This window comes from Capsicum annuum, chromosome 9 (genome assembly GCF_002878395.1).
Source record: "Capsicum annuum cultivar UCD-10X-F1 chromosome 9, UCD10Xv1.1, whole genome shotgun sequence".
Taxonomy (NCBI): domain Eukaryota; kingdom Viridiplantae; phylum Streptophyta; class Magnoliopsida; order Solanales; family Solanaceae; genus Capsicum; species Capsicum annuum.
In genome coordinates this window covers 175,455,375-175,527,463 of record NC_061119.1, presented here as the reverse complement: position 1 = coordinate 175,527,463, position 72,089 = coordinate 175,455,375, and the positions used below count along the sequence as shown (strand labels likewise).

Sequence of the window (72,089 nt, the reverse complement as noted above, 5' to 3'; positions counted from 1 at the left end):
AAATATAAACCTCAATAGATAGCATGATTCACTTATTTATTAACTACCTATCTCAATCTGAAAGAAGTTAAGCCATAACCAATATTAAAATGATGAAATCCAAGCCTAGAATGATTTCACATAAAGCTTTTCCCTTTTGAACGACCTCAAAATCAACTAGAACATTCAAATATAACATCTATACATTAAAAAAAAACTAATAATATCCATAGTGCATATATTTGAGTTTGTCCAAAATGAGTTGAAAAAGGTAAAAATAGAATTTTGTTTTAGATATAAATTTTTCAAGGTTAAGGGAATATATAATTAAAAACATATGTGAAAATGAGTTAAAAAAGAGATCCAAATCCTAGAAAAACCATCGTTAAGCTTTTCAAGAAAAAAATCTCAAAATCTTATGTTAAAACCAAGATTAAAGAGTGTTTTGGTGACATAAATCAATAAAAAGTAATGTAAGTAAGGTTTTGGAGCTTACCCAAGCTCAAATGGTGATGAAAACCCTAAAAATTTCCAAATCCAAACATGAAAATCCAAAAATGGTGAAAAATCACAAAAAGGAAAAATTTATAAGGTTTTGTGAACAGTGTCTTGCGAATGTGATTAACCCATCGTCTTTTCGAGGGGCAACATTGATCAGGAAACTAAAATGGCCTTTGTATTTGCAGCCAAGTCTTTCTATTTGTGAAAGCCTCATTGTGTCTGAACCCAAGTACCCATTACGAACATGACCTCTGCATACTGGATATTATTAATATCATATCCACCCCTATCTTGGGTCTTTTTAACATTATAAAAGCAAGCAATGCTCAAATAAGGTGTAAATTAACAACTAAGCCTCCGCACGGGCACTATATCTAGAATAAAGGCATTTCAATAAAATGATTTATGAATAGTAGACTATGGTTAGAAATCAAATCCATAATATGGATTTGATGAGAGATATCATGCTTAGACTTGTGAGCATGGAGTATGGATGGGTAAAATATGGATTTAATGTAACAAAGAGTTAATTGTGTGGTATTATATTAATGTATGAATCCTTGATAGGTGTTTGTATTTGTATGACTCAATGGTGGATTGTAATATGAATTATGTGAATATCGATGATAAGGAGATTATGTGGTCTTATACTCTAGTTATTTAGCCGAATTATCATACAAAAGATGAACTTGGTTTTATGTATGATGGAATATGGAATAATCCTACTTAAATTTAGTGATGAGAACTATTATGGAATGTAGAGGCAGTGATATAACATAGGGTCCTAAAGTCAAGTTAGGTTAAGGGTTAGTAAGTACAAGGTATGAAGGTATATGACTGAAGCTAAATTATAAGTTGAATGATTGGCTAATGAAGCAGGTCTTGAACCTAGTAATGACTTGAATGCAAGGGTTGCTAGATAATAGTGGAATCATTGGTCTCGGTATAGATTAGTGAATGAATTTATGAATGTTGGACTAGAGTTTAGACTCTTTTGGGTTGAATGTACACCCCTAAAGGAATACTTGAATTTAAAATATTGTTTGATGGTGCTTACTTGAATAAGTCAGGGATTGGTCTAGGACATGCTATAATTGATGAAACAAATGATTCATATATACTTTTGATTTAGTGTGTTAAAGTGTGATTATTGCTTACATGAATTGATTAACTCGAGTTGACCAAGTATTTGGATGGTTTTTTATTGTTGTAATGAATACCGAGGGAATGTAGTTGATAAATAAAATCCTAAGTGTTAATCACATATAATGAGGTTATATTGAAGTCTTGTTTATTGTACAAGTATGATTGTTTATTCTTATTGTGGTTGTAATTATTGTGATATCATTTATTATTATGGGATGTACTGATATTTAAAGATCTTCACGGTATTGAACGATATGATTCATTGATTGGATCGGGTACCAAGGTGATATAGTACATGGATAAGATCTCTTCCCATGCAGGTAAGGGCTAGTGGGAAACTAGAAGATCTTTAGCATGTATGTAAAAGGTATTTATGACTGTAATGGTTCCTAGAGTGGATTTGGTTTATGATTATTGTTATTGTTGTTGTTTACATTGGTTCCATGAGTGAACCGGGTCTATGTTTCTTATTGATAAAAGTAGTTTCTCATGTAAATTTGGAATGTATGTTGATTTTTATTATTATTTATTCATGGATCCTTGAGTTGATTTGGGGTAAACTGCAAATGTTTAGCATATTTGTTGTTGTTATTCCCATGTTTGAATTAAGGTATGAATATTGTTATAGTCACGGATTATTGAAAGTCATTGCATGACTTTCTGGATACACCTATCGAGCCACAGTTCTTCCAAAATAGGACCTATAGGGGGTTCGCAACTCATTACTATCTTAGAATTTTCTATCAATCTCAATTTCATGTCTCAATGTACCTGACTAGCACATCCCTCGGTCTAGGCATTTTAAAAGTATCTTTTTCTTTTAAAAACCAATGTTTTTCAGTAATATCGCTATCTCATGAATATGTATGTATGAAATGAGGATAACATGCTCACAATCACTTTAGTATAAAAATCACCAATCCATTCAATACTTATATAAGTTTGCTCGAAAATCAACTCAATATGTCAATACTTTATCGTATCAGTTCTAGTTTGGCACCATTGAAAAAAATATACATTTGAGACATCATTAATATCATATCATCCTAAAACATGGGCATTTCTACCATGATAACGAAAAGCTATGCCTAAAGAAGGACTATACTATCAATTCAAGCCCCTACTCGGGCATCACATTAAGAATGAAGGTATCAAATATACATATAAGGCCAATGATGTCAATAAAGTCCTTATATGAGCAACACGCAATATATATAATATCACAAGTCAACAAAAATAGGATATAAGCCCCAACTCGGGAATCACACAATATAAAATAGCTATAAAAACTATTTTCATAGTTATTTTTTCCAATGTTTTACTTATTTATTACCTACCCAACCCAGTCTGAAGAACGTTAACCATAACCTACCTCGATGCATTGAAATTCAAGCTTAAAATATTACAACACAGAGCTTTTCCCTTTTGAAAAGAGTTGGAATCAACTATAATATACAAATATAATATCTATGAATTAAAAATAAGTTAATGATACACATATTAACAATTGAAGTCGGGTCAAAATTGGTAAAAATGAAAGGGTAAAACCATAATTTTCCTTTTGAAACACATTTTCTAATTTTACAGAAGTCTAAAGTTGAAAATCCACGCGTAAATGAGTTAAAATGAGGTCCAAATTGAAGAAAATAATTTCTAAGCTTTACCGGTGAAACCCAAAAATTCATTTCCAAAATCGAGGTAAAAAAGTATTTTTCGAAGACGTAATCCATGAAAAATAATGGGAATATGAGTTTAGAGGTTACCTACATGAAAATTGATTAAAACAACCCTAAAAAATTGTCTTTCCAAAGCTTGAAGGTCCAAAAATAGAGAAAATCGCGAAATTGAACTTTATATACAAACCCAACGTTCGCCGCTTAAGCGGCTAAATGACTATAAAAGTGACCACCGTTTAAGCAACTACTCAATGCTAAAGTGGTCTGGCCTACATGGATGGCTCCTATAAAGCAGCCCCTTTTCATTAAAATGGCACCCATTAAAGAGGTAAAGTTCCCTCTTTAGCGGTAGGCAACTTGTCAATTTATGATTGCTAAAGCGGCGCATTGTCACTAAAGAGACTAGCGCTAAAGTGGTCAAAGTGGTCTCTTGGACGCTAAAGAAGATGCACCAGTTTCAACTGAAGCAACAATTTTACTAAGTTGCAAATTTTTTTATCGACCCCTCGTAATTTGTTTGAAATCTCATGAATGCAAACGAACTATGCTACAAACCTAAATTCGATGTTTCTGCCTCAATGGCAATGTCAGATTTTTGAAAAAAGATCATTATCAACAAATTAACCCCCAAGACTCCTTTAATTTTAACTTCACTAGTTTTTAAATGAGGATCAAATTGCAAATTAGAGGTTTTGAACCCGAACCAACCATAACTAACCCCAAAAAACATTCATAATTAAGTACCGGTATTTATAGGTAGATCTGATTGTGAAGGACCTATTACTGGATAATTCTTGGGTAGAGCCAAAGTGTGTGAATGATACAAGTTCCCAATAATATCAATTAGTTAATTAAATATACACTAAATTAAAGTATAAAGTAAAGGCTCTGATGTATAGAGAAGACCTCACCGTTTAAGAAGTAACCATAGAAACGAACGAACCCATTATTTCTTTTTTTATTTCTTTTGTTTACTATATTTTTGAAACCTAGGAAAATAAAATTTATTATTTTGTAGTGAAATACCTCAAAAATAATTATGGTTGGGAAGTTCAACATTTCAGGTCAAATGGAACTGTTTAAATCGCCATCCGACACTCAAAGCATTAATTGTTGACCAAATCCAACTATAGGACTTTTAAAGATCCTAAACTCCTTAAACTCTCCTAAAATACTCCCAAATGCATTGGAAACAGTGTCAACCATTCCCACCCCCAAAATCAATATGTTGCAACTATGAGGAAAAACAAAATTATCAAATCACATAAAAAGTAAGATTTTAAAAATTAGGTCATAACAGTATCCACCACTAGGACTCTAGTTCATCCTTCAACTAAAAGGCGAGGAAATACTCGAATAGATAAAGAGCTAAGGGTAACTACTATGCATGATGGACTCGACCTCCCAAGTAACCTCCTCAACTAGAAGTTGTCTCCACTAAATCTTAACCATTGGAATATCTCTACAATGCAAGCTTCTAACATCTCTGGCTAAAATAGACACTGGCTCCTCTACAACGGTCAACCTCTCATCCAACTGAATTGAGTCCCAGCAAAGCACAGAAGATTCTTCAAGAATATAGCATCGAGCACAGATACCTGAAAAACTAGATGAATGGATGAAACCTATGGATACTAGGCCAATTATAAGCAACCTCCCCAACTGTTTAAACTATATCAAAAGGTCCAATGTACCTTGGGATAAGCTTGCCCCTCTTCTCAAATCTCATCACGCCTTTTATAGGAGACACACAAAGAAAGCCTTGACCACCAATCCCGAACCTCAAAGCATGAAGCCTGTGGTCCTCATAATTCTTTGGCCTACTCTGGGCTGTCCAAAGCCTATATTGAATCACCCAAACCCTTTTCAAATATCAACAAATCAAGTCGGTGCCATGAGGTCTAATCTATGACGTCTTAAACCAATCAATTGGAGATAAAAAATACCTACGATATAATGTCTCAAAAGGTGCAATCTTAATACTCGAATGGTAGCTATTACTATAAATAAACTCTACTAAGGCTAAATGTTGCTCTTACTAACCTCCAAAGTCGATAACACATATGTGGTCCATATCCTCCCAAATCTGAAGAGTTCGCTCCAGCTAACCGCCAGTATGGGGTTGGAAAGTTATGCTAAGGTCAGCCTAAGAATACAAATCCTACTAAAATATCCTCCAGATGTTAGAAGTGTTCATCGATCCTCGGCTGAAAATAATAAACATGGGTACCCCATGAAGAAGAACTATCTCACAAACATAGATATGACCTAACCTCTCAGCCCAAAAGAAAATTTGAATAGGGACAAAATAGGCTGATTTTGTCAATTTATTAATGATGAAACAAATGCAGTCAAAACTATGAGAAGTATGAGGCAACCTACTTATAAAGTCCACATTGATTTGTTCCCACTTCCACGTAAGAATGGGTAATCTCTGAAGCAAACCACTCGATCTCAGATGCTCAACCTTTACCTTCTAATAACATAAGTAACGAGTTACAAAGTCTGCAACATCCTTCTTTATACACCCCCCCCAGTAATGATACTTAAAATCATGATACATCTTGGTTACCCTAGATAGTAAAGAATCCCTCCTAAAGACTCATCATCACTGGTGATGGGTCGTAGGGTGGGGTCATTATCACTAGGCTTAGAACTGAAGATCCTTATTATTGTAATAATGATTTCTCACAACGACTCATTATTTCTGGTAATGGGTCATCACATGAGTCATATCCACTGGCAGCTATTGATAATTAAGGAAAATTTGCATAACTTTTTCCATAATATCAGATTAAATGCGACTTGTGGTGTTGGAAAACTAAATTACTGGCCTATTTTTTTAGGGGTATAGAGATTGAAAACTTAGGGGTATTATAACATCTCCCCCTTAGGGTCATTCATCCCTGAATGAAACTGATTAAGATAAACAAGAGCTAATATCTAGATCTGAGACTGATGCATATACTGAATTGAATGTATGTTATGACATGAGCATAAAGCTGGTTGGACCAGGATAGAGATGAAAGAATTTATTAATTAATTAAGGAAACTATTACCTCAAGCAGAAACTGGGTTCTAAAGGAAAAGATGGGGTACTTGGCTTGCATATTATCCTCTGCTTCCTAAGTAGCTCCCTCGACTGATTGATTCCTCCACAAGACCTTTACTAAGGTGACCTTTTTATTTCATAACCTATGACTCTAATGGTCAAGGATCTCAACTGGGACTTTCTCGTAAGAGAGGCTATCTTCCACACCTACACTTTCTAAGGTAACTACTGATGATGGATCATTAATGTATTTCTTCAACAAAGAGACATGGAAAACTAGATATACTGATGATGAATCTGCAGACAAGTCCAACTCATACACTACCTTACCAAATCAGCTCAAAATCCTATATGGGCCAACATAGCAGGGAATGAGTTTTTCCTTCTTACCGAACCTCGTCACCCCCTTCATGGGTGAAATTTTTGTAATGCCTTAAAAATACACCCTGGGCACCACACAGTGCTTACAGCTCTGAGAGACCAAAAGCTAACCTATGAACTGGCACCTTCTGTGAGCACTGAATAATATAATAATATATGCAGAAGAATAATTGAAAAGCTATAAGGTTTTAAATAACTGAAAACAATATTGGATTATGAATTTAGAAATAACTGTTGGAAAAAACTGTCTGAAACTAATAAAATAATAACAAAACTGACTATCTGTACTAGTCTGAAAAGCCTCTACTGACTGAATAAGAGTTGATGGGATAGGCCCTAACTAACTACTGAGCTGAAATCATGAAAGAAAATATAGCCTGTCCTCAAAATATGAGGATTCACCACTAATATGACTAGTAATCTGAAAGGTCTAAGTGTGATTCAGGAACTGAGCATCCGAACCTATGAATGATACATCATAGCACAAGAAAAGAGTATGTGATCAATACTTTGAATATATCAGTATACTAAATGAGGTAGGTTGATATGCATGGTTTCATGTGCATGAATAATAACTAACTGAATAAATAGCATGAAATACTTAATAAAATGCATGAAATCTATAAATACTGAAGATGCATAGAATCTGTAAATACTGATGGATGCATGACTAAGCATAAAACATGTTCAGAAGATAATCTGTAAACTAAAATACTAAAATATCTGATATTTGTATGCTATGGTCAAGCAAACTGAAACTGAATTACTAAACTAATTATTGGACTAAGGCTGTGGGAGCTATCATCTAATCAAAATGCCTTAATTATCAAATTTGAGGTCTAACCCATGACCCTAATTGGAAAGATATCAGTACCGTACCATGGGTACTAACACTGGCTGTGTGGATCCACTAAAGTGTTGTCCCAAAGGACTAAGGGTCACCCTCGTATGGCAGGGCCCTAATGAGATCAACCCTTAACTGGCAGGTTAACATCTCAACCTATGATGGCTACGTAGTTATGGAATGCAAGGACTTCTATTAAAAGGCGCACCCTCAACTGGCAGGTGAGCCCCCATCCCTGGGTTCAATTGGTGCTAAATCTTACTCCCAACTGAACTAAATTAGAATACTGAATTATGCTAAGATTAACTAATTTTGATAACTGACTGAACTGATAATACTCATAACATATTCTGAAACTATTCTAAAGATACTGAGACTAAGTAAACAACTATGGTTTTGGGTATTCATAACCCCCAGGACTCGATAGCAGTAATAGTAAAATAGTACCAAACTTTGGGGACATAATATGAAAGCATTTATTCATAATTCACTCTTGTAGGCATTTCATCAAATACTTGGTATTCATAATGTAAACTAATCATGGGAATAGTTTAAACCTTGTAGTAATAGCATGATTTCAATATCAATATCACCAATTATGAATTTAATCAGCTAATAACAACATTAAAACACGTGGGGTTTGATAACAACAAAAATTTCATGTAAAATGGTATAGAATTATAATTCATGGGAGTTTATGGTTAAATTCACAATTTAAGATCATAATAAATTGTAAAGATCATAACTTGAATTTAAAATTGGATACTTGGGCTCCATGGATGAAAAGGGACCCATGAATGAGCACTTAACATACCTGGGGTGATGAATTCGTGGGAATTGATGGTGAATTCTTGAGTTTTGATCTTGAAATTTGAAGGTTGGGGTTTTTGTTCTTGAAAGGAGATTAGTTGCTTAAAGAGGATTTGTGAGTAATGGGGCATATAATGCCTTTTTAGGGTTTTAATTTTGTCTTTTGGATGAGTTTAGGGCCTTGGGAAAAGACCAAACAACCCCTAAAATTTAAATCGCGAATATTAGAAATCTCGATTTTGCATGTCAGCACGACACGGTGCAATCACGTTGGGCCATTGGAAAAAATGACAATTCCCAACGGCGTGACGCGGTTCTATTACGTTGCACCTCTGGAAATGGACAATCCCCAACTGGAAGTTTGGCACGACACGGTGTCAATCATGGTGCCCCACTGGAAAAGGACAATTGCAAAATAGCCCCTTGGTATGATGCGATGGCAATTTCTGTGACAAGCTAGAAAAGGACAAACATGATTTCGGCCATCACCGCGACGTGGCCTTATCGCGTTAGGCTACTATTTTGTACTAAAAGTGCCATAACTTCTCACCCGAGTATTGGATTTAGGCAAAATTGGTATTTTTGGAAAGCTAATTCAATTTTCTATCTTTTGGTGAGTCTTGAGCTGGAAAATTCTGAGTAGAGAAAAAGATATGCTTATTTGAAGTTGACTAAAGCAACATTCTTATCAAAAATTCAATTAGTAAGGACTATTTTGATTCATCTAATATCTAGGAGTTATTTGAGGCCTTAATATACCTCAAACTCACACACAAAACTACAAAAGAACTATAATATACTATGCATTAGCTTGAAACATGGCTTTCACATAGGTTTGGATTTTTGTGGTATTACAATATCTCCCCCTTGGGAACATTAGTCCTTGATTGAGACTGGTTAAGCTGAAAACACTATGGAATTGATATTACATGATGAAATATGTGATGAAAACATGATTATATGGCTGAGTCTGAAATATGGCATATGATTGAACTAGTTCTGTGAATGCATGACTGGTACGAGAATGATATGTAGTTGAAATTGAGGATGGAAAAGAGGAATTCTAAGAAGATTGTTACCTTAACCTGAGAAGATCATTTCTTGAACATGCATGAATGGGATCATGATATCATAACTGAATCTGAAACATGATACATGAATTGGATATCATAAACTAAACTAATTTCTTGAACACATGTAGTGACATGAGAGTGGTTATAAGGCTGAGATAGGAACGAGAGAGTCAACTTATGAGTAACCATTACCTCTGGCTGGATCTAGTTTTGTAAAGAAAATATGAGATATTTAGTACATGGAAAGCACAGGGTATTCCAACATCTCCCCCATTGGATAGTCTGTCCCCCGACTGATACCGACTTGGCTGAATTACTAAGGAAAGACTGAGATGATGTACGGTATATTTATGAACTAAATATATGGAATCTAAAACTAATGCATGATGCGTGAACTGAACTGGATTCACAATCCACATAGATGCGAACAAACTATCTCTTGGAAGGGCCCTGTTCATGAAACTTCAGATAGTAAGACTAGATCAAAAGACGGAGAACTATAGGAACTTGTTTGTCTAACTGCTAGACTGACTTACTGGTTTTATGGACTAACTCATACTAAAAGCTTATACTCAACTGGAGAATTTCTTCTATGCTCATTTTAAGAAGTTCTAATAACATTAGAAAGCAGAGAATCTTGGGTATGATCTGAACAAGACATCTGTATAAGGAATCCCAACATGGCTATAATTCTGGGACATGGAACATAGGCCTACAAAACATAAGATAGGGTAGAATTACTATGCCGTAAATAATGCAACTGCCACCTTCAAGCTTAGACATACTCCCCGAATTCTCCCTATGGTATCTACTCTTCTTCAATACTACACTATACTTTAGGCTACTGAAGATACTCACATGAGCACTGATAACTCTACCTACTGAAGTCTGAGTTGGACTAAATTCTTCTACTATGTACAAGCCCACTCTAATCACAAAATGCACACATAATACTGTAATACTAGTTTGAGTCATGAATTCAATACACTCTGCATTTTCATAACTTTCCATCTCCTAAATAATCCGGATTACCCCTTCAACAACTAAATACAACCTCTTACTAGCCATTCACTAATGTGTAATGCCTTTATCCACTTACACACCAACGTGACATTCAAGCCTATCTTCATAACTTCAGCCTCGAGTAAAACAAGTATGCAACAATCTTTCCTTAACATGAAATATTTAATCTCTCCCACCTAAGCAATTGCTCATCACTACACTATTTCATAAGAAGAGGTCACTGAAAGGCTAAACATGAGGTCCTGAAGCATGAACAAACACTATACAAAACTTAACACTTAACTGAGGCCTGAGGAATAGAATATCAATATCATGGATTTATCAAGAGATCTGAACTGAGAATATACATGACATAATCTGAATTTCATTGATTATTAAGATTGTAGCATGAGTCATGGAAACTAAGAATGTTATAAAACATGAATACATGAGTCATAAGCTACTTGACCTGAGTTTGGAGTTTCTAAATTTGTGGAACATGATTTGGACCACTGAGTGAACTGGAACTCCTTATACTAGGAACTGGAAGCGTACATAATTTTTTATAAAGTGCACGAATATGAGCTATGATCATAGGGCTGACATGTAAGGTATGAGTATATATCATGATAACTAAAGCATAAAGACTGAAATAAGAATGGGTCGGGCATCTTCCTCCCTAGTGTTGTTTTACAACACACGGGCACCACTACTAGAATTTGAGAGCTTAACTTGGTTACTTGTTCTACCATCTCCCCCTTAGCTTAAAGACATCATTATAAGTCTGGGAACTAATTAATCAACACCTCTAAACTAAATTGCCACTACTTTACTCTAGAATCTGAGGTATAATAATATACATACTTGGTAAACTCACCCTGAATGACTATGCCCAATAATGTAAAACTTTCTGCCAGTGCTTTCTTCTGAGATACAACTCTTAGCCCTATATATCCCCAATAATCATCATGTAACAACTTTAAAATTGACTAACATAGAATTTTCAACTCCTCATTCTATTAGCTCAACCTTCAAAGATTCAAACTTATATTCTAACACATAACATGGATATCCCCAAATCTGTAATAGCTATACTACCTTCATCATAACCAAAAAATATCACATCTCTAAACTTATATTTCTCCCTAAACCATGAGGACTACCATTACACCTGATCATCTAACATTAACATCTTATAGCCCATAACAAAGCTGGTAGGAACATCAATTTCTACATCAATAGCCCCATTCAACCTTAAAACTCAAGGATACTATATAAGCACACCCACACCATCATACTTAGATTAAATTCTTACATACATTGTTTTCAAGCCTACTAATTCACCTTTAATACAACTAGCCCCACAGATAATTAGTCCACCAAATTCAGATAACACTATCCCCACTTTACTGCCGCTAAACTTCTAGATTCATGCTTCTAATTCTAGGCTATTTACTATCATAGAATTTTGGGAAGGTCTCTAAAAACACATCTAACCCTTAAGCACTGAGGTACTACCCCTCCATTCAATGATCGATTCATTTAGAAACTAAAACTGTATGACTCTATTTCTAAAATCAACTGAAGTAATTTTTTGGAATACAATAATCGAGCAATTTTTGTATACCTATCTGGTTAGAATAGGTTTATCTACAGAAGTAGACATTGAGGAGAGCTTTACTAGAGTTTCGAGACTGACACCAAAGTTAACAACTATAGACCAAGTTACAAAAGAAAGCAAGGCTCCATGGTCTAATAGAGCATAAACATGAAGATTATAAAGGCCTATAACATACTCGTAAATGCATCAAGATAACTTTCCTAATGATGTTGGGGATGGAGTGCATAAATTCTATTCTGACATTGACTGGTGACACTGGAAGTGGCACCCTACTGAGTCGGGCGACCGGATGGAACTGGAGGACGATTGGACTGCCCCTGTTGGCATAAATCCCTTTCTCTCTAATCCATTAATTTATATGACCACATCTTGTGGCTTAGATAACCACATCTAAAACATACATCACTACCAGCTTTACACACACATGTATGATTCCTACCACATCCATCTCAAAATGGATTGGTACGACTACTATTTCCGCTACTTTGTGACTTAGAGCCTACTGCTCTATCTCGACTATCATTCTTAAACTTAGGCACTAGTGCACTATCTAAAGGCGGAGCTGGGGCTATGAATTTCTAGCAGAATTAGGAGTGGTTACTACCCCTTGTCCTAGGCTTATAACTACTTGTTCTGGCCCTCTTATTCTTTTTCTCTTTCTTTCTACGCTCCTTCTTCTCACTCTGCTGAGCATAAATCAAAATCCTAGATAGAAATATAGTTTGTAGATTGCTATGAGAAACTACAGAATAAGCTAAAGTAGTAAAAGCAGCTCTAAATTTGACGTGAGAGGCATGCTCATTCAGGGAATCTTCCTAAACCGGTGGAGGTTCAGGCTAGTTCCCAGTTCTTCTTCCATTGTTCTTTTTGGGAGGCATTTTTTGTACATGAAAGGATGGATGTGTTAGAAAAAGATTTTCAAATAGAGCTCATGATCTTTCGCACGACATGAACATGGAAAAAGGGAAAACTTTTCCTAAAATGTCTTGTAGCCTCTTGCCCATATGTGTAGCGCGCTTCACACCCTTGCACAAAACTCTACTTGAAGTGCTTTTAGACTTTCTAGGACACTTTACAACCTTAGGCTCTGATACCAAATTTGTAATGCCCCGAGAGTACACCCTGGGCGACACATGGTGCTTACGGCCCCAAGAGACCACAAGCTAACCCATGAGCTGGTACCTGCTGTGACACTGAATAATATATTAACATATGCAGAAGAACAATTGATAAGCCACAAGGTTTTAAATAACTAAAAATAATACTAGATCATGAATCTGGAAACAATTGCTGGAAATAATTGTCTGAAACTAATAAAATAATAACAAAACTAACTATTTGTTCTAGTTTGAAAAGCCTCTACTGACTGAATAAGAGTTGAAGGGACAGGCCCCAACTAACTCAAACTAACTACTAAATTGAAATCATGAAATTAAATATAGCCTATCCTCGAAATATGAGGACTCACCACTTTTACGGCTGATAATTTGAAAAGTCTAAGTGCGATTGGGGAACTGAGTGTCTGAACCTATGATATGATACATCATAGTGCAAGAAAAGAGTATGCTATTAGTACTTTGAATGTACTGGTATGCTAAATTAGGTAGGTTGATATGCATGGTTTTATGTGCATAAATAATAACTGACTGAATAAATAGCATGAAATACTGAATAGAAAACATGAAATCTGTAAATATTGAAGATGCGTGAAATCTATAAATACTAATTGATGCATGACGAACCATAAAACATGTTTTGAAGATAATCTGTAAACTAAAATACTGAAATATCTTATATTTGTATGCTATGGTCAAGCAAACTGAAACTGAATTACTGAATTAATTACTACACTGAGACTGTAATAGCTATCATCTAATCGACATGCCCCAATGAGAAAATTTAGGGTCCAACATATGACCCTAGTTGGAAGGGTGTCAGTACCATGCCACGGGTACTAATACTGGCTGTGTGGATCCACTAAAGTGCTATCCCAAAGGACTAAGGGTCACCCTCATCTGGCAGGGCCCTAAAGGTCTCACCCTCAACTAGCAGGTGAGCCCCCATCCCTGGGTTTGTTTGATGCTAAATCTTTCTCGCAATTGAACTGAATTAGAATACTGAACTGTGCTAAGATTAACTAATTTTGATAAGTGACTGAACTGATAATGCTCATAACATATTCTGAAACTATTCTAAAAATACTAAGACAAAGTAAACAGCTATGGTTTTGAGTATTCATAACCTCCAGGACTCGATAGCAGTAATAGTAAAATAGTACCAAACTTTGGGGACATAATATGAAAGCATTTATTCATAATTCACTCTTGTAGGCATTTCATCAAACACTTGGTATTCATAGTGTAAGCTAATCATGGGAATAGTTTAAAGCTTGTAGTAATAGCATGATTTCAATATCAACATCACCGATTATGAATTTAATCAGCGAATAACAACATTAAAATATGTAGGGTTTGATAACAATAACAATTTCATGTAAACATGGTATAGAATTACAATTCATGGGAGTTCATAGTTAAAATCACAATTTAAGATCATAATAACTTGTAAAGATCATAACTTAAATTTAAAATGGATACTTAGGCTCCATGGGTGAAAGGAACCCATGAATGAACACTTAACATAGCTAAGGTGATGAATTCGTAAGAATTGATGGTGAATTCTTGAGTTTTGATCTTGAACTTTGAAGGCTAGGGTTTTTGTTCTTGAAAGTATATTAGTTGCTTGAAGAGTATTTGTGAGTAATATGGCATATAATGCCACTTTAAGGTTTTGATCTGAGGTGGTTTTATACACTTTGGTTTCATTATTCTAGATTATTTTACCTTATTTTGAGAGAAATTTGTGTGGCTAACATGTTCATATTAATATAAATAAATATTTAAGTGTACTAGTGTGTGATTTCAATGTTCAAATTATTTTTCAAACAAGTTTGTGCTTAATTGAGTCATTTAGAGTTTAATCCAGAAAATCAATTTTATTAGCTTGAGCTAGGTGTGTGTCTAGTTGGTCTCGGTGGATTCTAAGGTGTTAAATTTATTTCAAATGTTTTAAATGTACAATTATGAGTGGAATAACTTATTTTTAATGTGCAAAGTTCAATTTGATTAAGTCAAGAGTTGGAACATAAAAGTGAAAATCATTGTGAATTTGCTTAATCTTAGCTCTTGCTTTGATTCATCGTTGAGGTTGTTGTGTTGTTTTAATTTCTAATTTGTGGTGTGTGATATTGTAGGAGACTTTGTGAACTAAATATAGTGATATATTGATGATAAAAATGCTTAAAATTTACTGAAAATACACTACAAAAGGCATGGGAAAAAGGAGGGATGTTCAATACTTAACCAAAATTTCGGATGCAACTTCTAGCGAGCTCTCTCGATTTTCTTGCGTCACGACCTCCAGTTCTTATTTTCAAAAGTTGCGTCTTGACATACATTTCTTGTTTTCAAAAGTCGCGGCACGATGGTCACATAAAGTACCAATTACAATTGATCGCCGACACAGTGTGGGAAATGTCCTATTTTAAGTCAATTTGCATCGCACATGTATAAAAGAATTAGGGAATCTTTTGGGAATTTCTAGAATTACATGCCATCCCTTTTAAACGCCACCATAATTTGTAGTTTTAAAGAATATATATACACACACCTGGGCACAATTTAAAGGGTGGACAGTTTTGGCCATATTCTTGGACAATTCGGTGGTTGCTACTACTTTAGGTTTTATTAAATTTTTATTTAGCTTTTAATTTTTCATATCATGTATTCAAATTTTTGGATCGAGATTATATATATTATCGGCTAAAAATCCTCTTTCCAGGGTTAAAGCCAAGAACATGAGTACTATTGTTTTGGATCAATTTTGATTAATTTTGCTTATCACATTTGGTTGTGTGTTTATTCTTGATTTAATTATTTTATGGATTGATCACCCATATAATACATATATTGTTGACCTTTTGATCTCACGAGAGGAAATAGGGAGATAGAACATGGAAATAAACAAAATTTAGGTTCTTATTCTTTTATAAAATAAAGAATTGAACTTAGCGTCTAGGACAGGGATGTACTTAGATGCCTTACTTGATTCAAATGTAGGATGATAGCTTTAATTAACTTAATTGCATTATTACATCCCCTCTTAATAATGTTGTTGCAATGTAAATATTAGGTAAAAGATTAGAGGTTGGGAAACCATGATCATACAATTAACCCTACGAATCAACAACCAAGATAAGCAAATTAACTAATGAAGTTCAACAACATAGTATGATTGTTCGCAGTACTTTAACCCTGGGCTTTAATCCATTAATTGTTCCAAGTACTTTTATTTACGCATTAATACTTTAGTTTTAATTACCAATTTCCAAACTCTCTTTTGGTTACTTTTGCACTAAATTAATCTAAACAGTGAACTAAAATTGAATCATTGTTAAATCAAGTCTCGGTGGGATTGATACTTGGCTTTAATTAGGCCACTTTACTACTTAATAAGACCACGCACACTTGTGTGTTCGCTTGGGCGCTGTCAAGTTTTAGGCACCATGTCGGGGACTTGTTATTTGGTAATTATTTATTTTAGTTTTACTTTTAAATTTATTTGGTGTTGTTACGTTTGGTCTTGATTTTGTTATTGCAGGAAACAGGTTTATAGGTTGATAAGCTAGCAAGGGAATGGGAGTTGGTAGAACCAAGCTTCGAACCCGAGCAAGACTTTCACCAATGTAAGAGAGAAGCAATCCTTCTCCCCAAAATTCCTCAAATCCAAGAGGACCAAGAGAATATTATTCCAATGGATGAAGAACAACCAGCCCAAAGGACAGTTAGGGAAGTGGCAGTCCCACTTCCGACGAACTAGACTTCCCCAATTCAAAGACCAGCAGCTGGGGGGAATTTTGAGTTTAAAAACAATATGGTGCAGCTTTTTATTAACAATGGACAGTTTTTAGGGCTTTCACATGAAGATCCATAAGTCCACTTGCAGACCTTTATTGGGCTTACTGATACATTCACTCCGACTGGGGTGAGTCCAGATTATGTGAGGCTGGCACTATTTTCCCATTCACTTTTGGGGGAAGCTAAAATGTGGTTAAATACGGAGCTAGCCAATTCAATCACATCATGGGATGACTTAGCCAAGAAGTTCCTTATCAGATTTTTTCCATCAGGCAAGACTTTCAAGTGAGATAGTGAGCTTTAAATGGAAACCTAATGAAAACCCCTATCATGCTTGGGAATGCTTCAAGGCTCTTCTTAGGGATTGTCTATATCACCAACAATCCAATGAGGTACTTCCTCATACTTTTGTAGAAGCTCTTGATCACAATACGAAAATTTTCTAAATTCAGGCGCAGGTGGTCAAGCACTGGAGTTGACTTATAATGAGTTGTACACATTACTAAACTGCATAGCACAAGGAAATCCCGAGTGGCATGCAAATTCTAGAAGTGTCATGAAAAGAATTGCGGGCATATTGGAGGTGGACCAATTCACAGCCTTATCAGCACAGGTTTCTGAATTACAGAATTTGATCAACACATCGTCCAGCAGCATGAAGTTAGGAGCATCACAACCTACAGCCACAGTCAATGCCATCCAATAAGCTGTAGGTTGGTGTGAGGTATAAAAATAGTGGTTATACAGTGACCATGTATGCTTTAAATTTGGAGTCTGTGATATTTGTAGGTAATTCTCAAAGGCCGAATTATGGTAATGCCTACAACATAAAGTGGCAAACTCAGCAACTAAATTAGCCATGGAACGCCCCACAGCCAAACACCCAATCAAATCAATCAACAAGCAACATGGAAGAAATATTGAAACAACTTTTAGTTGGTCAAGCACAATTGTTTATGGATATAAAAAGTCAGAATGCAGAATTAAAGAATTAATAAGCTGCCATAAGAAGTATAGAGTTGCAATTGGGGTAATTATTATAGGCAATAAATACTAGACCACAAGGTAGGTTGCTAGCAGATACAAAAAATCCAAAGCAGGTTATGAAAATTACCTTGAGGAGCGGTAAGGAGCTTCAAGGAGAATCTCCCAAGGCAACAAAGGAGGTAGATGCTGATATGGAAACCCAACAGATAAATGATAGAGTTGCTGAATATTCAAGAAAGGCTGAGTACTTGAAGAAAAAAGTTGTTAAACCAAAAGTGAAGAAAACACTGACATTACCTTTCCCTCGGAAGCAAATAAAAATGAAAGGGGGTTATGTTCAAAAAGTTCTTTGATACATTTAGAGAGCTACATATTAACTTACCTTTGTTAGATGTTTTGTAGAGTATTCCCAAGTATGCAAAGTACTTGAGGGATGTGGTTGCGAATAAGGTAAAATTGCAGGATATGGAAGCAATAGCACTCACTGAAGAGTGTAGTGTTGTAATGACACAGAAAATCCCCAAGAAATTAAAAAATTAGGGGAAGTTTGCTATCCCTATTCAAATTGGGAGTAAAGTGGTCCATGCATTGAGTGAATTAAGGGTGAGCATTAATGTTATGCCCCTATCATCATTTAAAACATTAGGCTTGGGGAAACCTAAATCCATACCAGTAGTTATGCAGCTCGCAGACAGATCCAGAACATATCTGAAAGGAATAATTGAGGACGTCCTCATAAAGATTGGTAATTCATTATACCTGCTGACTTTTTTGTTCTTGATTTTGAGGCAAATGAATAGGTATCAATCATCTTGGGGCGTCCACTCTTAGCAACTGGAGGGGTCTTAATTGATATTAGAGAAGGCACGCTCAAAATGAGGGTAGATAATAAAGAGATGGTATTTGATGTTTACAAAGAACCCATTGAAAATTTTCAATATAAAGATTTGTTCTTGATCAATGTTATTGAAAGAGAAAAGTGTGGGGTGATTAATCTACCAAAGAACTCTTTGAATTACCAAATTGAGTGGACTAAGCAAAATCCACTATTTCCCAATAGGATAAAGGTTGAGGTGAAGAGAGATATTGACCTTGAGAGTGCAAACTCAAGAAGTCAGAAACGAATAAAAAATAGCTCCCAAAAGGGAGTAAATGGGTGAAGAAATATGGTTGAGTTGATATGAGTCGTGCCGCGACACTAAATCAGGCGCTGCTTGGAAGGAAACCTAAGTTAATTAGGTATGTTTTCTTTTTAGATTTTTTTAAGTTTTATTTTACGTAGTTTTTATTTTTGGTTGAGTCACAGGTTAATGGTATGTCTGAGTACCATAAAGTTGAGCTAAAAATCATGGCAAAGACTGAGTGTGGGGTCCCATGGATCTCATTTATATGTAAAGATGCTACTAGCTAGGCCTAGAGGCCTCAGGGAGTATTTCTATCTCCTATTTTTTAAATTATACTTTAGGGACAAAATATATTTTTAAGTGTGGGTGGGGAAATTCCCAAAGTTTGGCTCAATTTACAAAAAAAATTGGTGTGAGATATTCTTGTTGGTGCTATTTTTTATTACAATATGCAAGTGGGTTTGTTTGTAAAAGCATGTTGATAGAGTTAATTACTACTTTTGAAACTCTTAGGCTCTTGTTTGTGACTCTTGTACTTGTTGTCTTAAAATTGAATTTATGCTATTGTTTGGTTGGGAGTCTATGATGATCCTATATGAATTGAGCATGTGCCATGTGTGTGTGAGAATTTTTGTATATTCCTTGTTGCAAGTGATGTCTAGAACTTGACCGGTGTATGTAAAGCGAAATAAAGAATGTGGGTTTAGGAGATGATTTAGGCATTTCTTTGATAGCCTTGTTTTAAACCTTCTATTTGTCCTACCCTTATGCATTATCCTAGTTAACCCCCATTGATCCTTTAGATTTTTCTTTGACAACCTCATAAGTATCCTAATCCCTTCTTTGATAGACCATAATTTGATCCAAAAAGCTCCTAAGTGCTTTAACAAAAAATAGAATTAGTAAGGAGTTGGAGAAATTGAAGAAGAAACAGATAAAATTGATGCCCCAAAGTAATAGTTATTGGTGTTTATATTTGATGTGTGGTGGTTGGGGATGATATTAATGGTTTTAGAAATATTCCCATGGTTGTATAAAAAGAAAAAAATTGAATCTTGAAGGAATAAACAATACGCCCACCATGTTTTGTGAAAATGCTTAAAAGAGATGGTGCAAAATAAAAGAATGGGTAAGACAAAAATGGTATGCATTGGTTGTTGAAGATTGGTTCTAATGTTTAATGTAGTGTATTAAAGCACTTAGAGAGGTTAGTCACTATTTCCAAATAGTTTCTACTCATCCCTTCGCCTACATTACAACTTAAAAAAGCCCTAATTGATCTTAAGCTTTACATTCTAATATTAGTGGAGAATTACACTAAGGGCAAGCTTATGGTTCATTGTGTGTAACTTGTGAATTCTTTATGAGTGTGAGTATAATTTGATTCTTGTATCCATTATGTTATAAATTGCATTATTGTGAGTGTTTATGGGTAACTCTCTTGTTGTGAGGGAACATGTTTGATGAATGAGGGTGATTGGTATGATGTCCTTGATTTAATAATAAGCATCAGTTTTCCACTTAGGTGAGTCAATTTGTGAGGCTAGGATGTTTTGAAGTAGTGTTTTTGAGCTTTCAATTGTGTAAATAACGTGCTTTGTATAGAAACTTGCATTTCGTGTAGTGATTGTAGTACTAGATTGAGTGTCTTTATTTTAGTAGAAGTGTAGCATCACCTCAGAATTTTATGCTTAGAGTAAAGAGTTGTTCGAGGACGAATAAGGATTTAAGTGTGGGGTGATGATCTGAGTTGGTTTTATACACTTCGGTATCATTATTTTAGCTTATTTCACCTTGTTTTGAGAGAAATTCGTGTGCTTAACGTGTTCATATTAATATAAATAAGCATTTAAGCATCCTAGTGTGTGATTACAATGTCCAAATTATTGTTCAAATAAGTTTGTGCTTAATTGAGTCATTTAGAGTTTAATCCGAAAAACTATTTTACTAGCTTGAGCTAGCTGTGTGTCTAGTTGGTCTCGATGGATTCTAATGTGTTTAATTTGTTTCAAATATTTTAAATGTGTAATTATGAGTGGGACAACTTGTTTGTAATATGCGAAGTTCAATTTGATTAAGTCAAGAGTTGGAACATAAAAGTGAAAATCATTGCGAATTTACCTTATCTTAGCTCTTGTTTTGATTCATCGTTGAGGTTATTGTGTTGTTTTAATTTCTAATTTGCGGTGTATGATATTGTAGGAGACTTTGTGAACTGAATACAGTGATATATTGATGATAAAAAGACTCAAAATTCATTGGAAATACACTACAAAAGGCATGGGAAAAAAGAGGGATGTTCAACACTTAACCAAAATTTCGAATGCAACTTCAAGTGAGCTCCTGTGATTTGCTTGCGTCGCAACCTCCATTTCTTGTTTTCAGAAGTTGTGTCGCGACATATATTTCATATTTTCAGAAGTCGCGCCGCGATGGTCATATAAAGTGCCAATTACAATTGATCGCCGACACAGTGTGGGAAATGTCCTATTTTAAGTCAATTTGCACGGCACAAGTACAAAAGAATTAGGGAATCTTTTGGAAATTTTTGGAAATACGTTCCATCCCTGTTAAATCCCACCATAATTTGGAGTTTTAAAGAATATATATATATACACACCTGGGCACAATTTGGGGGTGGACAATTTTGGGCATATTCTTGGACAATTCGGTGGTTGCTACTACTTTAGGTTTTATTAATTTTTTATTTAGCTTTTAATTTTTTGTATCATGTATTCAAATTTTTGGATCGTGATTATGAATATTATCGGCTAAAAACCCTCTTTCCGGGGTTAAAGCCAAGAACATGAGTACTATTATTTTGGATTAATTTTGATTAATTTTGCTTATCATAGTTGGTTGTGTGTTTAATCTTGATTTAATTATTTTATGGATTGATCATCCATAAAATACATATATTGTCAACCTTTTGATCTCGGGAGAGGGAATAGGTAAATAGAACACGGGAATAAACAAAGTTTGGGTTTTTATTCTTTAATAAAATAAAGAATTGAACTTAGAGTCTAGGACAAGGATGTACTTAGATGACTTACTTGATTCAAACGTAGGATGATTTTTAAATAAATTGATTGGATTATTACATCCCCGCTCAATGATGTAGTTGTAATGTCCATATTAGGTTAAAAGATTAGAGGTTGGGAAACCTTGATCATGCAATTAACCCTACGAATCAACAACCAAGATAAGCAAATTAACTAATGAAGTTCAACAACATAGTATGATTGTTCGCAATACTTTAATCCTGGGCTTTAATCCATTGATTGTTCCAAGTAATTTTATTTACGCATTAATACTTTAGTTTTAATTACCAATTTCCAAACTCTCTTTTGGTTACTTTTGCACTAAATTAATCTAAACAGTGAACTAAAATTGAATCGTTGTTAAATCAAGTCTCGGTGGGATTGATACTTGGATTTAATTAGGCCACTTTACTACTTGATAAGACCACATACACTTGTGTGTGCGCTTGGTCGCTGTCAGGTTTTAATTTCGTACTTTCGACGAGTTTAGGACCTTGGAAAAAGACCAAACAATCCTTGGAAATTAAATCGCGAATATTGGAAATCCTGATTTCGCATGTTGGTGTGACGCGGTGTAATTGCGTCGGGCCACTAGAAAAAAGACAATTCCCATTTTGCCCAACGACGCGATACGGTGCTATCGCGTTGGGCTTTTGGAAACGAACGATCCCCAACTGGAAGCTTAGAGCGATGCGGTTCCAATCGCGGTGGCCCACTGAAAAAGGACAATTGCGAAATGGCCCCTTGGCATGACATGGTGGCAATCGCAGTGACACATTGGAAAAGGACAAAAGTGATTCTGCCATCACCGCGACGTGGACTTATCGCTTTGGGCTACTAATTTGCACTAAAATTCCATAACTTCTCACCCGAGTATCGGATTTGAGCAAAATTGGTATAGTTGGAAAGCTAATTCAATTTCCTATGATTTGGTTCGTCTAATAGCTGGGAGTTATTTAAGGCCTTAATATACCTCGAACTCACGCACAACGCTACCAAAGAAATATAATATACTATGCATGCTCTTGAAACACGGGTTCGGATTTTTGGGGTATTACAATTTTCAAGTAAACAAAATCCCCAACATCAATTTTAAGCTCCCTCCTCCCCACATCTGCATAGGATTTCTGACGACTCTATGCTATTTTTAATCTGTCCCTAATCAACTAAACTTTCTCTATCACCTCCTGCATCAAATCTGGGCCTATCAAGGCACCCTTACCAACCTCAAACCAACCAATAGGAGATCTATACCTCCTTTCATAGAGATCTTCAAACGGAGCCATCTAAATACTGTAGTGTAACTCTTATTATAAGCAAACTTAATCAAAGGAAAGTGGTCATCCCAACTACTCTTGAAGTTAAACTCACACGCCCTCAACATATCCTCTAAAGTATGAATAGTCCTCTATGTCTGACCATCTATATGTGGGTGGAAGGTTGTACTGAAATGGACTTAGGTACAAAGACCTTTCTAAAAATCCTTCTAAAATAGGAGGTAAATTAGGTACCCCTATCCGATATGATAGTTAACGGAACTTCATGTAACTTTACCAAATCCCTGAGATAGAGTTTAGCAAAATCTTTGGAGTATTAATTGGTAAAAAATAGGTTGACTTTATCATTCGGTCAATAACAACCCAAATAGAATCGTGCTAACAATACGTACGGGGCAACCATGTAATGAAGTCCATATTCACCACTTTCTACCTCCAGGTGAGAATACTAAATTCCTGAAGTATACCACTAGGTATCTGGTGCTCAACCTTAACCTGATAACAATTAGAATACGTAGCCACGAATTTTACAATATCCTTCTTCATACCATACCATAGATAGATTTTGCACAAGTCACGGTACATATTAGTGGCTCCTAGGTGAATAGAATATCGAGAACCATGATACTCTACTAGAATCCATTGTCTCAAATCATCCATGTCTGGAACACATAACCTACCTTGACAATGAAGAACAATATCTCCCCCTTGTGAGAAAACCTCAACTTTCTGATTTCGAACTGCCACTTTCAAGTTAAGCAGAATGGGATCTTTATATTTCTTTTCCTTCACTTTGGCAACCAACAAAGATTCCAAATCATTCTTAACCCATATACTACCTTCTACCAAATTAACCAACTAAACCCCCAATATAGCAAGCTGATGAACCTCCCAAACTAATTCCTTCTTATCAGCCTCAATATGGATAACACTTCCCATAGATAAGCTGATAAGGGCATCGACCACTACATTGCCCTTTCTTGAGTGATATAAGATACACATATCATAATCTTTCAATATTTCTAACTACCTTCTCTAACAAAGATTTAGGTCTTTCTAAGTGAACACATACTGAAGGCTTTTGTGATGAGTAAACACATCCATGTGAACCCCAAAAAGATAATGCCTCCAAATCTTAGGGCAAAAATAATTACTACCAACTCAAAATCATAAGTCAGGTAGTTCTTCTTATGGGGTTTGAGTTTTCTAGAGGCATAGGATATAACCTTTCCTCCTGCATCAACACACAACCAAGACCAACTCTGGAAGCATCACGATAAACCACATAACCATCTGAGCCCTCTGGTAGATTCAAAACTAGGGCATAAGTGAGTCGAGTCTTCAACTCCTGGAAACTCTTCTCACAAGAATTAGGTCACTGAAATTTGATTTTCTTCTAGGTCAGTCTGCACATGGGAGAGACAATGAGTAAACTCTTTCAACAGACCATCTATAGTTATTGGCTAAACCCAAAAAAACTCCTAATATTTGATAGAGAGATGGGTCTAGGCTAGTTCCTTACTGCTTCGGTCTTTTTAGGATAAACCTGAATGCCTTTACCAAAAATAATATGACCAAAGAAAGTTACTAATTTCACTCAGAAATCACACTTGCTAAAATTAGCAAATAAATGTAATTCTTAAGGGTCTACAGGACAACCCTCAAATGGTATGCATGTTCATCTTTGCTATAAGAATAGACAAGGATGTCATCTATGAAGACTATAATGAACCTGTCCAAGTATTGCTTGAACACCCTATTCATTAAGTCCATAAAAGTTGTAGGAGCATTTATTAGTCCAAAAGACATAACTACAAACTCGCAATGACCATATCGAGTTCTGAAGGTCGTCTTCAGAATGTCACTTTCTCTGAAAGATGGTTCTCTCGAAGCATGCATTGACTAGGTCTGATAAAACCCTTGTCTAAGAGGTCCTTCAACTATTTTTTCAATTCTTTAAGCTTGACTGAAGCCATTCTCTAAGGTGGTATTAAAATAGGCTGGTGTCATGACTCGAGACTACCCCTAGTCGTAACATAGTGCTTAAGGCCATAAGTGACCCCAAGATAACCCATTAACTGATATCTGTTGTGAGTACTAAATAAACTAATAATAAAACATCATATACAAAAGCTAAACTGGGGAGAAATTCTATTAAATATGTAATACTGAAACAATACCCAACATGTCTTAACTACTAATCAAACTAAAAACAAGTCTGAATATTTGAAAGCCTCTAAAAACATCAGAAGTTTATGAAAAATAACCCCAACTAACTCCGACTGACTAAAACAAAGAAAGTACTAAAAATAACTGCAAATAACTTATCCTCAATGGATGAGGACTCACCACAACTGCTACTGAGTGGCACTGAGTTGACTAAGGGTGAGTGGGGAACTAGTCATCCAAACCTATGTTATAAGACAACATAGCACAAAAGAAAGTATACGATCAAGACTTTAAATATACTGGTACCTGGGATAAGCACTAACTATAGTACATATAGCTACTGAGCATGAATGCATGAACATGTAAAATGAATACAAGACCAAATAGATTATGTACTGAAATAATCTATAAAATTAATTGACTGGATAGCTGGTAAACCTAACACTTGGTCATGCAGACCTAAACTAATAAAATCTAAATACTAGACTAAAACTATAGGAGTTATCATGTAACCGACATGCCCCAATCTGAGCTAATCGGGGTCCAACCTGTAACCCCAATTGGAAGGGTGTTAGTGCCTTACCATAGGTACTAACACTGGTTGTGTGGATATACTAAACTGGTGTCCCAAAGGACTAGGGTGTCAGTCCTCTATTGGTGGGTGACCCCTAAAAGAGTGACAGTCCTCTACTGGAAGGTGATATCTCATAACCTATGTTGGCTACATAGTTTTGGAACTTAGGGACTGCTACTAAAGGTCTTAGTCCTCTACAGGCCGGTGGCCCTTTATCCCTAGGTTCACTCGGTGCTAAATCCTACTCCCAACTGAACTGACACTGGTGCTGATCAGAGTTAACAGGACTCACAACTGATAATTGCTCAACATAAACATAAAAATCTGAATATAATGGTAAAAATCATGATCTGACTGACTTGTTACTTGTAATTGAAAACATTCATAGACATCTAGGTATCAGGTGTTCACAGCATACCAGCACTAAATAATACATTAAATACTATAGCATCATCATAATACTGTAAGAAAATTCATGATTCTTAGACCTTTATATAATATATTTCACTAAACTGATGAAATCCATGATTATAAGCATGGGAATATGTTAAACTTATGAGGACATCATGCTTACATGGTTCAATTCATAAATGGATAAATTAACATGGTGTCAATTGAACATAAGATGGGTGACTGAGTTTATAAATCATGTATGAACATAATTCACTTGGGGAAAACACACTGACATCGTTTGAATTCCAAACAACTAAGAGGAAAATAAGAAATTCATACTTGACAATGAAATTTTCATAAAAGGGGTAAAAGAGTTTATACTTGAGAAAGGGGATTCTTGGGACTTAATGGATGGAAGGAACCCACTGATGAATACCCCACATACCTGGGTTTTCTTGAACTCTTGAAGAAAGCTTAGAATTGAGACCTTGGATGATGAATTCTTGAAATAAGCTTTAGATTTTTTTATGTACTTGAGAATGGGAGGAGACTAAGTATCGTGAACTGATAATGAATTCATCAATTAATGCCCCTCTTAGGTTTTAAGTCGTGAGTTGGGTGCTTTGGTAGAGGTTAAAGGGACTAAAATTCCACCTTTAACTTCGATGAAACTGCCCAAAATTACACTACCTCCATGCCACAGAGGTTATCGGGGAGGCTTGCCTCTAGGGCACGCTACGTATCACGGAGGCTAACCTCCATGACACGCTGCATATTGCGGATACTATCCTCCATGACACACTAAAATCACAGAGGCTTACTACCTCTCTGGTCCAAAACCAGCCCGAACCTCTTCCGAAAATTCCAAAACTCTCTCGAGTGACCATTTTAACATTCCTAAACATGTCAACATTTGGAACTCAGAAAGGCCAAAAATAAAATGCTTAAAATCTTGGGGTGTTAAAATGGCTATGTCACTTGTACTTAGTGTGAAATAATTTCTTTGGGACTTCTAAACATGTGACAAATAGCTGGAAACTCATCTAGAATCTTGTAGGGTATTACAATATATCTCCCTTGGGATCATTCATCCCCGAATAAAACAGTATGAGCTGAGACACTAGGAAGACTAAGATCATGTACTAAATACTTATGAGCTAAATCATGATTTAGTGCTGAATTTGAAAAATGATGCATGGACTAAGCTGAATTCATGAATACATGATATGACATGAGGATGGTTGAATAGTTGAGATAGAAAATAAAAGGATTAATTTAAGAAAAAATCATGACCTCAAGTTAAACCTAAATTCGTAGAAAAAACATGGGATACTTGGGCCACATATCAGCTTTTGCTTCCCAAGTCGCTCCCTCAATGGACTGATTTCTCCATATAACCTTAACCAAGGGAACTTCCTTATTTCTTAACCAATGAATCTGACGGTCAAGGATTTCAACTGGGATTTCTTCATAGAAAAGGCTATCTTCCATACCCACAGTATCTAAGGGAATAACAGAAGTTGGGTAACCAATATATTTCTTTAGAAAAGAGACATAAAACACTGGATGCACTGATGCCAAATTTGCAAAGAACTCTAACTCATAAGCTACCTTTCCAAAATGACTCAAAATCTTGTAGGGCCAACAAAGCAGGGACTGAGATTCCCTTTCTTACCAAGCCTTTTCACCCCTTTCATGGGTGAAATTTCCAAATAAGCCAAGTCACCAACATCATACTTAAGATCTCTTCGTCTCACTTCAGTATAGGATTTTTGTCGGATCTGGGTTGTCTTAACCTTTCTCAAATCAACTGAACTTTCTCCATTACCTCATACACTGATTCTGGCCCTATCAAAGTAGTCTCACCTACTTCAAACCAGCCAATAGAAGATATACACCTCCTTCTATAGAGAGCCTCAAATAGAACCATCTGAATACTGGAGTGATAGCTATTGTTGTAGGAAAACTCAATCAAACGTATGTGGACATCCCAACTACCTGTGAAGTCAAGAACACAAACCCTCAACATGTCTTATAACATCTGAATAGTCTGCTCTTCCTGACTATCTGTATCAGGATATAAAGTTATATTAAAATAAACTTGGGTATCAAGACCCTTTTGAAAAGCCTTCCGAAAGTAAGAGGTAAATTGGGTACCTCTATGTGAAATGACGGTCAACAGAACCCCATACAACTTTACCAACTCCCTGAGATAGAGCCTAGCATAATCCTCAATTGAATAAGAAGTATGAATTGGCAAGAAATGGGCTGACTTGGTCATTCTATCTATAATAACTCAAATCGAATCATGATGACGACAAGTATGAGGTAACCCTGTAACAAAATCCATGTTCACCACTTCCTACTTCTAAGTGGGGATGCTAAACTCCTTAAGTATACCACTAGGCCTTTGGTGCTTAACCTTAACCTGTTGATATTTCAAACACTTAGCCACAAATTCTGTAATATCTTTCTTATACCATTCCACCAATAGACTTCTCACAAATCATGATACATCTTAGTGGCTCCTGGGTAAATAGAATTTCACACACCATGTCTCTGATAGTATTTTCTTCCTCAAATCATCCATGCTCAAAATACATAATCTACCCTGACAGCGAAGCATATCATAGGATCCTTGTCTTGCTTTTATTTTACCTTGAAAACTAGAGAATACTCCAAATCACTCTGAACCCAACATAGGATCCCTATCTTGCTTTTATTTTACCTCAAAAACCAAAGAATACTCTGAACCACTCTGAACCCATATACTACCTTCACCCAAATCAACCAACCAAACACCTAATCTACTAAGATGATGAACCTCATGGACTAACTCCTTCTTATCCTCCTCAACATGTGCAACACTTCCTATAGACAATCTACTAAGGGCATCGGCCACTATATTAGCCTTACCACGGTGATACAACACACTTATATCATAGTTTTTAAATAGTTCAAGACACCTTCTATAATGAAGATTTAGATCCTTCTAAGTGAACACAGACTATAAATTCTTATGATCCATAAACACATCAACATAAACCCAAAAAAAGATAATGCATCCAAATCTTAAAGGCAAAGACAATTTCTGTCAACTCAAGATCATAAGTTGGGTAATTCTTCTCATGGGGTATAATTTGTCTAGAGGCATAGGCTACGACCTTACCTCGCTGCATCAATACACAACCAATACCAACTCTAGAGGCATCACAATAAACAATAAATACATTTGAATCCTCTGGTAGAGTCAATACTGGAGAAGAAGTGAGTTTAGTCATCAACTCCTAAAAACTCTTCTAATAGGAATTCGACCACTAAAATTTGACTTTGTTTTGGGATAGTCGAGACATGGGGGAATCAATACAATAAAATCCTTCAAAAACCCATCTATAGTAACCAGCTAAACCCAAGAACCTTAGATATCTAATGGAGAGATGGGTCTAGGATAGTTTCTTACTGCTTCGGTCTTCTGAGGATCAACTCGAATGCCATCACCTAAAATGATGTGACCAAGAAAATCTACTGATCTCAACCAAAATTTTCACTTTTTGAATTTAGTGAATAATTAGTGATCTTTGACATTCTACAATACAATCCTTAAATGGTCTGGATGATCACCTTCACTACGAGAATGGACGAGGATGTCATCTATGAAGACTATGATAAACATGTCCAAGAACTTGAACACCCTGTTCATCATGTCCATTTAATTTACAGGAGAATTTGTTAGTCCAAAAGTGAGGGTAGTTTCATGAAGCTGAAAGATAAGTTGACTTTAGCTCCAGTTGTGACTTTACCTAAAGGCAATGATGGATTTATGGTTTGATATGGTGCGTCACAGATAGGACTTGGTTGTGTGTTGGTGCGGTATGGTAGGGTGGTAGCCTATGCTTCTAGGCATTTGAAAGTTCATGATAGAAATTATCTGACTCATGACTTGGAGTTGTTCGCAGTTGTGTTCTCATTAAAGATTTGGCATTACTATTTATATGAAGTACATGTAGATATCTTTTCTGATCATAAGATCCTGCAATATATGTTCACCCAGAAGGAGTTGAATAAGACATAACGAGAAATTCAAAGTGACCTTACCGAGTTTTGAAGGTTGTCTTTGGAATGTCACAATATCTAACTCTGAACTGATAATACCCGGATCTGAGGTCCATCTTAAAGAAATAGTTTGAACCTTAAAGTTGGTCAAACAAGTCATCAAATCCTAGGAAGAGGATACTTATTATTGACTGTAACATTCTTCAACTGATGGTAGTCGATGCACATTCTGAGTGAACCATCTTTCATGCGTATAACGAGAACTGGAGCACCTCATGAAGAAACACCAGGCCTGATGAAACCCTAATCTAAGAGGTTTTTCAATTGTTCCCTTAATTCTTCAAACTCAATTGTATCCATTATGTAAGGTGGAATTAAAATAGGTTGGGTTTCTTAAAGGAGATATATTTCAAGATCAATTTCCCTCTCGAGATGAACTCCAGGAAGATCTTCAGGGAACACTTTAGGAAACTCATTCATTACTAGTAATGACTCAAGACTCAGAGTTAAGAATTTGAGTCCTTGACTTGGACGATATGGCAAATACAACCCTTGGATATTATCTTTCTTGCCTTAAGATAGGAGATAAACAAACCTATAGGCACTGAAGTACTGTCCTTCCATTCAATAACAGGCATATTACAAAACTGGAATTTGACTATTCTATTTCTACAATTAACTGAGGCATAGCATGAGTGGAGCTAAATCATGCTGAGAATGACATCAAAATCATCCATTTCTAACTCTACAAGGTCAACTGAAGTGAATTTTTTAGACACTTTGATCGTCCAATTTTTGTATACTCATCTGGCTACACTAGTACTACCCACTGGGTAGACACTGAGAAGGGCACTGCTAATATATCGATACTAACACTGAAGTCTACAGCTATATAAGGAGTCACAAAATAAAATGAATATCCAGCATCTAATAGTGTATAAACATGAAGGTGAAAGACTTGTAACGAACCCATAACCACATTAGGATAACTCTCTTGATTATGTCGAGCCTAGAAAGCATAAAACTAGTTCTAATATTGCCCACTGATGGCGCTGGAGGTGACCTTCTGAGTCAGGTGAATTGCTAGAGCTAATGAGAAACTAGAATGACCTGGTTGATGAAAGTATTTACCCTTTTGGGCAATCAGTGGGCAGTCCCTAATGTTGTGGGCTAGCTTGCCACATCCAAAACACGTATCATTGCCTGTCCTGCACTCTTGGGGTGTTAAAATGTCCATTTTATTTGTACTTTGTATCAAATAATTACTTTGGGACTTCTAAACATGTGACGGATAGCTAGGAACTCATCTATAATCTTGTGGGGTATTACAGCTGGGTATATGGAAGGAGATCTATTCTGAAGTCAATTTTCCGCTCAGGAGGAACTCCAAGAAGATCTTCAGGAAACGCCTCTGGAAATTCATTCACTACTGGGACTGACTTAAGACTAGAGATTCTGACACTTGAATCCTTGACTCGAATGAGATGATAGGCACACGCCTTGGAAATTATTTTCCTCGCCTTAAGGTAAGAGACAAATCAACCCATAGGTGTCTAGGTACTACCCTTCCAGTCTATGACTGGCTCATTTGGAATCTAAAATTGAACTATTATATTTCTACAGCCAACTAAGGCATAGCAGGAGTGAATTCAATCCATACCATACCATGAATGATATCAAAATCGATCATCTCTAATTCTACAAGATCAATTGAGGTGAATTTTTGGGATATTATGACTGAGTAATTTATGTATACCTATCTAGATAAAATGGAACTACCAACTAGAGTGGACACAGAGAAAGGTTCTGTGAGAATTTTGGGACTAACACCAAAATCTAATGCTATATACGAAGTCACAGAGGAAAGTGTGCCTCTGGGATATAATAATGCATAACATGAAGGTGGAAAACTTGTAATGTACCAGTAACCACATAAGGAGAACCCTCCTGATCCTGACGAGTCTGAAGGGCATAGAGTTAATTCTAACATTGTCCAATAGTGGCACTAGAGGTGGCGTTTTGCTGAGTCGGGCGACCTGCTAAAGCTGAAGAGGAGTTAGTTTGGCCCTCTTGATGATCATTCATGTCCTTCCACATACCTGATGGGCAGTCTCTTATCCTGTGGCCTGACTTACCATATCTAAAACATGAATCACTATCGTCCATGCACTTACCCTTATGGTGTTTACCACACCTCTTACAAACTGGGTTGGTGTGACCACTATTCATACTACCCTAAGACTTAGAGCCGGGTGCTCTATCACGAGTATCCTATCAGAATTTAGGCACTAGGGAAATAAAAGAAGATGGGGATAGGGATAAAGATTTCTGGAAGAATCAAGAATGATTCCCACCATCAGACCTTGGCTGAGAGAAATTAAAACTACCTGTCATGGCCCTTTTATTCTCCCTTTTCTCTTTTTTTGATCCTCTCCTTCTCAATTTGCTGAGCATGAACCATTAACCTGGAAAGTTCCATTTTCTTAATCAACATTTTTGTCCTACACTCCTTGACTACATCCTCTAACACACTAGATACAAACTTGCTCAATCGAGCCCTAGAAGTAGCCAATATATCAGGAGTATACCTTACCAACTGAGTAAACTTAAGCAAATATTCCTTAACACTCATACTACCATGTTTTAGGTTAATAAACTCATGTACCTTGGCTTCCCTCAGCTCAAGTAGAAAAAACTATCTATAAAAGCAACAGCAAACTCATCCCACTCAATAGGCTCTATATCGACATCTTTATCCTACTTTCAATACTTAACCTAGGTGTGAGCCACCGATTGAAATTGGTAAGCAGATAAGTCAGCACTCTTATGTGGGGTAACACCCATAATAGAAGTCACCTTTTGCATATAATCTAGGAACTCTTGTGGATCCTTCTCCGACTTAGGATCTAGAAAACACCAAGGGATTCATCCGAGTGAAGTCTCGAATCCTGGTTGTTGTCATGTTGACTACTGGGTTGGCTGGGGCAACAGCTTTTTAGTTATTTTGGGAAGACATGGATTGGGGTAGCATTGTGAAGGCAGCCCCGAATTCAGTATGGGAGACCTGCTTATTCAAAGGGTCTTTCAAGATAGGTGGTGGTGCTGGCTGGTCCCCATTCCTTCTTCCATTAGACCTTCTAAGAGGCATTTTCTGTATATAGGTAGAGAACAAGTTAGAAGAGAAAACACAAAGGAGCTCATGCTCCATCGCACGACATAAACAATGAAAAAAGTAAAACTTTCCTAAACCATTTCATAGCCTCTTGTTCATAAGTGTGGCTGCTTCACACCCATGAAAAAAACTCTACTTAATGTGAATTTCAGACACCCTAACCTTAAGTTCTAATACCAAGTTTGTCATGAACCGAGACTACCCCCTAGTTGAACACGGTGCTTAGAGTCACAAGTGACCCTAAGCTAACCTGTGGTTTGGTGCCTGCTATGAACACTAGAGAAAACAATAAAATACTTGGAGGAAGCTAAACTGGAAAAAACTAATAATAAGTAGTAATGGAAATAATATCAATCATGTCTGATTATCTGATGAAACTAAAAACAAGTTTGACTGTCTGAAAGCCTCTAAAACATGGGGAATTGATGGGACAAACCCCCAACTAACTCCATCTAACTAAAATAAAATAAAATATTAAAGGTGATAACTGATTGAAATAAAATAAAATATTAAAGGCGATAACTGATAACCCATCCTCAAAGGATGAGGACTCACCACAACTTCTACTGAGTGGAACAGAAACTGACTAGGTGCGATCTGAGAATTGAGCATTCAAACCTATATTATAAGATAATATAACACAAAAGAGAGCATGCGAGCAGTACTTTAAATGTACTGAATATGCAAGATGGGAAGGCTCACTGGTATAACTAAGCATGAATGCATGAAAATGTAAATTGAATGCAAGACCAAATATAAGCAAGTACTGAATAAGCTGAATAACTGGATAACTGAATATAAAGACATCCATATCTAAGTTGAACATTAACTAAGGACTACGGGAGATAATAATAACCGATATGTCCCAATCTGAGTTTATCGGGGTCAAACTTGTAACCCCTATCAAAAGGGTACTAGTACTTTGCCAAGGGTACCAACACTAGCTGGCGTGGATCTACTAAACTGATGTCTCAAAAGACTAGGGTGTCATGCCTCTACTAATGGGGGACCCTTTATAACCTACGACGGTCGATGGTTTTAGAACTTAGGAATTGCTGCTAACAGTATCATGCCTAACTGACACGGGAGCCATTATTCCTACATTTACTCAGTGCTAAGTATTACTCCCAACTGAATGATACTAAATTATAAATTAGAACACGAACTAATAATTGATACGCTCAAGTCATGGTATTATGAAATTAACAATACCTGTACAATATGAACTGCTCATTAGCATATAAGAAAAGACAAGTAACATGATACAATAGAACATGATAAAGATAGAACATGATAAAGATAAAACTGATTATGGTATGGAAAATCATGAATAGTACTTATTGTTTCAATAACTGATCGTGTTAATGACAAGCAAAATTATCAGACATATGGAAACACAATTCTTATGGGGAAGCATATTTGCATGGTTCATAACCACAGCAACTAAGATAAAGTTGATAAATCTCATATTTGACTTGGAACCCAATTAGAAAGGAGAAAAGAATTTGTACTTATAAATTAAGAAAGTTCTTGTAACTCAATGGGTGGAAGGAACCCACGAATGAAATCCCACATACCTGAAGGCATACTCCTTGGAGGAATTTCTTGGGATTGAACTCAAACTTAAAGAACCCTAGCTATATTTGGGGAGAAGAGAAAATTACCTCTAGGTGGAATATGAGTAAATCATGGATTTGGAGAATTTTGGTCTTTTATACCACTCTTTGGAAAGCCCAAATGATGTGTCTTTGGCTTTTGAAAGAGTAGGAAAATACATAAAAGTCCTTGAAAAATCATGCAGGAAATTCTGCTCCCAATTATTACGACTTACCCTACGACTGGCCATGTGTCGTGGTCTAAGTCGTAACCTGAAATCCTAAGGTTTTAGTTCCTTTTTGTTATGACTATGAATTCCCTCTTGAAGACTCATCACGAATGATCATGAGTCATTAGGTAACATCGTAGTCTAATATTGGGTTTATGACTATACACTGTTGTGATAATGAGTCCCTCCAAACTACTCGTTGTCACTGGTGATGGGTCGTATGGTGGGATCATTATCACTGGGATTAGAACTGAGGATCCTTATTATTATGATGATGACTTCTCGTAATGACTCTTTACGGCTAGTAATGGGTCTTCACATGAGTCATAGCCACTGCAGCTGACTGACACTTAAGGAAAATTTGCATAACTTTTTGCCATGATATCGGATTAAGGCGAGACTTGGGGAATTGGAAAACTAAATTACTAGCCTATCTTGTAAAGGGTATGGATCTTGAAAACTTGGGGGTATTATGCTGGTACGTCCCATTTTGAGGGGAACTTGCCCCAGACTTACGAGAAGTGATAATGGACCTTCTTACTGCAAGGACTTGGTCTCTGACTTGAAAGCTTCTCAATGAACCTTTTTGTTGAACGAAGGAGATAGACGAGCTTGATAATATTCAAAATTTTGTTGAGCCTCAAGCCTCTTCTCATCAAGAGTTTCCAACTCTATAAAAAGCAACTTAGCATTTTTTTCTTCAGTGAGCCCTTCATGAATAGCCAGTCTTAAGGAAGGTATTTGATGCTCAAGTGGTAGGACTACTTCAACTCCAAAAGCAAGTGAGTATGGGATTGCTTGTGTCAGTGTTGGTTATTTGTCCTATATGCCCACAAAGCTTCTGTCATTCATTCATGATAGTCTTATTTGGATTTAGAGATGACTTTTTTCAATAGATTGCATAAAGTCTTATTGAATGCTTTGGCTAGACCATTGGTGCCAACACAGTACATAGAAGACTTGCGCTACTTGAAACCAGAGAGATCACAATTCTTGTTCAGCAGCTTGTTATCAAAATGGCTTGACGTTGTATAGAGTATCTTTGTGGTAAATGAAGTGTGGTGTATGATGGCCAATATCAGTCTTTCTCCTTGGATCTTCTGGAAGTATTCCATAACATAAGTAGTCAATGACAGGTTGTCTCCAATCTTTACATATGGCTTCAGACACAGTGATGAGGTGCTAAACCTTATTTTCTATGTCCTCTTCCTCATTTGGCAGCGGTACTACCCATTCTTGGTGGATAGTAACTCCTGTCTAATTTGAAAGAGTTAAGGTTGAGGCCAAAATAGCTAGAGCATTAGTCTGCTTATTCACTTTCCTTGGCACATGCTAGAACGTTACTTCTCTAAGCCATCCCATCAACTTCTGAGCATAACCATGATAAGGGCATAGCTCAGGCTTTCTACTTTATAGTTTCCCAAAGCTACTTAACCACCAATTGAGAGTCACCAAAGACTTGTAATTTTAGTTGCTTCATGTCAACTCCTATCTTAAATTCGAGTATTAACGCATAATATTCAGCAACATTATTGGAGCAACGGTTTGTCAGGGTATTAAAGTATAAGATGGTCTCTCCTTATGGAGTGACAAACACCACACCAGCACCAGCTCCACCATGACGTGCTGCACCATTAAAGTACATCTTCTATGGGGTCTGGCTTCAATAACCATTGCATCTTTATCAAAAATTTCATCAATCTATTCCCAATCATTAGGTATCGGGTGATCTTCCAAGAAGTCTGTCAATGCTTATCCCATTATAGCCTTTTGAAAAATGTACACGATCTCAAACTACTAAAATTGAAGGTACCACCTTGCAAGTCGATCGCTAAGGACCGATTTTGACATCACAAACTTAATGGGATTTATCCCAGACACAAGAGGAATATCATGAGCTTAAAATTAATGCTTCATCTATTGAATTGATAAGTAAAATGCCAAACACATCTTTCATTGGGAAAATACATCAACTCATTTGGTGTCATCATTCTACTCGAATAGTAAAGAGAGTTTACATTACCTTCAATATTTTATTATGCCAGTAGTGCTCCAACTAACCTTTCTTATGCCATGATGTAAAGTATCAGTGCTTTTTCAGGTATAGATGTCGCAAGAATTGGAGGATTCATCAAGTATGATTTAATACTTTCAAAATCCTTACTACAAGCCTTGTCCCATTCAAAATGAGTATCCTTCTTCATGAGACGGATAAATGGTTGACACTTTTCAGTCAGGGTCGAGATAAACCTCCTTAAATATGCTAACCTTTCATGAAGGCTTCTTTTACTCATGAATGTTTTGAGGCTCAGGCATCTTCAAAATCACATCGACCTTGGCCTGATCAATTTCAATTCCTCGATGTCGTACAATGAATCCAAGGAACTTTCTAAGAGTAACTCTGAAGGCACATTTCAATGGATTTATCCTCAGTTGATATCTTTGGAGCAACTCAAATACCATTCTTAGGTCCTTTTAGTGGTTGTCCCTCTTTCTTAACTTCACCAGTAAGTCATCCACATATCACTCGATATTTTTATGGAGTAGTCAATCAAAAATGTTTTGCATAGCCCTTTGGTATGTTCCACCAGTGTTCTTTAGACCAAAAGGCATCACCTTGTCGAAATAAATACCTTTGGGCATATAAAATACAATGAGTTTTTCTTCCTTTGGTTCCATATGGATACGGTTATAGCCGGATGAACCATACATGAAGGATAGCTCTTCATAAGTAGTGGTGGAATCAATAATTAAATCCGAGATGGGAATTGGAAAATCATCCTTAGGGAAGGCATTGTTGAGATTCCAAAAGTCTACACAAACTTGAATTTGGTCATTCTTCTTCCGCATAGGAACAATACTTGAAATCCATGTGGGGTATTTAACTTTGCTAATAAAACCAACTTTGATGAGATTGTTAACCTCATTTTCAATCAATGGAACCAATTCTGGCCTAAAGTCCCTTGGGGCTTGCTTAATAAGATGAGCACCATTCTTAACCGCCAATTGATGGACTGCTACTTTTGGACCTAAGCCAGGTATCTCCTTATCACACCAAATGAAGAAATCCCTATATTTTTTAATTATGTCCATATAATTGATTTCTACATCTATTTCTAGAAAATCTCTCAGATAAGTTATCCTTGTGTCTTTATTAGTGCAAGATTGACTTCCTTTAATGGATTTATTATGATCTTTACTCCTTCTTCCAATTTTGATGAAGCATCTCCAGCATCTTCCTCCTATTTAGCATAATCATCATTGATACATATATGGTAAAACCAGGAAATATTCTCTAAATCTTCATCAACCTTCATTTGAGATGAGACATCACTCTTACATTGGATTGCAATATGATATGAAGATCCTACACTTTCTTCATATTTCTCACTTTTCTTGCTATATACCATAGTATGAGTCTTTGTTTTTAACACTACCTTGTATAAAACCATGAGTTTCGTCTGTCACCTCATTCTAGAAGGAATCAAACTTTGGAAATCCTTCTGAATTTTAGGTAAAGAGTGCATTGTCGTAGTTTGAAAATTTCTCCGATACTTGTTGCAATTCTTCTTATTTAGTGGACTCAACCTCTCAAACACAAAAGTTCTTATGTTTGATTCTCTAAGTCTATCAAAGAAAGAAGGTCGTCAATTGGAAGCAGTGAATTCCATTTCTGCAATGATGTAGTTACTAACTGCCCTTCTTATTAAGATGTGAATTGGAGGTGGCGGTGTGCATCCTAGGTCTTTACGTGCATGTCTGGTCGTACTTTTTATCAGAATCTTACCCAACCTAGATGGATTATTAGGATTGTATTCAGCCTTTACAAATAACTTGCAAACATATAGATCAAAGCCTTTTTTTGTACGCTTCATAGGGAGTGTTATATCGTGTGGAGAATTTCTTTCCACAAACTCTCCAAGTAGCCTAGAGAAAGGGTTTATTGCTTCAATCCACTTGATAGGTAGAGTTAGACCACCTAGTAGATTATCTTTGGTATGGTTGAATGATCTTACTCTTTCTTTACCTTTGGTACGAATGAAGCACAAAAGTTGGTTTTTTCTTCAAGAATGCAATATTTTCCTTATTTGAAGTTGAGGGAGGCTTCTTAGTGGAAAATTTTTCGAAAACCACCATGACCTTCTTAGCTTCAAGATCATCACATTTGGTTGTTGTGAAATCATCAATCCTTTTCTCATTCACAACATAATTCTTCAAATAGAATTTTGCATCGGTAGAGTGTGACTGAGCCTCAGTGAATGGATTATCACCGTCTACAATATTTCTTTCCACCCCACTTTTGAGATACTTCGAATATAGGCAGTAAGAGGATGAGATAAATTTATTCTCATGTGCCCAAGGCTTACCAATCAATATATTGTATGAAGTCTTAGCATCGATCGCATACATCAAAGAATTTGATCGCAAATTATCCATACGAATACATAAGAAAATCATTCGTACGAATTCCTAATTTTATAGATCCTATGGCTCTCTGACCCCCTTGGTGGAAACCTTGGATCATCAAATAACTTTCAGCAAGTTCATCAGTAGCAATGCCAAGTTCTTTTATTGTGAGAATAGACAGGATGTTAACTCTGGATCCCCATCTTTCAAGATTTTATTTATCTTCTTTCCTAAAACATGACCCACCATATCCAAGGGATGATTATGTAGGGCTTCACCAAGAAGAAGATCATCATTTGTAAATGTGATTTTTGTATCACATACATGTGCCTTTCTTCTAAGAGGTTTTGTAGTTTTTTAGAAGATGAAAGAACTTCCATTGGTGGGTTTTCACCCTTTGCTCCTTCTTTGTCTATATTAAAGCGAGATGCCTCAAGGTTGACTTGAGCAGTCTTGGCACGAAACCAACTTGGAAAGAATTCTTCCAAATTCATAGGACGCCATGGTTTTTGGTGGTGATGCTCTACTGCCCTCGCACTCTTTGGAAGCTCAACTAGCCTCTATTTTCTCGGTTTATTCACCATCATCCTTCTAGTTGGCTTCTTGGATAACTTTTTTTGTAGACTCACCTTCTTGCGTCTGTGATTGGTCACCAGGTCCAACCTTTATCATCACCTTTATCAAATGATGACTTGTTATGTTATAATGGATCCTCTTCATTCTCTTTGAATCATATTTGGACCGTATTGAGTGAGCTAAAAGTGATAGAGATTTGATGAGAACTAGCCTTCTCATCATCAAAGAAGATCTTTTTCTCATTTTCCAATTGCATGACTTTGTTCTTGAAGACAAATATTTTTTTAGAGGGTGATCCACAAGCCTATGATTCTTGCAATACTTTGGGTCATTGGTCCTTCCAGCTTCATCAGGTCGCTTCTTATTTGGTAGTTCAATGAGAGTATGCTCAAGAAGTTCATTAAAAAGCTCAACAACATCTGAATCAAGGAATATTCCTTTTTTTGCATCTCTTTCAAGGTCAACTTTTGATTTGGACGTGCTTGATAAGTTATCTTCACGCTTTGCTTTTTGATCGCCTTTGTGGTGAACTTTACAGGAAACACATCGAAATTCATGGATTCCTTATTATCACATTTGGTATGAACTTGCTTTATCTTCTAGTTTCTATTTATCCTTTCCCTTTCGAGGGTCATGGATAGACGTTGCTCCGTTTTTACAGAATACATGCTCAACTCCATGTCGTGAAAATGAGTAGATAATTCTTCCAAGGATTTTGGTTTAATTCCTTACAAGATATAGAGAAGTTCCCAGTATATTCCTTGAATGCACATCTCTATTGCAAAAGTTTTGATGAGCCTAACTTTGCAGTTTAGGCGCTCACATTTCTTCATTGATTGATGAAGTCAATGACTAGCTCATCCTTTCTTTGCCAATTTTTTGTGAGCTCTACCATTCTTACTCTACACCTTGTGCTATAGAAGTGATTCAAGGACTCATGCGCCAATTGCTCCCACCTATCGATGGAGTTAGGCTCAAGGTCCTTGGACTAATCGAAGGCGTTTTCCTTTAGGGAATAGATATATTATTTGACAAGATAGTCATTGTAGATTCAAGCATTATTACATATCTTAACAAAGGGCATGACATGTTTTGCTTTGGATTCTCTTTGCCCTCAAATTGTTGAAATTTGGAGAGTTGATAGCCGGCAAGCAATTTGAGGCTATCAATTCTTGCAGTGTAGGGCTTGGCGTATGTTAGGGAATACTTGGTGACAACAACATACTTTTTTAAGGTTCCATTCAATGAACTCCTTTAATTGATCAATTGGGATCATTCCCTTGGAAGAGACTCTTGTAGGATGTTTTGTCTCGTAACCCCTGGAGCTTTTTCAGATAAATGGCGAGACTCTTCGTTTATTAAGCCATCTATTCTATCCATTAATTTATCAGTCTGATCGTATTGATTTTGCACATATTTGGTCAGACCTCAATTACCTTCGCCAGGTTCTCAAGTTGCTCCTTCATAGGTGAGGCATCAGTTACCATCACTACTAGAAAAATGGGCTATGGCAACGGTTCTCATACCGTCTTCATAGCTACCATAACCGTCCTAATAGACCTATAGTGACGGTTAGAGAACCGATACAACTGAAGGCGTTACAATAGATCATAGGCGACGGTTTTGTGCGATGGTTAAAAAAACATCGCTAAATCTCGATCTTTAACGACGTTTATTTACATTGACCTATCGTGACGGTTGTTATGATGTTGGGACGGTTCCAAACCGTTCCTATATATATACTATAGCGACAATTATAAGTATGATAAGACGATGGTTATGAGGCTATCGACACAGCTTTAAACCATTCTTATATATCTACTAGAGCGACGGTTTATTACATGTTGGGACGGTTTTTAACCATCCCTATAAAACTTATTGCGACAACTTTTAAGCTACTGCAATGATTTGATTTATATTTACCGGCTACCTATTGTGACAGTTATAAACCGTCCTAAAAGCTTTATAGGACGGTTATTTTGTAAGCTATTGCGACATAGCAACGGTTAATTTTGGCTATAGGAACAGTTATTTTAGACTATTATAACAATACTATATTATGCTATTGCAATGATTTTATAAAGCAACCATAACACAAAAATGTACATATATATTAATCATCAAGAGTATCAATAACTATTAATTCCCAAAATATCAACCAATAAGAAACCAAATATTTTTTGACCATTCAAAAAATTTAAAACATACACAAGTTTTGAATGTTCAAATAAAAGATGCTTGAAGCTACGTATACTCGGTCAAATGTGATCGATCTCTATCAAAACATACACAAGTTTTTCCAACAGCTAGTGTGACATGAAGCCAATGTGATCGATCTCTTAGGTCAGGTCTAGTTCATCAATTTCGTTCCCACCATATTTTAAGTCATGATCACCTACAATAATAAGAAAAACAAAATTAAAGTTGAGCAACAAACTACACAACATCAACAAAAGTTGGTATACTATCTAATAATGAACCATTATTCTCCAATTACAGAAATGTAAGCCACTAATGAATTTTTTGTTATTTAAAAAAAAGGACACATAGTGTAATCACTAATATTGCTGAAGTCACACAATAAGTTAAAGCATACATATAGAAAATTCTTGTCTGGTCCCAACTGAGATGTAATGTTGTATCTTTACAAACACCGTAGCATAGCTACACATGCTAGTTGTCTAGCATACTTAAAAAACTAAGAAACGTCTAACACTAAGTTAACACAGGGTACTTAGGGATCACTATCGAGCTTACTATCTCTTGGAAAACAACCTACAAAATTCAAATTATAAAAACTTCTGTTTTACCGCAAATATTTTACTGCTATACATGCTTTCTAGTTTCTTCGAATACCAACATGTTCGCCTAGAGAGCATAACCCAAGTGTCTTAAACAATAGGAGTACCTTATTGAAGAGGTTTTCTACTGATATACATGTTTTCTCTATGAACATGTTCGTCCAAAAAAGCATAGTACATAGTTCTCTCCATGACCTTAAGATCATTCAGCAATCATGAAGTCATTATTTAAAGAAATATAAGTTAACCCATAAGAAGAAACACACACAGTATGGTTTAACATCATTTTAAGGAAGGATTAAGAAGGAATTCTGGTGATATAATCTTAACACATTCCAAACTCAATCATGTACATATGACTTGAAAGAAGTATTACATGCATCATTAACCCATGAAATTTTCGAGCATGGTCTTATTTACTAGATTTGCTCTAATAGCACCAATATAAGCAACTTCTTCAGTGATACTTGTTGATACTAGCCTTTATGGTGCACAAAAGTTGTTACCAGCCCTTATAGAGTTGTATAGTATGGAGAACATCAGGTAACTTTGAAATTTCATATTGTTCAAAACAAGTATAAGAGTGGGAAAATGGAAGGAAAACACTATTTATAAATGATCATAGGCTAGAAGAGGGTCCAAATAAAGATTTATTTCCTAAATTTTACAGATTCATTACAAGGTACTCTATAAGTATATCAGTATACTCACTAGTAGTCCTGCATATCAGTATACTCACTAGCTAATCATTCACATTTAATAGTTATGTTGTCTAGTCTTCTCAAAAGGGAGGCCTACTAACAGAAATCAGAAGACAAACTTTGGCATTAAACTAAAAGCATAACCAAAACTCCTAATCATAACGAGGCTCAAAATTAATTCGAAACATTCTAGCTTAAACCACTCGTTATTAAATAGCTTTGAAGAATTCAAATTATTTTAATTATTCAGAAATTTGAATCTCAATATGATGTTTCCTATGCAAAATTAACTTTCAGCTATTACTTTAATATCAATTACTTTAATATTTTCTTTCAGTACAACTAATGTTATGTAAAAGTCAATTGACATTTTAAACTTTTATCCAGTCATATGGCATTATATCATTGAACTGCAACTTTTAGTGCCACAATGACAGCTATGTTATGATATATGGCGTTTTCTTATTTTACAGACAGCGAGAGCAACAATCAAGGTTCTTAAATGTGTCTACTAAGCAAAATGACAGCCATGTGTAAGCAGCCTATATTTCTTAACCATCTAGTATCACAAGTATACTGAAAATAAGCTCAAAAAATAATCACATGCTACTAAACTGACCTCAAAAGTGTGGTAAATAATCAGTTTTGAGGTATACACCAGCTAATCAGTCCGTCCGACCTTATTGTATGGAGCGGAGTGTTGGCCAGTTAAGAACTCCCACATCCAAAAAATGAAGGTGGCAGAAATGCAGATGTTGCGCTGGATGTGTGGACTGACTAGAGGGGATAGAGTTCGGAATGAGACTATCCGGGAGAAGGTTGGTGTGACTTCAGTGGAGTGCAAGATGCGGGAAGCACGATTGAGATGGTTCGGACACGTGAAGAGGAGGGGCATGAATGCCCCGGTCCGTAGGTGTGAGAGGCTAGCGTTGGATGGTTTTAGGCGGGGTAGGGGTAGGCCGAAGAAGTACTGGGGTGAGGTGATTAGGCGAGACATGGAACAGTTACAGCTCACCGAGGACATGACCCTAGATAGGAAGGTCTGGAGGACGCGAATTACGGCAGAGGATTAGAGCCAGTTTGGGTCGCTAGTGTAGGGAATTACTTGGTGGGGGTTTTATTCTTGTTATGATTCCGTGTTCCGTGTTCCATGTTTTATTACGAATCTGTGTGCTTTCCTCTGTTTTATATTACTTATGGGTGCCTTATTTATGTAATGTAATCTGCTTCTGTGCTTTACTATGTGTTTGTGTGGTATCTCGTGCCTTGAGCCAGGGGTCTATCGAAATCAGCCTTTCTACTTCATCAGAGGTAGAAGTATGGACTGCGTACATCTTACCCCCCAGACCCCACTAGGTGGGAATACACTGGGTTTGTTGTTGTTGTTGTTGAGGTATACACCAGCTGAAGAGTAGTATATGTACCTGAGGTTTATAGAAGTAGTTAAATAAATTGATAGTTGTTAAGTGTTCAACCAGCAGCTTCAGGCGGTCACTCTGAAAATGTTTACAAGATTCTGTTAGACAAACAGTAACTCTTGAAATTCTCTATAACAGAGGAAATATTGTTGTTCCTCTATTCTAAGCAGTTCTTATATGTCTGTGAAGTGAGAGTTTACCGAACTCATTTTGCAAAAGTTGAAACTTTTTATCTCTTTTATTCAATACAGCAATCTCGATTTAAAACATGCAGATATCGAAGCAAGCAAAGAGATGAAACAGAAAAAGGCTTCTTTTGATATACAACTCATTCTCATCAATTACACCCATTTGTGCATTCTCTTGGAAGTGTAAACAAAGCTCTTTCGAGATAGACTGAATCTGGTCGACAACAGCTGCATATTGGTTAGTCCTCTCTCTTTTTCTCCTCTTCATCTCTTCTAGCTGAGGCTTAATAGCCTCAAGCTCTTCCTTCAAAATTTTGGTACTCTTCTATGTAAAGAAGCTCCCGATGTTAAAAAAGTTCTACATACCAAGCAAAAGATCCTGAAGTTTTATTGAATGCTCCAAAGGAGAGATTTTTGTTTGTCTCTAACCTTCCTAGAGTATGATGATTGTTCTCCTAATGTTGCACATATCTTTGCAAGTTCTGCTTCAGAGCTTGCAACAGCTTGCTGCAATTGATCCCGGCAACAACTTGCCTGATTCACTTTTCTTCAATATACCTCCAGGCACTCTTGTTGAAGTTCAAAAAGCATCTTATCTCTTTCGATATCTGGCTCTCCCATCTCATCCCATATTTTCTGATACAAAATAAAAGGTAAGAGAAAAAAAATAGCACAGTCTCAGAAGACAATCTAAATCTTGTGTTTCTTAATAAGAATTGAAGAGCCTAGTTCGAGCAAACCTGCATCTCAGAGAGAAGAGAGCCACAAGTTGTTTCCATATGCAAAGGCTTCTCAATTTGGCAGTTATGCAAGTTGAAGCATTAACACCTTCAGAAAGAGAAACACTATAAAACTAGCTATATGCAGTCCAGAAGCACCGAGATTGAATTTATATGACCTACATAGGAAAACCCAGCAAAATTTAGAATAAAATGTTGCAGTATTTTCTATTTAGCACCCTCCAACCTTAAAAAAGAAACAAGTACAAATACTTCTAATAACTAAAGAGTGAACCTTTTTTCCTTGTTACAAAAGTAATGATAATACGAAAACTCTTAATACATAAATTATTTGGAAATCAAAACTAACTCAGTGAACCCCAAATCCCATTTTCGTTACTTACAACTCTTAATCCCATAACAATCCCAAGAAAACCCTCTTATTCTACTTCCAATTTTATCCGCGAACAATCCTAAACTTCCAATTATATCCATACCCTTGAAGCTCAGACCAAGAATGAAATCGTTACTTACAAGAGAACCGCGATCCTGTTGAACAACGCTCTTATTGTGCTTCCAATTTTATCCTGAAAGTTGATTTTGAGTCAAGTTGATTTTGACATCCAAGGCTGCAATTTACTCACAACAACAACAATAACAAACCCAGTGTATTCCCACTTAGTGGGGTCTGGGGGGTAAGATGTACGCAGTCCATACCTCTACCTCTGATGAAGTAGAAAGGCTGTTTCCGAAAGACCCCCGGCTCAAGGCACAAGATATCACACAAACACATAGTAAAGCACAGAAGCAGATGACATAACATAAATACGGCACCCATAAGGAATATAAAACAGAGGAAAGCAGAGGAAAGCACACAGATTCGTAATAAGCATGGAACACTGAATACGGAATCATAACGGGAATAAAAAATAAAAAATAAAAAAAACCCCACCAAGTAATTCCCTACACTAGCGACCCAATCTGGCCCTACTCTTCTGCCGTAATTCGCGTCTTCCAGACCTTCCTATCTAGGGTCATGTCCTTGGTGAGCTATAACTGTTCCATGTCCCGCCTAATCACCTCACCCCATTACTTCTTCGGCCTACCCCTACCCCGCCTAAAACCATCCAACGCTAGCCTCTCACACCTACGGACCGGGGCATCCATGCCCCTCCTCTTCACGTGTCCGAACCATCTCAATCGTGCTTCCCGCATCTTACACTCCACTGAAGTCACACCAACCTTCTCCCGGATAGTCTCATTCCGAACTCTATCCCCTCAAGTCAGTCCACACATCCAGCGCAACATCCGCATTTCTGCCACCTTCATTTTTTGGATGTGGGAGTTCTTAACTGGCCAACACTCCGCTCCATACAGCAAGGCCGGACGGACTACCACCCTATAGAATTTGCCTTTAAGCTTGGGCGGCACCTTCTTATCACACAGCACCCCCGACGCGAGTTTCCACTTCATCCATCCCGCCCCAATACGGTGCGAGACATCCTCGTCAATCTCACCATTACTCTGGATCACGGACCCGAGATACTTGAACTTATCCCTCTTACATACCTCCTGTGCTTCCAGCTTCACTACTACCTCGTTCTCCCGCCTCACGTCATTAAACTTACATTCCACATACTCTGTCTTGCTTCTGCTCACCCTGAACCCTTTAGACTCAAGAGTTTGCCTCCACATCTCTAATTTGTCATTTACACCCCCTCGAGTCTCATCTATCAGAACTACATCGTCTGCAAAGAGCATACACCACGGCACCTCCCCTTGAATACGCCGCGTCAACACATCCATTACTAACGCAACCTGATGCAATCCTGTCCGGACAGTGAAATGCTCTGAGTCTCCTCCCGCCGTCCTCACCTAGGTTTTCGCTCCCTCATACATATCCTTAATTACTCTGATATATGCCTGCGGTACTCCCCTCACCTCCAAGCATCTCCAAAGCACCTCCCTGGTACTGCTCTGCCAACCTCCGTACCAGGTGGATTGCCTCCGTCGTCGAGCGGCCGGGCATAAATCCGAACTGGTTTTCCGAGATAGACACTATCCGTCTCAGCCTCACCTCGACCACTCTCTCCCAGATCTTCATAGAGTGACTCAATAACTTAATCCCCCTATAGTTAAGGCTGCAATTTACTCAAGAACGAAAAAACCCTTCACTTGGGAACAATTTACTTAAGAACAAACCTCAAGTTGCCAATCGATCCAAGCCCTCAAGAATTGACCAAGCTAAGTTTTTTGCAGAACAAAAACTTTCTCAATTGAAATGGGGAAATCGCTGCAATACACTCCAAATGCCTTCCCCATTCCTCGTTCAACAACAACAACAGTCTGCCATACCAAGAAACATTCTACACATTAATATATAGTTAACGTAAATATAGTTCAATTAGTATAAATCGGGTTTCAATCGTAAGTGCATTTATCTAATCACGCGTATATGAACCACCATACAATTGATAGTCTAGAGACATGTAGAACTTTGGCTCGTATACAACAAACATATTCGAGTCCATAAATAGGAAACAGAAATTAACAACCAATAGAGATGAAAAGCTGCAAAATATCTAGGACACGACTTAAAAGTTTGTTGGCTGACGTTTTTGTTACTTACACACAAACAAAACAAAAAGGAATTTCAGACGAGAAGCATTATTGAAGTGCCTTGCGGGGAAAAATTCACTCCAATAATTTACTAGGTGTAGAATCCCTGATTATGGTCCAGGTATGCAGGACAGCCATCGAAAAAATCACTTTTGCTTACACCAACAAATGACATATCATACATTAAGGGGGTCGTTTAGTTGGTGGGATAAGGAAAATAATCACAAGATATTCCATGGAATTATTTTCTCGTACATTTGGTAATGGGTATTATTGTCCCGGGATTATTTTATCCCATCATTTTAGTATAGATGATGGGATAAGTTATTATCCCATATAGAAGCGGGATAAATAATCCCATGGGATATCCTTTGTCTATCCCATCCACCAACCAAATGACCCCTAAGGGCAAATCGATAGGTAGAAGAGTAACCCTTCAGGCTATCTAGTTATCACCACGATGTAAAGAAAACAGCAAGATTCGCACATCGGACATACAATAGAAGCACATATCACTTCCTAGTTTCTACGTCCCTTTCAAATTTAGATGTGAAGCAGATGAACAGTTACTGAATATATTTAGTTCTGTTACTGAATCTATTCACCTTTATACAGTACTTTCACTGGCAGAAAGGGGAAAATGCAACACAACTGATTAAGAGAACAAAATCCACTTAAAAATTCTTTCAATTATGAAGAAAAAGCACATGCAAGGTAAATTACAAACAATAGGTTCTTGATTCTTAAATGCAAATGGAGAATACCGATTCCTTCAACGGAGAATATCGATTCCTTCAATGGAGAAATAGCAAAGCTCAAAAATAGCAAAACTTAAAAATCACAGATATTGTACTCGTTTCAGAGACTGCTCCTTACTGATTCCTTCAACGGAGCAGTTTCACACCAAAATATACCAAGTAAAGCATCAATTTCACAGAAAACACCTTAGTAAAGCAGTCTACAAAGACGAGTTCCCGGAGTAATAGTGGAGACAAGAGTTCAGCAAAATCTACTAAGCATAATATCCACTAAGAATTAAGTAAAATCTACGTATTGAAGATGTGAGATGTGAGCCGTTCTTTTTCTTGCGTATTGAAAGATCGAGGAAAGAATGGAGAATTGGGGATTGTCCTAACCCTAAGACCCAATTTTGTTTTGTTCTTTAATAAATTTACTTAATTCGCGGGTAACATTTTAATGTTGGAGGGAAAATTCCCGGTGACATTTTTTATCAAAAAAAGGGTCCCAATAAAATGTCTATAACGACAGTTTATATAACCGTCGCCACACATTAATTTGCAGGGACGGTTATATACATTAGGCGTTGGTTAATATTATACAGATGAGATTATAATATGCGACGGTTATATATCTGTTACCATAGATATCTATTAGGACGGTTATAATAATCGTTATCATAAATATAACTATTGGGACGGTTATAATAAGGCTTATGCGACGGTTAACTTATATTGTTGTCATAATATCTATTGGGATGGTTGTAACCGTCGCTATAGCTTTTCTATAGTAACAGTTCTAATAACCGTTACAACAGGGTGATTTATTAGGACGGTTAAATCAAACATGTGACGGTTATGTTAATTAATTGTCCCATTAGACATGGTCACATTATGCGACGATTATAACCGTCGTTGTAGAATATCTATAGAGACGACTATAGAACCGTCACCTAAACTATCGTTACCATAGCCCATTTTTCTAGTAGTGCATTAATTGCATAATCACTGGAGATATTGGAGAGTAACACGAATTATTGCATAAGTTGATCTTTGAAGTTCTCAGGTTATGCAGTGTAAGTGGAGATGATGTATTGGTTGAATGACCATCATTCTTTATGCCACAGTATTTTGTACCAGAGTGCTCAAGTAGAGCTAGAGACTTCTTAAGTGTTTCTACCACATTACTTCTTTCTACCGAAGAACTTGCATAGGACCTCGCTCCTTTTGGGGTTGAAGATCTACAAATTGGAGATAGCGCAGAAGACACTTGATGTGTTTGTTGTCCTAGCATGGTGGCCTTACTTTTTGTAATAGCTCTAAAGCTTCCAAAAGTAACACCAACGATGCTCTCTACTTTAGCAGAGAATTTGAAATTAGCTGCTTTAGAAGCATTTGATTGAGAATTGACCTTCTTGGAGTCATTTAAGTGTTTATAGACTTTGATAATGGAAAAATTGATATGACAGATAGAGATTATCCCACTGGGCATGCCAGAATATGTTGGACAATAAAATTTTGAGTCAAGAAAAATAATTAATTGGGATAAGAAAAATATTACAATAGTCATTTTATTGATTTCAATATGTGAATGTTACAATCTCTATGAATCCTTTGATTCGCCTTTTCAAATATAAACTTCGAGCTTGATCTTGAATTTGGACTTGATTTGTGAACTTTATGGATTTGATCTTGACTTGTACTTGAATTCAAGGGTTTTTGAGCTTGTTCTTGAATATCGTAGTCTTGATCTTGTATATTGACGAACTGGATCTTGATTTGTAGCTTGCAAAAAAATATGGTTTGTTTGATCCATGATCTCTCTTTTGCTTTTTGTTAGAATTGGTGGTCCTCTATTAAATTATGAGACCCATGTTTATAATTGTAGAACCTAAAGTATCATGGTAAAGATGGACTTCTTTTGACCAATCAAATTTAAGTGACTTGGCATATATTTAGGGAAATAAACCTAAATATACAACATTAGATTGCTTAATGCAAGTTATGGCAACTCTTTTTAGTTTGCAACTTACCCACTGTCTCTTGCTTTATTTATTCTCTCTTCTGAAGTTTTGACTAGAGCCCTAAATTATCTATTCATGAGTGATTTTTTTGTAGGTTATGGAATGCCTAAGTGGAGTTTAAATTTAAACCACCTAGCATATGCTGATGACATAATCATTTTATCCTCAACTAATAAAACATCATTGCAGATGATTATGGATATTCTAAGGGAGTATGAAAGACAGTCAGGTCAAAAAGTGAACACTGAGAAGAGTCTTTACTATATACATAAAATTGTTGCAAGAAGTACCTCTGAGATGGTTGAACATATTCTAGGTATGAAAAGGGGAAGCTTTCCGATAAAATACCTGGGATGTCCAATCACTCACACAAGAAAAAAAAATAACATTATGCTGAACTGATTGAGAAAGTGTGGAAAGGTAAGATGTTATCTTATGGAGGTAAGAAGTGCTAATCTCTAGTGTTTTACAAAGCATCCTTGTCTATGTTTTGACTGCTATTGTTTCTCCAATTTGTGTCATTAAGGAACTCCACAAAGTTTTTGCTAAATTTTTTTGGAGCAATAAGGAATTAGGAAGGAGTAAGCACTGGGTAGCATGGAGTATAGTATGTCTTCCAAAAAATGAAGGAGGACTTGGTTTTAGGTATGTATTTGATATTTCCCAAGCTCTATATACTAAATTATGGTGGAGATTCAAAACTCAAAATAATATGTGGTCTAATTTTCTTTTGGAACAAGTATTGCAAAAAACATATCCCAGCACTAGTAGAATGGAAAGGAGGATCTCAAGTGTGGAAACATATATTAAAAAATAGGGATGGGTGGGAACATGTTATATGGTGGGAACCTAAAGGAGGTACTTCTAGCATTTGATATGAAAATTGGACTAATTTAGGTCCTCTATACAAACATAGTTTAGAGATCCACACTTGCCACCAGATGAGGGATATTGAAGTATTTCTCACTAAGGAGGAATGGAATTTTGAGGAGATGCTGAACTATGTTCCTGAGTATGTAGTTGAACATATCAAAAATAATATGGGACACTGCAAACTTGTTAATCAGGATGATCAACCATAGTGGACAGCTTCAAGCACTGGTTTATTTGATGTGAAAAGTTCTTAGGAATTACTAAGGCAAAAAGAGGAAATTAGTGATGACATGAAGAAGTTATGGTGCAAAGATCTTCCTTTCAAATTCTCTTTCCTAACTTGGAGAATTTGAAAAGGAAAGGTACCAGTTTCATGCTTGCTTGGAATTCTAATATTTCAGAATTTTATAGATGTTGTGATCATGAACAGGTGGAATCAATTGAGCATTTATTCTTGAAAGGTAATATTTCTCAAATAGTGTGGAAGTTCTTCTCAGGGGCAGCAGGTTTCAACCCTTTAATGACTTTAAAACAAACAATCAAAAAATGGTGGAGCAACACTGGGAACAGTACAATTAAATGTGTTTCAAGCAGTACCTATTATTATATTATGGTTTCTATGGAAGAGAAGGAACGTGGTTTTTCATGGGGGAAGGTACTCACTAGCAAAGCTAATATGGGGAAGTAACTGATACAATAAAGAAGTTCTTAAGGAAAAGATTTAATTTTTTTTTATAATATTAACTGGCCTCAAATTATTGCTGTTTTGGAAAGATATAGTCCAGTGTATGTTGTCAAGATTGTTAGCTAGACTCCTCCTCCTCAGAATTGGGGCTTCTAGGGGGTAACACAGATGGGGCTTCTAGGGGTAATCCTGGTCCCAGTTATACTGCCTTCATTATTATAGATTCAAGAGGTAATTTTATGGTGGCTAAGGGATTAAGGATTCAAGATACCACTAACCTAGTGGCTGAGGCAAGGTCTGTCAAAGAAGGTTTATTATACTACAGAGATAACCTTATGAGCTATGTGATCTTAGAATCAGATTCTTTGGCTTTAATTCAGATTCTTAGAAGAGAATGGAGGATCCCTCTGAGTATTGCAATGGATGTTAACTGCATAATGGACATAATGGATACTATATCAGTGAGAGTACAACACTCTCTTCGAGAGGGAAATACTCTCACTGATTTCTTTACTAATCTTGTTTTTTCTTTTGCAGGTGATTTTTACATTGATCAATTCCAAGACATTCCAAGTAAGGGCAAAAAGATTGTTACACTAGACAAGCAGGGAGTACTGAATATTAGAAGAATACTGGTAGGTGAACCATGAGACTACATAAGAGGATTACTAGTCCAAGCTTTTTAAAAAAAGACAAAGAGAAAGCTGCACAAAAGGAGGCTACGTATAGAAAAGGTAACAACCAAATCAATAATTGGTTTTGGCATAGATTTCAACATGTAGACATACAGATCAAAATGCAGGCATGGTGGTAAATTAATATGAAATCTAAACTGACTCTTAGACTGAAGCCATTTCAATCGATTTGATTATCCGCACCTGTGAAATTTTTGGGTGTATACTCGGTAAAAAATCAAGTCTAAGCCGGCTAGTTTTTCACATTGATGGATTCACATATCTGCGTTTTCCTGTATAACTGTAACAAAAAAGACCTGCATCAGGGTTGATTTCCTAGGAGTACTAGTCCTTGTTTGCATCTAGATTTAATGGTGGTATCAACTTCAAATGAGGTTTAATCCACTGATTTAGAGGTGAATAGGATCAGTGAATTTAGGAGAAGATGACCAAGAAACGAACGAACTTAACTGAGGTCGAAAGATTTCTCACTCAACACAAGCAGGTGAACTGAGATTTGAGGCTGTAAATGAAGATGTACTTCGTTGATTAAGGTGAAGCTATAACTGGAACTAGCTAGAATTGAAGAATATGAATGAAAATGATAGAGCTCAATCTTCATGCAACAATTTTACATGGCCATTGATGTCTGTTGCTTCACTCTCCCCTTTTTAGATTTTTCTTTACCTTTTTTATTTTCTTTTAATTTACTTTCCTTTTGTTTATTTGGGCCAGGTCACTATTGGGCCTGGCAATATTTGTAAAGACTTCCACTTTTATTTTATTTATGGGCCAAGATCCACCTTTCACTTAAAAAAAAAAGATAGTAGTTATTAAAGGATATCAATCACCCCTAATTTCTCTCAATCGATTTTAAAGTAGCTTCTTCTTCTCCAACAATAATCTTCTTCAACAAATCATCAAAATATACTAATTGAAACACAAAATCTCTCAATTAAGGGTGGTATTTAAAGCGTTGAATTGGATTAAAATACTGGCTAAAGCATTTTAATTGAAATTGCGATTATTCAAAGGAAAAAAAAATTAAAAACAACTGATTGATTGTGTGAAAACGTGGAGGGTGATAATTTACATTCAATCATGATACAACATAGATGTAGATGGAATATCAAGGGTATTCTTTTTATGTATCCAATCATAATCTCTCAAATAATTTTGGTATACACAGTGAGAAATTCTATTATAATACTGATCTAAGTATTTTAAATGAAACTGAAGTTGTTCTGAATGAAAAAAATTAAAAAAGACGGAATGATTTTCTTATAATATGGATGGTGATAATTTATATTCAATCATGATACAATATGGAAGAAACTGGGATGTCATATATAATTTTAATATTTTTTAATATTCAATTTCTTCCAATTTCATACATGAAATTATGTGGGATCAAATTAAGTTGATTTAATTATATTTTATTTACTTTGTATTGATTTAAAAGGTAGATATGCAAATTTCAAATTCGAAGAAATTATTTATTATTCAAAAACACAATACAATGACTTGACTAACGTAATTGCATATTGGTCTGCGAGTAAATTTGGATCAAGAAAAGGTGAATAGAAATTTCTTCATCAAGTATCTATTGTGTATAACATTAAGAGATATGACTATGGATGTAATAGTGTGGTGTCGAATTTATTGTTGATGAAAATAATTTACACTCAACTAAAAAAACTCGGGAGATAAGAGATCTATATTCAAATAATTATTTTGGTGGCCAAAGCAATAATCATTCGAATGTAGAAGATCTATCAATTCAACCATTAAAAATGATGTGATTAGTTGTTTCTGTTTTTCTATTAAGATACACATTGATTGTATTGTGTTGTATTCTATTCAAGAGGTAAAAAAAAAATATTGTATGAAAAAAATATATAAATAAATGTCCCATATGATGTGATTAGTTGTTTTGTGTTGTATGAAAAAAAATATTTAAAAAAGATATTTCATGACATGATTAATTATTTCAAATTTTATAAAAATGGTATATAAATCGATATCAGGTGGTTGTAGCAGTGAATTAATTTAATATGTGGTATGATATTTTAGGCATCAGGCAATATATTTTAAAAAAAAAATTGGGTCTTTGACAACATGTGTTTTTAAAAATTTTGTAGGTAATTTCTCAAGTAGTAAGTAGTAATAGAATGAGTGTGTAAATTGGTATCACCTAATTAGAATATCATAATTCAAAAAATACAAGTTTGTATATTTATTTCATACACTAAAATAAATAATAAGATATAATAGTTGGTGAAACTCGATTTCTACACCAACTTTTGCAATCATTATACTCATTACATATAATATAACATGTAAGAAACAATGTTATAAACCTTGAGTGGAATATTGATATTTCATATTGATTTTATACATGTTTCATACACGAAGATTCTAAGAAAATTCTAAGTAATAGGCTCAATTTATATACTCATCCCATTTTTATTCGATAATGCAAGAATATGCATGTTATACATCGGCTTCTTCACTGATGATGCTTTTTGAGAAGGGAAACCCAAGTTTATACGTAAGCACTACATTGTTCAGTAAAAAAAAAAAAGAGAAAAAAATTAACTTATGGAAAAGAGAGTATATTAATGGTTGAGAAATCTTTTATCGGTAAAGTGACTATGGAAAATCGTGTAAGTATTAAAATAGTAACTTAATTAATAAAGTTAAAAAAGGTCAAAAAATATGTATCAATGTAAAGAAATATCTTTACCAGATTTTACTCCTTAATTTGAGAACAAATTTTGAAACTTAATTAATAAAATAAAAAAATAATAAAGATAATTATTGATACCAACAATAACACTTGCCATAATTATTAAAAGATTTAATGAAGAGGGATAAACATTAAAGTCTAAAAATAAGAAAATAATGTGAATATTAATTATGAAAAAATAATTTTTTATTATTTAAAAAAATAATTTTTTTAAAAGTTGCTATCCATATTTTTCTCCTTAATTTAAGAACAGATTTTGTAACTTAATTAATAATATAAAAAGGAGATAGTTATTGTTACAACAATGACACTTGTCATAAATATTAAAAGATTTAATGAAGAGAGATAAATATTAAAGGCTATAAATAAGGAGATAATGTGAATATTTATTATAAAAAATAAATTTTTAACATTTAAAAAAATATTTTTAAAAAAAGTTGCTATAACTGGAAATTATTTCTTTAATCCAATAATTATTGAAAAGTGTTGTTATAACTTGCAATAAACAATCTAATAAATATATTTAAGATAGCTAGTTTGACTGCGCGTACCCCGCACGTGTAATCTTTGACTATTTAGAATTAAACGATTTTGTTTATTGCGAAGATTTTTAATAGAGTGCAAAAGTTCAAATCACTTTTTAAAGATCCTTCACACTTTAATATACTAATGTAAATATAATATATATTTTATTATAAATACATATGTATATTTTACCACCAAAAATTTCAAGTGGTCAATAGATCGTCACTTTTACGTTTGTTGTACAGTACCTCTTTTCATTGCTGCTAGAGGCTAACAGAGACTCATCGATTTGAATCATATTTGTAGTACAATTAATTTTTTTAATCTTTTCTATATTTAAAATCTTTCTTTACTTTTTAAGTTAAATCATTAAAAAATCTTTGATTACTTACTTAAAACATTTTAAAATTTGGTATTTCTATTATTTTTTTTATTTTAACACTTTCATATTTATTTCTAGATTTTTCAAATCTTCTTAAAATCAACTTAGTTGATTTAGAATTCTTAAATTAATGAAAAAGTATTAGTTGTTATTAATTCTATGAGTTCTAATAAAAAAAGGTTCTACCATAAATAGTTAATTAATTTTTAACTCTTAAATATTAGGAAAATAGTGAAAAGATGATTTTATCTAAAGTAGAGACTTTTAATGAAGGGTAAAAAGTTCAAACAATATTTCTAATGTGCTTCACACTTTTAATATAGTATAGATTTTTACTATTTTTATGTGTTTTGATTTCACTAGGCATGTTGTATCATTTTGACAATCCTATTGACTCCTTCACTTGATTTAGAATGTCACGTTATTCGACACGTGGAGCTCAAGTAGGCCTCGAGAACATGATGACATCTTGGGCTCAGCAAATCAGGATTCACTATTTGTGGCTCAAATTAATGGATTAGCCCATCTTTAATTAAATTCATATATGTTTGAACTTAAATAATTAATCAAATCATATTAATCCGTAATACTTATTTGAGACTAATATATTTTGAACTTAATATACTCTGAATCTCATACAGATTTAAATTTAATAAAATTTCATTGCTCACAAACTGACACGTTTGGTAAGAAATTTGAGTTTAAGTTATTTATATATTGTATAAGGGCACCTTTATTTATTGCAGCGGTTACCTTTATTATGTTTTGGACGACAATACATCTTAAGAAAACTTATTTGCAAATATTATTGTAGAGTTAATAACTGCATGCACCGAGGATGTACATATATAAATAACATGTGTCTTACATATAAATTTTTATCATTTCACATACTTTTTTTTTATATATATATTTTGATACTTTTATAATTAAAATATTATTTAATTTGATATAAACATCAAACTAGTATAGGTACTCGCGCGATGTACGGAATATTTTTAGAAAAAAAAAACATTAAACATGTTATCTTATTAGTTTGAAATAATAAATTAACTTTTATTGTATCACATTAATATATTTGAAATTAATATATTGAATATATTTTATAATAAATAATTAATAAAATTACATAGTTCAATTAATTTAGTTGAACTATGTATTCTCCCTCCGCCGCCACCAATCCACTACGCCACCCCCACCCGTCTTCAACCCTCTCAACCTCTCCTCCAAACAATCTCATAATCAAATCATCTGGAAAAAAAATGAATCATATAATTATCAAATAAATAAATAAATTGACCAACAGTTTTCTTTATAGCATTGTTCACTATCTAATATTATTCGATTGTTAATATTGACTTTTATTAACTTATCAAATTGCTTAATATAATTATCAAGTAATTTTTTTGTTAATATAAAATTATAAATTTATTTTGTTTAATCATTTATTTTCTACTTTTTTTTTCAATATAAAATATATGGATAGTAATTTGTCTATTATCGAATTTTAGTTAACTTCTTTACTGAAATTCTTTTATTTAATTTATTCATTATATTCTCAAAGTTAATTCAAAATTCTTATCCCTCACCCCCAAACCCTAATATTTGTAAAAAAAATATTGTATTTTAATTATTTTCTCCATAATACATTGAATTATTTTTTTTGGTTACATTTCATAGGCAGCTGAGCTTTTTTCTCTTACATTTCAAATATAAGATATTGAATTTAAATCTAGGTAACTTAAGTTCTTATATTCTAATGTTTATTTAATTCGTTGTTTATTGATGCTTTGCATGACATACAACATTCAAATGTTTACTTGTTATGATTTAAAAAATACTTTCTCATTTAACATATTAATTGTATTATACTACTACTACACATACTAAGTACTACTACTAATACACATACATACTATGATCTACAGCTAATGCTACTGCTACTATTTATGATTTGTATTCTTATATTTCATTTAACATTTTAATAAATTACATTTAGATATATTTTTTAACACATCTAATAATTAAATGTATAATTTTTTAAAAAAATTATAAACTTATCTTTGAGGAAGATATTGTATCTCCAACTCAAATTTAAAAAAGAAATAAATAACATTAGAAATCCAATTAGAACTCTTTAGTATGGTAGCTAACTACTTCTAATAATGTAATTTCATATACTTTTAATTTACCTTTAATCTTGTTTTAAACCAAATAACTCTTTTAACTTGAATATTCGACTTCATCTCTTCCCCTACTCATCTCAATTGAATATTTTAAATACCTTTTTCTACTTATCAATATTTTTTTTGATTATTTTTAATACGGAAAACGGTCAGAAATACCCTTCAAATATTAAAAATGGGTCAAGAATACCCTTCATTTATCTATTGGGTCAAAAATACCCTTCCATCCACCTTTTTGGGTCAAATATACCCTTATAACTAACAGTATTTTTTTAAACCATAATTAGAAATTCTATTAAACACGTGGCACCTTTCTATTGGTTGTAAATTAAATTAAATTCGAATTCAATTAAAATGCCTACCCATGGAGAGTTTGCATGGCGCTATTGGCAATATTTGAAAGACCGTTGGTTTAAAATCATACTCCCTCCGTTTATTATTTTACCTTACCCCAACAATAAATTAAGCTTTATTTAATAACAAGATTAAAATAATTTTTTTAAAAAAAATAAATAAAAAGGTAAAAGTAAGATAAAAATAATTAATTTTGTTTTGATTTTATAAAATGACAAATATATTAAAAACATACTTAGAGTAACTTTGACAATTAGTAATATGAGATGAAGGAAGTATTATTTAAAAGAATGATAAAATTGTTGTTATCTATTTAGCCAGGAGAATACAACTATACTATTCGAGAACCAGACGATCACATCACATAAATACATTCGCTTTTCATTTAATAGAGAGGCAAGCACTTCACTAAAAAGAAAATCCTATTTATTTATGTCTTGCTTGATACATACAACATATATTTGGTTCAGCGCCTCAATAAAAGCTTGTATTATCCAAGCAAGGCTCATCGAATGAAATTCAAGATGCGAAATTAACAAGCCTACTAGAAAGTTGAATTAATAATTTCTGATCGAGTGATTTCAATTGGAGATGAAACTGCACTTATATGTTTATTGATTGAATAAGATTCAAGATGCGGAACTAACAAGCCTACTAGAAAGTCAAATTAATAATTTTTGATTGAGTGATTTCAATTGAAGATGAAATTGCGTGTATGTGTTTATTAATTGAACGCGATTCAAGCTAGAAAAATGATTGAATTTGCTAGTGATTTGAAAAAAAGAACGTTGAATCGTGAAAATTGAATGAGAATATATTACTAGTGCCACGTAAACTCTCCATGGGTCGGCATTTTAATTGAATTTGAATTTAATTTAATATTTTAATTAATTTAATTTACAACCAATAAAAAGGTACCACGTGTTTAATAGAATTTCTAATTATGTTTAAAAAAATTCTGTTAGTTATAAGGGTATATTTGACCCAAAAAGATGGATGGAAGGGTATTTTTGACCCAATAGATAAACGAAGGGTATTCTTGATCCATTTTCAATACTTGAAGGGTATTTCTGACCCTTTTTTGTTTTTAATATTTTATAATGTTCTTCTCTTTTAATATATATTTCTGCAGTTATAATTATTTTCTTCTTTTCGTTCTTCTTTATGTCTTATGCAAGTCGAAAATAGCAACAAAAATATCACTAAAATGTAAAATAAACTTTCAAGAACACTTCTTCATAAATTAAACAATAGAAATGGTATTAATTTAGAGTCGATTTACCTATGAGTCCTTACTTATAGAAAACTTTATTTCAATTATTATTATTATTATTATTAATATTATTATTTTTTTTTTTTTTTATAATTGGGGGTAGGGGAATGGAGGAGGGAATTACAATGTGGGGAATCGAACCCTCACCAACAAATATTATCGATTTACCAATTAAATTTCATTCAAACTCAAATTTCAAATATCATATTAATTTGTTAGAAAAAGATTAGTTTGTTATTTTTTCTTATCCTTACTTTTTTAAAAATAATGTGATATATATTTACCTAATAAGTTATATATTTGAATTGAGATGATAATTTGAAACCAATGGGATTATTATTATTATTATTATTATTATTATTATTATTATTATTATTATATTTTATCTTTCGTTTAACATTCAACCAAATGTACAAAAATATAACATACTACTTCTGCCTACTACTACTATTAGTATATATATATGTAACACCACCACTACCACCACCACCACCACCACCACCACTATCGCCACCACCACCACCGCCACTACTACTACTATTATTATTATTTTAAAAACAAAAGTACAAAAAAAAGGTTAAACTATCAAAAGATAATTAGACAAATAAATTGTTAATTTTAAATTAAAAAAATTATAAAGTAAAATTACATATTAGAAATTGTTAGTTATCACAATAGAAGGTTCAAACTGGACTCTTATCAAGTTTTGAATTGAAAGATTGTATTTGAATTTGAAATACATTATCCTTTTAATAAAAAGATTTTCATTATCTTAAAAATAGAAACCCATAATTAAAGAGTAGTAATAGATATTTGTTATTCAAACTTATCTCTTTAACATTTAAATGCTAAAAAATATATTTAAATATAATCTTATATTTCATAAACTTATCTATATCAAATATAATGATAAATATATTATTATTATTATTATTATTATTATTGATTATTGATAAATACAAATAATAAATATTAAAATTTATCCTTACATGTGATTATTTTAAATTTTAAATATAAATTAAAATTTAATAAGTAAATTCAACGTATATATCTACTTGAAATACCTTTATATATCAAAGTTTTCAATTTATACCAAAAATTCACATTTTTGTATTAATTATTAAACTTAAAAATAAAGTCTACTTAAATTAACATATTTGAATTCAAGTTAAAAGATAAATCTTGAATCCTAAAAACGTGTGGTCATGATCCAACACATTAGGACTCTCCATCTTTTTACATTAATTTGAATTTCATTCAAATTCAAATTTCAAATATCATATAAATTTGTTAAAAAAAAAAATTAGTTTGTTATTCTTTCTTATCCTTGCTTTTTTAAAATTTGATGTCTTTATTTACCTAATAATTTATATATTTGAATTGAAATAATAATTTAGAACAAATGAAATTATTATTCTTATATTTTATCTTTCATTTAACAGTTAATCAAATGTACTAAAATATAATATATTGCCCACAACTATTATTAATATTATTATTATTATTATTAATAATATTATTATTATTATTATTATTAATAATAATAATAATAATAATAATATTATTATTATTATACTATGGATTCAAACATAATTTTTTTTGGGTCGAAACGATTCAAAAATAATCTACTAATACTACAATGACATGTATTACTACTATATTATTATTATTATTATTATTTACTACTACTACTAACATCTGACATGTACTACTATTGTTACTACTATTACTATTTATTAATACACTAGTAAACTTAGCCGCGCTTTGCGCGGTCATAAAATATATTATTAAATATATAATTTAATTTATTTTTAATACATTAATAGTAATCAAAGAACTTTAAATATGGAATTCAATTGTAAATTATTTTAATTGCTTACAGTAATATCAAACACATATGTAGTATCATATCAATATACACAATAATAATTTTTCCAGCTCTATAGTATATTGTGAAACTTTTCAGTGTTCAAATATTATAAAATCATAGACAATTAAACCCTCTCAGTTATATCATTTCCTTGTAAAAAAGTTTATAATTATTGATTAAAATATTAATAATTACTAAATACTAAAAATGAATACAAGATTTTTGTTTTTGGTAGTTTAATTTTGTGAAAAAACTTATTGAAAGAAATCAAGCTCATAATTTAGTTGAAACTAATATTTTTCAAGTTGCAGTAAAAACCTTCATAATCATTTTTATTAAATAGGATAATTAATTTAATGAATATACTTTTCATCTTCTTAATTTATTCAATTATACTGTTTATTTCAACAATCATTTTAATTTTTAATTAAATGAAACAATTATTATATACCAATGTTAATGTCTTTTAGTTTCTTGAGAAAATTGAAGGAAATGTGTCTTTTAAGTCTTGAATGAAGGATTGGTGACATTGACCAACAGATAGGTCAAACATCATTAGAATACTTGATTAAGTTAATTGTGGACTTGATTAATATTTTCAAAACTTTCTAATCTTTTCAAAAATACAAATTAACCCAACCTACACCCATCTTCAGTCCAAATCAACCACTCTCTTCTCTCTCTCCAGCTTCTCTCAACTCTCTCCCAACCAACAGTTCTACAAAATTTCTCCCTTCAACCTCCGGCGACAAATAGTCGGGTGAGTTCCTTTTCGACTTTCAAATATCAATCGACGTGAATACTTCTTCGGCGACAACAACTTCGAGTTTTTCGTCCTCCCATTTTTTTTTTTGCAGATAAAAAATTATGAAAAAACAGAGGAACTTGAGCCGACTACTCTTCTGGTATTGAAATATGGACTGAATAAAACCTTAATTTCTGGCATTTCTATATTTCTTCTTCTTGTTATCGTACTGTTGATTCGAATTTGTTGATAATTTTTTCTCACAGTTGATGTTCTTAGTATGTGTGTGTGTGATGTGTTGGTGTTGCTGGGTTGATTTGTTGTTTGTCTTGGTAGAAATGGTATTACAACAGTTGAAACATCTGATGTAATAGATGAAACATATGATGCAACAGATAAAAATTTGATGCAACAGATGAAAATCTGATGCAACTATGAAAATCTGATGCAACAGGTGAACAATCTAACAAATCATTCATCTGTTGCGACAGACGACTTTTCTGTTTAGAAGTAATTTAAACAATATTGATCCGACAGATAACTGATGAGTGATCTATTTTTATTTTTTCCAATGGTTTACTCTTCATTTTGCAACAGATTAGGACTGTTTTTATTCTTTCCAACGTTTACTCATCCGTTGCAACAGGTCGGTTATCTGTTGCAACAGATAACATACCTGATGCAACATATTAGTGATCCATTTTTATTCTTTCCAATGGTTTACTCATCTGTTGCAATAAGTCAGTTATATGTTGTAACAGATAAAATACCTGGTGCAACAAATTAGTGATTTATTTTTATGGTTTCCAACGGATTACTCATCCGTTGTAACAGGTCAGTTATGTGTTGTATCAGATAAAATACCAGGTGTAATAGATAGTGTTGTTTTTATGGTTCCCACGGATTACTCATCCGTTGCAACAGGTCAGTTATATGTTGCAACAGATAACATACCTGGTGCAACAAATTAGTTATCTATTGAAACTGTTATATTACTATTATGCATTAATCAATTATAATCTATGTTATGTTACTGTTAATTTAAGATACCATGGCTCCCAAAAGAAAAGAAATAGAATCAAGTCCAAGTAAAGGAACAAGTGCAGCAGCTCAGCTACATCCATTACTCTATGAGCTAGCTTTACAAGCGTTATCTTAATCAGAGCAGAAGATAATGAACATGGGGAGGAAGAATCTTTCAAAAGAGATGATCCAAATGCTAATAGCTCTTCCATCGAAGAGTTGGTCAAAACCTTCAGCATTGATCGTTATCCTGTGAGAATGCAGTGCGATGTGCCACAGATTTAACGGATGATCTCATAGTTAAGTCAGTCATGGGAAATCTTTCGACGCCTTCAAAAAAATACTTTAAGAACAAAAATTGGATTCTTATTTCTGGGAAAGCTGCTTTGGGTAATATCTTGATTTGTCGGAGGACAACAATGCTCGTTTCCAGATGAAAATGTATATGATCTTCTGAAGCACAGGTTTATGTATGAAAAGAAAGATAAGATGGATGAGGTATGGATAAATTACTGTGGCATGCTTGTTTTTTTTGGTTGAGAGGAGTTTTCCATTGTTACCGGACTAAAATGTTATCCTCTTTTTCCTTCTCAAGTTATATCTACTCTGACCCAAAAAAAAACACCCCACATACCCAAAAAAGGAAAAGGCAAGTCGAGTGATCGTGATAACCTAGTGTCCATTGTTGGTCCAAGCTTCAAAAATAAAAATCTGATTGAAGCGTTGAAAGGTAAAGAACTTTCAAAGAAGCACAAGCAATCATTGTGCTTGGTTTGGTTTGTACATAATGTTCTTTGGGCGAGAGACGTTAACAACAACATAACCCTCGGTTTAATACATCTCTCTGAGGATCTTGATGCATTTAACAGCTATCCTTGGGGTTATGAAAGCTTCAAAATGACTATCGAATATTTGTTGACTCCGTTAACGCCGAAAACAGTCAACTTATATGGTTTTCAATGGGCCTTCATGGTAAATATTTCTTTTATCATGATATGATTCATTATTTTTTAATTCAATAATACTTTTGATTTATTGGCGTTATGTTATAGGGTTGGGCATTTGAAGCCATTCCTTATTTAAGACAACAAGTGAACTACCAAGAAGAAGTTTTCTGTCCAAGAATTCTGAGATGGTTGCTAGCCAAAATCCTTAAAAATGCAAATTTTTTTTGATCTTTTCAATTCCTCCAAGGAAGCAGTAAGTCCAATTCTAATCAAGTTTTTGTTTTAATTAATGATTAAATGATTTCATCATCATTCTTAATATATGTACCGATTTATTTTAGATTGTTCATCCGTGGCTTGTTCCGACCAACTGAGAGGTGAAGATGCTATTTTTTCTTACTTTACGGTCTGTGCAAACTTTATCGGACCCTAAGGTCGTTGATGGAATAAAAATGAAATTGTTTAGAGCAACAACCATCACAAGAAAAATAATTTTAGAGGGTGGGGCTAATGATCTCCTCTTACAGTTTTTGAAACAACAAGCCATTATGATTATGATCATAATGGTTGTACAAATTTTTCTCCAGATTTTACCGCATCTAGCGAATGTTCTTCATGCAAATGTCAAGACTGCAAGGCAAAACACAATGGAGTGATTAATTCTATTAATGCACTAACTGCTTCTGTAAAGGAAATGATATCTAAGAGGGGTGTCATTCCATCAAAGAGGATTTCATATCCAGACACTCCACTAGATATCAAGGCAGCTAAGAGGAGAAGAAAAGACACTTCCAAGGCATCATCAATCTTAAAAAATATCAAGATTATAATACCTCTGTTTTTTTCTTGCACCGATGTTCAATGTGCAACGGCCACAGAAGAGCAGCATAAGTTGAAGAAAGTGAATGTACATCATTTGTTCCAAAAAACAAACAGGCACATATCTGTTTCAATAGATGATACATCTGCTGAAAGTTATCAAACAGATATATACATCTGTTGCAACTGTTGTCTAACCTGTTGCATCAGATTCATTAGCTATTTCAACAAATGAGTCTTATGTTGCAACAGATGGGTCATCCGTTCGAAATTATTGTACTGCTTTGATTTACCAGTTCAAATTTGTCCCAACAGATAATCCATCTGATGCAACATAAGACTCATCTGTTGCAATAGATGGAAAATCTATTGTATATCTCTACTTAGCATTGATAATTGTGGCTTTCCAGGTAGACGATACAACTACTGTCGAAGAGCATAATATGACAGTTGATAATCCATCAATTGCTTCCAAAGATGAAGAAAAAGTAGAGCCTGTCAGTTTGGGAGAATGGAAGAATTACCCATTTGAAGGGTTCAACATCTCGGACGAGGCTACAAAAAACTAACACAGTAGATCAATGACTATTTAGAATGAATTGCCGATGGACTGTTAAAGCATCATGCCGACAGGTACATAAATCAATTTTATGGATATTGGTTTATACCATTATTATTTTAAGAACCTAACATTAACACATATAAATCATCATGTAGGAAAAAATGGCGAGCGCTACAAAGTGAACGAATCGAGTCTTGGTTTTGATATGTTCGACTTTGTTATTGCACATCCCAGAATGAAGAATTGGTTCTATTTGATGTCTTAGCCCAAACTCGCTGGAATGATGTGGTTTAAATGCCAAACATATTACTATTAATTAATACTTTATTTAATTGCATCTGCGTATTAATTTTTTCGTCACGTAATCTAAAATATTTGATAATATGTGCAGCACATCGATACCATTTTTTACTACCTCCAAAAGAAGGCCAAGTTAAAAATACAAGAATAATACAGATACACAATAGGCAATTATTTGTACATATTTTACATCAATAATGACTATGATAGGTGTTGTAAACAACAGACGGAAGTTTCTCAAAATGGGGAATGCTTAATCAACATCATCAAAGGTTTTAGCATTCTGACTGGCTTACCTTGGAATTTGGTTGACGAAGTGTACATCCCAATCAATTGTGGTGATGAATTCCATTGGGTGTTGGCTGTCGTCGTTCTAAAAGAGAGGCGCATCCGAGTTTATGACTCGATGTCGTGAAGGAGACGTTTCGGGCCATCGTCTGAGATATAAAAGCTGGCCAAAATATTACCTACTTACCTTGATATGAGTGGCTTTTTGGATTAAAAGGTTCGTACTGATTGGTCGACGATTGAAGCATACTGGGATAAAATGGCTAATCCATTTGATGTACAATATTTTGATAGAATTGCTCAACAAACCATTAGTATTCTGTAATTTTAAGTGTCATGATTTAGTTTCATTTCACAAATTTCACAACGCTTGCATGAACTGCAAGATATGGATTATCTATTTTTTATAACGTAGGGATTAAGATCCTTTTGTTGCCGCCTATGCCGAGTATTTGAGCGATGGATTACAAGTACCAAATGATGGACTTGATGCCGGATTACTCCACAAAAGATATGCTGCTCTTTTATGGAAATATGGAGAAGCGAAAGCTTAGAAGCCGTATGCAACCGACGTTAAAGATCTACGACGACCAAAGCTGAATTCCATAGCACTGGATGAAGAACAACTTGTCCATATTGATTAGATCTTTATAGCTTGAGTACGTCAATGTAATAAACTATCCTTCTTAGTTTAACTTGTTGATTTATTTGTAGAGTAGATCATTTGTACTCATAATGATTTTTTTTACATTTTATTTATTTGTTGAGTTATTTCATGTAATTTTCGAAGGCTTCGTTTATTTTATTCTATCTATGAATATAATTAATTTTGATTTTTGAACATGTTAATTGAAATGGAGTACTAGATTCAAATATCGCAACAGATAATACATCTGCTACAACAGACGACATATCTTATCAGACAGATTTAGACATATGTTGCAACATGAGATGCAACACATAGGTCATCTACTAGAAATTATATAATAGGTCTTCCTACTTTTTTTATTTGCTCCAACAGATTACCGATCAGTTGCAACAGATAAGTTATATGTTGCAACAGATCGTAAATCTGTTGCGACAGATAGACGGGGAACATCTGTATAACACAAAAGATGACCAATCTATTCTAACAGATAATCAATCTATCACAATAGGTACTATATCTATTATGACAGGTATAAAATCTATTGCATTATAAAAAATCAACTTTGCTGGACATAAAAATTATTGTCCCTACATATATAGTGAATTGGCTTGAAATAAAAATTTGTTATCGTGTTCGTCTCTGTCTTTGTACATGTTCTTTTTTATATACGGGCTACAACCATTTATTTAGTACCCTATATGCCCAGGCCCATTACATTTTTTCCACAATGGTGTCGCACACACCAGTCATTTATGTGCCAGTCAGCAAATTCTCGATGTATGCAAGCGAGTACAGCCCGCACGCTGCACCAATTGTATTTTTTGGGAGCTGGATGTTCTTATTTTGACCTTCAAAAACCCAAGATTCCTTCGCCAAGACTTTAGCCGGCAAATAATCCATTAGCTTACTCTGCGTCAACAACTTAGGCAACAACTTCAAGAGTGGCTGCATGTGGGTTAAAAATATCGTCTCACTGAACACAAGTAAGTTGTAGTCATAAAACTTAATCTTTCCCTCATATAGTAGTATATCAACAGTGAGAAAATAGGTGACATCCATGTTCATGACTGCGAGGATTCTCTTTGCCTTGGTCCAGCTCTTGCCGTGTGGATATGGCCTCTTCCCTCTAACATATTTAATCGCTTCTTCATCCCATTGGAACGTAGAAACTAACTGATCAAATCCCTGGCCACCAAAATCAGCTATCTTACAGAGTTTAGCGTACCTATCCTTGAAATTATTGTAGAAGTTGAGGTCCATTATCCTATCGGTAGCATCATCAACATCCGGGTATGCTAATTGCCTGCCCCTTATGAGGCAGAGAATTTAATTAACATACTGTGGTATAAGAGGACAATTTTTAAATAGGTTAGTAATTGTAAAGAGTAAAAACATAGTCGAAAGAATCCGATGCGGAGGGTTCTCTGAATCAGTTCACAGATTACCCAGCCAACGCAACTTAAGCAACAAATGTGTATTATGTTGCAACAAAATATCAAGTTTTCACAATAGATTACACATCTGATGCGTAGATTCTTCTTCATAGAGTAGATTGGAAGGGTGGTTAGCAAAATTAAACTTACCTTGTCCTCGTACCACACGTACATATTTTTCATATTTGAGAAGTCTTTGGCGGCAAATGAATGCATGGTGTATTCTTTTTGAACCTTCATCTTGATGAATTCTTCCAGTTCCCTCTTCTTTTCCTTGCCAAGCACCGCGAATATGTACACCTACTTCGGTGGCCCCTGAACTTCAACAAATATTAGAGCGGGGGGAGTTGCAATTTTTGTCGATTTCAGAACGGAGAGAATTTGACTAATTTTTCCTGTTTTCCTCCTAACCTCTACTGTAGGAGTGCATGGCTCCCTCACCTTATTGGATGGTATGACACCCCTTCTGGATTTCAACTCCTCGACAGCTTCAGTAATAGCCTTTAGCTTGTTGAAGAGTTTATCCTCTCTGTCCTTGCATACTTTGCATTTGCAATAAGAACATGAGGGTGAGGAGAGGTGAGAGGGACCACTGTAAGGGTGGGATATACCGGTGTAGGGGTGAGAAGGAGGACCTGTGCAAGGGGTGTTTTCAAACATATTTATTTTTTATTGAGCACCAACATGCTCATAATCATGAATGGCAGTAAAAGAAGAAGCAGGATGGCTGCCACCATCATAAACAACTCCACCAGCAACACCCCCAGAAGAAGCACCCGAATCTGTTGCAGTTTAAGTTTGGTCGTAAAAAGCTTTAATATTAGACTGACCTTCCCTAACTGCTCTTCTTATGGATGTTGCTCCATCCAATTCCTTCTTGGTTCTTCTTTTGTATCAAAAAGACCCAGAGTAAGAAAAAAAGTCATCCCCAGCTCATCAATGGTAGGCACGATCCAAGGATGCACAACCTATAAAAAATGACAGGAGGAATTTAAATCATATAATGATAACTTACAGTTAGTTGGGTTACATGGGGCTTGGGTTATGTTAACACAGCCAACTTATGGAACAGACGATCTAGCTACCACTATAGTTGATTTGTATATTGAAATAGATTGATAATATATTGCATCAGAATACCCATCTATTGCATAATTTCCAATAGATAGGTAATTTGTTGAGTAGGGTTCAGAGAACAGAGCAACATATGGTTAATCTATTGCAAAATATGGATCGTCTGTTGCAACAGATTACCCATCTGTTGCACCAGTTGCAGTTGAAGGGTAATCTGTTGTAACAGATGGAACATCTATTTCAATATCTTTCTTTGAGGAAAATTATTTTAGTTAAAAGAAGACGTACTGCATCATCCGAAGGGTTAAAAAAATCAGCCTCGTTAATATATTTTTTGCTGCTCTCTACTGCAGCCAACCACCTAAGGATCCTTGGATTAGAAACCTTATCCGGGTAATCCGTGAAATGCTTTCGGAGGAGAGGAATGGCTTCACATGCCCAAGTCTAAAAATTGTAAACAGAAAGCAAGCAAAAAAAAGTCACAAGTATATTCAATATAAATTAATGAATGAGTAAAAATAGTGATCAATTTTACCATGAAAGCCCAAGAAAAGTCGTATAATGTGGTCGTTTATGGCTTTAGCTCTTTCAGTAAATATTTGATAGTCAAGTAGTAGCTGTCGTAGTCTCAGGGATAATCGTTAAATTTTCCAAAATCATCAGTAAGCGCCAACAAATCACATTCTATGACTTTCTTGACATCTCTTGGCAATAAAACAGAATGGACAAACCAAACTAAGAACAATTTCTCTGTAATGCTTTGGTATGTCTTTATTCTTGAGATCCGCTATCAAATCCTTCACTTTGTAGGTAGGTCTAATAATGCCCAACAACCCATATTTTTTTACCTTGTGTTTGTTGGACCCTTTATG

General features: G+C 34.7%; 1 long non-coding RNA gene across 4 annotated transcripts; it reads right to left on the bottom strand.

Annotated features, from left to right (window-relative positions):
• Positions 1–42,656: 42,656 nt before the first annotated feature.
• Positions 42,657–50,320, bottom strand: LOC107854732. 4 transcript variants are annotated; one of them, XR_007045163.1, is made up of 7 exons: positions 49,810–50,283; positions 48,629–48,772; positions 46,961–47,013; positions 46,448–46,605; positions 46,137–46,343; positions 45,526–45,597; positions 42,657–42,994 (listed from the first exon to the last, which is right to left on the bottom strand). It is a non-coding gene; the product is annotated as an uncharacterized LOC107854732 (long non-coding RNA). The 4 variants fall into 4 exon arrangements; XR_007045162.1 differs by lacking the exons at positions 42,657–42,994; positions 45,526–45,597 and having other exon boundaries at positions 45,728–46,343; positions 49,922–50,288; XR_007045161.1 differs by lacking the exons at positions 42,657–42,994; positions 45,526–45,597 and having other exon boundaries at positions 45,728–46,343; positions 49,810–50,287.
• Between the last annotated feature and the right edge of the window lie 21,769 nt (positions 50,321–72,089).